This window comes from Salvelinus alpinus, chromosome 31 (genome assembly GCF_045679555.1).
Source record: "Salvelinus alpinus chromosome 31, SLU_Salpinus.1, whole genome shotgun sequence".
Taxonomy (NCBI): Eukaryota; Metazoa; Chordata; class Actinopteri; order Salmoniformes; family Salmonidae; genus Salvelinus; species Salvelinus alpinus.
The window spans coordinates 34,012,775-34,066,691 of NC_092116.1; the positions used below are offsets into that span (position 1 = coordinate 34,012,775).

Sequence of the window (53,917 nt, forward strand, 5' to 3'; positions counted from 1 at the left end):
ATGGGGTTCTCAGATTGAAGTAGTGAGAGAGTGATGGGGTTCTCAGGTTGAAGTAGTGAGAGAGTGATGGGGTTCTCAGATTGAAGTAGTGAGAGAGTGATGGGGTTCTCAGGTTGAAGTAGTGAGAGAGTGATGGGGTTCTCAGGTTGAAGTAGTGAGAGAGTGATGGGGTTCTCAGATTGAAGTAGTGAGAGAGTGATGGGGTTCCCAGATTGAAGTAGTGAGAGAGTGATGGGGTTCTCAGATTGAAGTAGTGAGAGAGTGATGGGGTTCTCAGATTGAAGTAGTGAGAGAGTGATGGGGTTCTCAGGTTGAAGTAGTGAGAGAGTGATGGGGTTCTCAGATTGAAGTAGTGAGAGAGTGATGGGGTTCTCAGATTGAAGTAGTGAGAGAGTGATGGGGTTCTCAGATTGAAGTAGTGAGAGAGTGATGGGGTTCTCAGATTGAAGTAGTGAGAGAGTGATGGGGATCTCAGATTGAAGTAGTGAGAGAGTGATGGGGTTCTCAGATTGAAGTAGTGAGAGAGTGATGGGGTTCTCAGATTGAAGTAGTGAGAGAGTGATGGGGTTCTCAGATTGAAGTAGTGAGAGAGTGATGGGGTTCTCAGATTGAAGTAGTGAGAGAGTGATGGGGTTCTCAGATTGAAGTAGTGAGAGAGTGATGGGGTTCTCAGGTTGAAGTAGTGAGAGAGTGATGGGGTTCTCAGATTGAAGTAGTGAGAGAGTGATGGGGTTCTCAGGTTGAAGTAGTGAGAGAGTGATGGAAGTAGGGAGGAGCGATTCTCTGTCTGGAATAAGTAACCATTCTTAGTGTCTATGACCTTAATGGCTCCATATTCCCTATGTAGTGCAGGTATGGCCTAAAGTAGTGTCCTAAGTAGGGTTCAAATAGGCCCTGGTCTAAAGTAGTGCACTACATAGGGAATAGGGTTCAAATAGGTCCTGGTCTAAAGTAGTGCACTACATAGGGAATAATGGTCAAATAGGCCCTGGTCTAAAGTAGTGCACTACATAGGGAATAGGGTTCAAACAGGCCCTGGTCTAAAGTAGTGCACTACATAGGGAATAATGGTCAAATAGGTCCTGGTCTAAAGTAGTGCACTACATAGGGAATAGGGTTCAAACAGGCCCTGGTCTAAAGTAGTCCACTACATAGGGAATAGTGTTCAAATAGGCCCTGGTCTAAAGTAGTGCACTACATAGGGAATAATGGTCAAATAGGCCCTGGTCTAAAGTAGTGCACTACATAGGGAATAATGATCGAATAGGTCCTGGTCTAAAGTAGTGCACTACATAGGGAATAATGGTCAAACAGGTCCTGGTCTAAAGTAGTGCACTACATAGGGAATAATGGTCAAATAGGCCCTGGTCTAAAGTAGTGCGCTACAAAGGGAATAGGGTTCAAATAGGCCCTGGTCTAAAGTAGTGCACTACATAGGGAATAATGGTCAAACAGGCCCTGGTCTAAAGTAGTGCACTTCATAGGGAATAGTGGTCAAATAGGCCCTGGTCTAAAGTAGTGCACTACATAGGGAATAATGGTCAAATAGGTCCTGGTCTAAAGTAGTGCACTACATAGGGAGTAATGGTCAAATTGGCCCTGGTCTAAAGTAGTGCACTACATAGGGAATAATGGTCAAATAGGCCCTGGTCTAAAGTAGTGCACTACATAGGGAATAGGGTTCCATATGGGATGGAGCAATACATCACTGACCTGGGAGAAAACATGGAGAACCCTGTACTCACCATGTTACCAATCTGTCACCAATCACTTTGCTGATCCATCAGAAACCAATCAATATCTCCAGGTCTGTTGAACAAAGGGATTTTCATTGTAACTGGAGTCATAGACAGACACACACACACACACACACACACACACACACTGTCTGCAGTGATTGTCATTATAATGTAATTTATTTATGTATTTATTTTCTGTTGTACAGAGTTGTCTACTGTTGTCTGTCGCCCCCAGTGGTTCTTTGTTGTAAGAACAAACTTATTTCCGTCCCAAATGGTACCCTATTGTAGTGCACTATAAAGGGAATAGGGGACCATTAGGGACGTATCTAACTGTAATATGTTGTTGCACTACGTCCTAATGATTAGCTCTGGTCCAGGGTGTGACGTGCATCTTGATGGTGCTGAACCGTCCTGATGGATATAACACCCTGGACCAGAGCTACCTAACAATCCACAGCTGGATAATAAGTCCTGTTATCCGATATTCTGAATAATGTTGTATTTTATACGTTGTTAAACTGATAAAAAAGGAGAAACCCGCACACTGCTCTTGCTAGTATCACTGCTCTTTATTCAGCTTTCCGTATCGGCCTCAAGGCCTTCGTCAGAGCTTTGTGAGTGTTAGTCGTTTGCACCCTTATGTAGACATTGCATCGAATGGGGTTGGAGTCGAGGGGATATAAACATGCGTTACCAAATATAACAATGTGCATTTCATAATTATTCTAATAAAGTGTGTACATGAAACGTATTAAACACGCCCTGGACGTTCTGCCGCACAAGGTGAGACAAAAATCTGAAAACTGTAAGCTTCAACCGCTGGCTTCTCGTCCCTTGTAAAACCCAACAACAGAAGTGCTTCCTTAAAAACTGCCTGAACTTAAACAAATATATTCTCTTTTCAGAAAGAGAAAAGCTCAATTAATAGGGACAGAATAGTAGAGTCAGTTTTTTTGTATCTCCTCCAATATTATAGGCTGCAGCTCAGCTTCAGATTGTCATAGAGAGGAATCAATATATCTCCATATGCATCGGAGTCCCGTCTTTCTCGGCATTTTAGAGCTTGTTTCTACTATAAGACGTCACAGAGTTAAGCATTGTTACAGAACGCTTGATATCATCTGGATACGTTTTATGTATTTATTTACAAATATAAAGAAAACAATAGATATCATTTTTGCTATTTTCTTTAACAAAGGATACGTGATACTCTCAGTCAATTCTATCCCTGGTTTTAGTCAAACACACCAAGCCCTTCCCAGACACGGAGGTATTTAATCAGAACCAAACACTCCAAGCCCTTCCCAGACACGGAGGTATTTAATCAGAACCAAACACACCAAGCCCTTCCCAGACACGGAGGTATTTAATCAGAACCAAACACACCAAGCCCTTCCCAGACACGGAGGTATTTAATCAGAACCAAACACACCAAGCCCTTCCCAGACACGGAGGTATTTAATCAGAACCAAACACACCAAGCCCTTCCCAGACACGGAGGTGTTTAATCAGAACCAAACACACCAAGCCCTTCCCAGACACGGAGGTATTTAATCAGAACCAAACACACCAAGCCCTTCCCAGACACGGAGGTATTTAATCAGAACCAAACACACCAAGCCCTTCCCAGACACGGAGGTATTTAATCAGAACCAAACACACCAAGTCCTTCCCAGACACGGAGGTATTTAATCAGTACCAAACACACCAAGCCCTTCCCAGACACGGAGGTATTTAATCAGTACCAAACACACCAAGCCCTTCCCAGACACGGGGGTATTTAATCAGAACCAAACACACCAAACAGGGAGTCTTACCACTTATTTATTGGGGGATGAAGAAATAATCTCCAATTATCTGTGTAATTGTGTGTTTCTGACCGTTAACATGTTGGGTGGACGCGTGTACATATAGGAGGTTCCTGACCAGGCAGAAGGGAGTTTCACTTTAACCGCTGCATCGGAGAGTTACAATGTTGCTGTCACTATGCAACCTACTACCTACAGTAGGAAAACGAGTTTCTGATTAATAATATCACACCTGTTATCACACATGGTACGACCCCATAATTGTTACAATTACAATAGAAATAACACTTTTATATAACATATTTAACATATATTGTAATATTCCTGTAGAACTGTAAAACACCGTAAGATCATTTGAGCTTTGGAAACAAGCGCCTTCATAAATGCATGGTGGGCCTCGTTATAAATGGGTGGGCCTCGTTATAAATGGGTGGGCCTCGTTATAAATGGGTGGGCCTCGTTATAAATGGGTGGGCCTCGTTATAAATGGGTGGGCCTCGTTATAAATGGGTGGGCCTCGTTATAAATGCATGGTGGGCCTCGTTATAAATGGGTGGGCCTCGTTATAAATGCATGGTGGGCCTCGTTATAAATGCATGGTGGGCCTCGTTATAAATGGGTGGGCCTCGTTATAAATGGGTGGGCCTCGTTATAAATGGGTGGGCCTCGTTATAAATGCATGGTGGGCCTCGTTATAAATGGGTGGGCCTCGTTATAAATGGGTGGGCCTCGTTATAAATGGGTGGGCCTCGTTATAAATGGGTGGGCCTCGTTATAAATGCATGGTGGGCCTCGTTATAAATGCATGGTGGGCCTCGTTATAAATGGGTGGGCCTCGTCATAAATGGGTGGGCCTCGTTATAAATGGGTGGGCCTCGTTATAAATGGGTGGGCCTCGTTATAAATGGGTGGGCCTCGTTATAAATGGGTGGGCCTCGTTATAAATGGGTGGGCCTCGTTATAAATGGGTGGGCCTCGTTATAAATGCATGGTGGGCCTCGTTATAAATGCATGGTGGGCCTCGTTATAAATGGGTGGGCCTCGTCATAAATGGGTGGGCCTCGTTATAAATGGGTGGGCCTCGTTATAAATGGGTGGGCCTCGTTATAAATGGGTGGGCCTCGTTATAAATGGGTGGGCCTCGTTATAAATGCATGGTGGGCCTCGTTATAAATGCATGGTGGGCCTCGTTATAAATGGGTGGGCCTCGTTATAAATGCATGGTGGGCCTCGTTATAAATGCATGGTGGGCCTCGTTATAAATGCATGGTGGGCCTCGTTATAAATGGGTGGGCCTCGTTATAAATGGGTTCGCCTCGTTATAAATGGGTGGGCCTCGTTATAAATGGGTGGGCCTCGTTATAAATGCATGGTGGGCCTCGTTATAAATGGGTGGGCCTTGTTATAAATGCATGGTGGGCCTCGTTATAAATGGGTGGGCCTCGTTATAAATGGGTGGGCCTCGTTATAAATGCATGGTGGGCCTCGTTATAAATGCATGGTGGGCCTCGTTATAAATGGGTGGGCCCCGTTATAAATGGGTGGGCCTCGTTATAAATGGGTGGGCCTCATTATAAATGGGTGGGCCTCGTTATAAATGGGTGGGCCTCGTTATAAATGCATGGTGGGCCTCGTTATAAATGGGTGGGCCTCATTATAATTGGGTGGGCCTCGTTATAAATGGGTGGGCCTCGTTATAAATGCATGGTGGGCCTCGTTATAAATGGGTGGGCCTCGTTATAAATGGATGGGCCTCGTTATAAATGGATGGGCGTCGTTATAAATGGGTGGGCCTCATTATAAATGGGTGGGCCTCGTTATAAATGGGTGGGCCTCATTATAAATGGGTGGGCCTCGTTATAAATGGGTGGGCCTCGTTATAAATGCATGGTGGGCCTCGTTATAAATGGGTGGGCCTCGTTATAAATGGGTGGGCCTCATTATAAATGGGTGGGCCTCGTTATAAATGGGTGGGCCTCGTTATAAATGCATGGTGGGCCTCGTTATAAATGCATGGTGGGCCTCGTTATAAATGCATAGTGGGCCTCGTCATAAATGCATGGTGGGCCTCCTTATAAATGCATGGTGGGCCTCCTTATAAATAAATGACGGGCCTCGTTCCGCTGGAGCAGTGTAAAATAAACTTTCTGTCAATGACCCAGCCTTAACGAATTTGGTTTATTTCCATATTGAATGTGATTGTCCAACATCATCATGTATTTATTGTGTAGAGTGGCCTCTTTCCTCTGCTGTGGTGCTGCATTGCAGTCAGCGATGTTTTCTCTCGGTAGCTGTCCAGGGTCCTGAAATCTCTTTCTTCTTTCCTTGGAATAGACTAGCCTTGGTCTCCCCACTCTCTCCCCGCCATCCTCCCATTGTAGTTGGCCACCGAAAACTTTCGTTGCCCCTCATCTCTTGGGAAATTCCCCTCCTTAGGTTAGGCTACTGTCTTAATCACTAACGTTAACAGGTTAGGTTAGGCTACTGTCTTAATCACTAACGTTAACAGGTTAGGTTAGGCTACTGTCTTAATCACTAACGTTAACAGGTTAGGTTAGGCTACTGTCTTAATCACTAACGATAACAGGTTAGTTAGGCTACTGCCTTAATCACTAATCGTCTTCCTCACAAACACACTTTAAAAATACAATTATTTATTTGGCAGATTTATTTCTTCATGTTTAACAACTGGATAATCCCATATAAAGACACACCTCACCATAGCTACCAAGGATAGTGTGAGTGAACTTCGGGAGAAGGGGGAATGGGGTGGGGGAGGGAACTGTAGCAGCCCTATGAGCTGGTGGCTGGGGCGCCGCGGGCGGTGTAGTGACCGAACAGGGGCACCGCGGGCGGTGTAGTGACCGAACAGGGGCGCCGGAGGTATATATGATATCTTGACTTTCTCTCTGTCACACAACCTAAAGGTATTACTGTCATGTTGCAGGTCATTACAATGTACTGAGACTGGATAATCCCTGTCTTTACTCCTGATTTAACTTTTATGTTCACTAATTCTCTGAGATAACGAGAGGTTTTACCTACATAACACAACCCACATGGACATTTAATCATGTAGATAACATGGGTGGTTTTTACCTACATAACACAGCCCACATGGACATTTAATCATGTAGATAACATGGGTGGTGTTTACCTACATAACACAGATCACATGGACATTTAATCATGTAGATAACATGGGTGGTGTTTACCTACATAATACAACCCCCATGGACATTTAATCATGTAGATAACATGGGTGGTGTTTACCTACATAACACAGCCCACATGGACATTTAATCATGTAGATAACATGGGTGGTGTTTACCTACATAACACAGCTCACATGGACATTTAATCATGTAGATAACATGGGTGGTGTTTACCTACATAACACAACCCACATGGACATTTAATCATGTAGATAACATGGGTGGTGTTTACCTACATAACACAGCCCACATGGACATTTAATCATGTAGATAACATGGGTGGTGTTTACCTACATAACACAACCCACATGGACATTTAATCATGTAGATAACATGGGTGGTGTTTACCTGCATAACACAGCCCACATGGACATTTAATCATGTAGATAACATGGGTGGTGTTTACCTACATAACACAACGCACATGGACATTTAATCATGTAGATAACATGGGTGGTGTTTACCTACATAACACAACCCACATGGACATTTAATCATGTAGATAACATGGGTGGTGTTTACCTACATAACACAGCCCACATGGACATTTAATCATGTAGATAACATGGGTGGTGTTTACCTACATAACACAGCCCACATGGACATTTAATCATGTAGATAACATGGGTGGTGTTTACCTACATAACACAGCCCACATGGACATTTAATCATGTAGATAACATGGGTGGTGTTTACCTACATAACACAACACACATGGACATTTAATCATGTAGATAACATGGGTGGTGTTTACCTCCATAACACAACCCACATGGACATTTAATCATGTAGATAACATGGGTGGTGTTTACCTACATAACACAACCCACATGGACATTTAATCATGTAGATAACATGGGTGGTGTTTACCTACATAACACAACCCACATGGACATTTAATCATGTAGATAACATGGGTGGTGTTTACCTACATAACACAACCCACATGGACATTTAATCATGTAGATAACATGGGTGGTGTTTACCTACATAACACAGCCCACATGGACATTTAATCATGTAGATAACATGGGTGGTGTTTACCTACATAACACAGCCCACATGGACATTTAATCATGTAGATAACATGGGTGGTGTTTACCTACATAACACAGCCCACGTGGACATTTAATCATGTAGATAACATGGGTGGTGTTTACCTACATAACACAACCCACATGGACATTTAATCATGTAGATAACATGGGTGGTGTTTACCTCCATAACACAACCCACATGGACATTTAATCATGTAGATAACATGGGTGGTGTTTACCTCCATAACACAACCCACATGGACATTTAATCATGTAGATAACATGGGTGGTGAGCACGTAATAATGCCATTTATTTGGAACCGTTCTCCTGTATGTGGGTGGCAGAAACGTTCACACTTCATCATATTGTTGCACTGGGCTCAGCATCTGCATTTATAGCTACCAATCAGAAGAGGGCGTAAAAGAGCCTGGCTCGTTTTCTTTTGTGGCTGGAAGTTTGGCATTGACCAATTTGTCGCGTTAATTGAGACCTCTCCTTTATACAATACGGGGTGGGAGACATCTAGGTAACGAACACTTCTAGTGACATTCGAAGGTGAATTTAAGATTGGGTTCAATGTCATTGAGAAATGCCATAAAGTCTGACAGATCTTTTCTGGTTCCTCCCCTTATGCAAAACATGTCCTCAATATATCAATACAACTTCCGGGTTTAATTCTAGAATGGATATTCAGTTTAATTATTAACTAGTGGAACCAAAAGAGATGCTGGTTTTATTAACTAGTGGAACCAAAAGTGATGCTGGTTTTATTAACTAGTGGAACCAAAAGAGATGCTGGTTTTATTAACTAGTGGAACCAACAGTGATGCTGGTTTCATTAACTAGTGGAACCAAAAGAGATGCTGGTTTTATTAACTAGTGGAACCAAAAGAGATGCTGGTTTCATTAACTAGTGGAACCAAAAGAGATGCTGGTTTCATTAACTAGTGGACCCAAAAGAGATGCTGGTTTCATTAACTAGTGGAACCAAAATAGATGCTGGTTTTATTAACTAGTGGAACCAAAAGAGATGCTGGTTTCATTAACTAGTGGAAGCAAAAGAGATTCTGGTTTTATTAACTAGTGGATCCAAAAGTGATGCTGGTTTTATTAACTAGTGGAACCAAAAGAGATGCTGTTTTTATTAACTAGTGGATGCAAAAGAGATGCTGGTTTTATTAACTAGTGGAACCAAAAGTGATGCTGGTTTTCATTAACTAGTGGAACCAAAGGAGATGCTGGTTTTATTAACCAGTGGAACCAAAAGAGATGCAGGTTTTATTAACTAGTGGAACCAAAAGAGATGCTGGTTTTAATAACTAGTAGAACCAAAGGAGATGCAGGTTTTCATTAACTAGTTGAACCAAAGGAGATGCTGGTTTTCATTAACTAGTGGAACCAAAAGAGATGCTGGTTTTCATTAATCAGTGGAAACAAAATTGAAGTGTTACTGGTTTTCATTGGCCTTCACTGACTCGTAGTATACCGTGTCACAAACTACCCTTGAAGTGTTAACAGTATGAAGGAGTGAGCTAACCTCTGTGTCAAGCAGAGAGAGACCAGAAGATGTTGACCCGGGTTGCTCCTACAGACAGTGAGTCACGTGTCCGTGGCTTGCCATATAAAGCAGGCAGACAGGCATCGAGGCATTCAGTTACTGTTCAGTTGAACATTAGAAGGATCAAAACGAGTTGCCTAAGTGACGTAGAGCGTGGTGTGATTGTCGGTGCCAGGTGCACCGGTTCCAGTATCTCAGAAACGGACGGCTTTTCATGCACGTCAGTGTCTAGGGTTTACCGAGAACGGTGCTACAAACAGAAAACATCAGGTCAGCAGCAGTCCTGTGCTGGAGAACAGCTTGATGAGAGAGGTCCAAGGAGAATGCCAAGAATCCTGCAAGCTAACAGGCGTGCCACAAACAGGCAAATAACCACGCAGTACAACAGTGGTGTGTAGAACGACATCTTGGAACGCACAACTCGTCGGTCTTCGTCACAGATGGGTTTGTAGCAGACGACCAAACCGGGTTCCTATCAGCTTAAAACAAGAAGAAGCTGCTCCAGTGGGACACCATCACCAACACTGGACATTTGAGGAGTGGAAAAACATTGCCTGGTCCGACAAATCCTGGTTCATGTTGCGTCATGCTGATGGCAGAGTAAGGATTTGGCGTAAGAAGAATGAGTCCATGGCCCCATCCTGCCTGGTGTCAATCTAGGAATCTAGGCAGAGGTAAATTAATCAAAAAACAAAATATTTATTTTATTTTTATATAAATTTAGATATATCAATCAATCAATTGAAACCCATCCTCTGTTCACAGAGCTCACGGAGTGGAAGTTTGAAAACTGAAACAAGGCTGCCACCTGCTGGTGAGATGAGTGTTGAACACTACTTTAACACAGGGAGAGATGAGAGAGGAGGGAGAGATGAGAGAGAGATGAGAGGCGGAAGAGATGAGAGAGGAGGGAGAGAGATGAGAGGAGGGAGAGATGAGAGATGAGAGGAGGGAGAGAGAGATGAGAGGAGGGAGAGCAGGGAGAGAGGGAGTGATGGAGTGAGAGGTATATTTTTAGACATGGTAGCTTCTTGACCAGCTCCAGGTATGCTTTGAGACATGGTAGCTTCTTGACCAGCTCCAGGTATGTTTAGAGACATGGTAGCTTCTTGACCAGCTCCAGGTATGTTTTGAGACATGGTAGCTTCTTGACCAGCTCCAGGTATGTTTAGAGACATGGTAGCTTCTTGACCAGCTCCAGGTATGTTTAGAGACATGGTAGCTTCTTGACCAGCTCCAGGTATGTTTAGAGACATGGTAGCTTCTTGACCAGCTCCAGGTATGTTTAGAGACATGGTAGCTTCTTGACCAGCTCCAGGTATGTTTAGAGACATGGTAGCTTCTTGACCAGCTCCAGGTATGTTTAGAGACATGGTAGCTTCTTGACCAGCTCCAGGTATGTTTAGAGACATGGTAGCTTCTTGACCAGCTCCAGGTATGTTTATAGACATGGTAGCTTCTTGACCAGCTCCAGGTATGTTTTGAGACATGGTAGCTTCTTGACCAGCTCCAGGTATGTTTTGAGACATGGTAGCTTCTTGACCAGCTCCAGGTATGTTTAGAGACATGGTAGCTTCTTGACCAGCTCCAGGTATGTTTAGAGACATGGTAGCTTCTTGACCAGCTCCAGGTATGTTTAGAGACATGGTAGCTTCTTGACCAGCTCCTGGTATGTTTTGAGACATGGTAGCTTCTTGACCAGCTCCAGGTATGTTTAGAGACATGGTAGCTTCTTGACCAGCTCCAGGTATGTTTAGAGACATGGTAGCTTCTTGACCAGCTCCAGGTATGTTTAGAGACATGGTAGCTTCTTGACCAGCTCCAGGTATGTTTTGAGACATGGTAGCTTCTTGACCAGCTCCAGGTATGTTTAGAGACATGGTAGCTTCTTGACCAGCTCCAGGTATGTTTAGAGACATGGTAGCTTCTTGACCAGCTCCAGGTATGTTTAGAGACATGGTAGCTTCTTGACCAGCTCCAGGTATGTTTAGAGCCATGGTAGCTTCTTGACCAGCTCCAGGTATGTTTAGAGACATGGTAGCTTCTTGACCAGCTCCAGGTATGTTTAGAGACATGGTAGCTTCTTGACCAGCTCCAGGTATGTTTAGAGACATGGTAGCTTCTTGACCAGCTCCAGGTATGTTTTGAGACATGGTAGCTTCTTGACCAGCTCCAGGTATGTTTAGAGACATGGTAGCTTCTTGACCAGCTCCAGGTATGTTTAGAGACATGGTAGCTTCTTGACCAGCTCCTGGTATGTTTAGAGACATGGTAGCTTCTTGACCAGCTCCAGGTATGTTTTGAGACATGGTAGCTTCTTGACCAGCTCCAGGTATGTTTAGAGACATGGTAGCTTCTTGACCAGCTCCAGGTATGTTTTGAGACATGGTAGCTTCTTGACCAGCTCCAGGTATATTTTTAGACATGGTAGCTTCTTGACCAGCTCCAGGTATGTTTTGAGACATGGTAGCTTCTTGACCAGCTCCAGGTATGTTTAGAGACATGGTAGCTTCTTGACCAGCTCCAGGTATGTTTCGAGACATGGTAGCTTCTTGACCAGCTCCAGGTATGTTTTGAGACATGGTAGCTTCTTGACCAGCTCCAGGTATGTTTTGAGACATGGTAGCTTCTTGACCAGCTCCAGGTATGTTTAGAGACATGGTAGCTTCTTGACCAGCTCCAGGTATGTTTAGAGACATGGTAGCTTCTTGACCAGCTCCAGGTATGTTTAGAGACATGGTAGCTTCTTGACCAGCTCCAGGTATGTTTAGAGACATGGTAGCTTCTTGACCAGCTCCAGGTATGTTTAGAGACATGGTAGCTTCTTGACCGGCTCCAGGTATGTTTAGAGCCATGGTAGCTTCTTGACCAGCTCCAGGTATGTTTAGAGACATGGTAGCTTCTTGACCAGCTCCAGGTATGTTTTGAGACATGGTAGCTTCTTGACCAGCTCCAGGTATGTTTTGAGACATGGTAGCTTCTTGACCAGCTCCAGGTATGTTTTGAGACATGGTAGCTTCTTGACCAGCTCCAGGTATGTTTAGAGACATGGTAGCTTCTTGATCAGCTCCAGGTATGTTTAGAGACATGGTAGCTTCTTGACCAGCTCCAGGTATGTTTAGAGACATGGTAGCTTCTTGACCAGCTCCAGGTATGTTTTGAGACATGGTAGCTTCTTGACCAGCTCCAGGTAGGTTTAGAGACATGGTAGCTTCTTGACCAGCTCCAGGTATGTTTAGAGACATGGTAGCTTCTTGACCAGCTCCAGGTATGTTTAGAGACATGGTAGCTTCTTGACCAGCTCCAGGTATGTTTAGAGACATGGTAGCTTCTTGACCAGCTCCAGGTATGTTTAGAGACATGGTAGCTTCTTGACCAGCTCCAGGTATGTTTAGAGACATGGTAGCTTCTTGACCAGCTCCAGGTATGTTTAGAGCCATGGTAGCTTCTTGACCAGCTCCAGGTATGTTTAGAGACATGGTAGCTTCTTGACCAGCTCCAGGTATGTTTAGAGACATGGTAGCTTCTTGACCAGCTCCAGGTATGTTTAGAGACATGGTAGCTTCTTGACCAGCTCCAGGTATGTTTTGAGACATGGTAGCTTCTTGACCAGCTCCAGGTATGTTTAGAGACATGGTAGCTTCTTGACCAGCTCCAGGTATGTTTAGAGACATGGTAGCTTCTTGACCAGCTCCTGGTATGTTTAGAGACATGGTAGCTTCTTGACCAGCTCCAGGTATGTTTTGAGACATGGTAGCTTCTTGACCAGCTCCAGGTATGTTTAGAGACATGGTAGCTTCTTGACCAGCTCCAGGTATGTTTTGAGACATGGTAGCTTCTTGACCAGCTCCAGGTATATTTTTAGACATGGTAGCTTCTTGACCAGCTCCAGGTATGTTTTGAGACATGGTAGCTTCTTGACCAGCTCCAGGTATGTTTAGAGACATGGTAGCTTCTTGACCAGCTCCAGGTATGTTTTGAGACATGGTAGCTTCTTGACCAGCTCCAGGTATGTTTTGAGACATGGTAGCTTCTTGACCAGCTCCAGGTATGTTTTGAGACATGGTAGCTTCTTGACCAGCTCCAGGTATGTTTAGAGACATGGTAGCTTATTGACCAGCTCCAGGTATGTTTAGAGACATGGTAGCTTCTTGACCAGCTCCAGGTATGTTTAGAGACATGGTAGCTTCTTGACCAGCTCCAGGTATGTTTAGAGACATGGTAGCTTCTTGACCAGCTCCAGGTATGTTTAGAGACATGGTAGCTTCTTGACCAGCTCCAGGTATGTTTAGAGCCATGGTAGCTTCTTGACCAGCTCCAGGTATGTTTAGAGACATGGTAGCTTCTTGACCAGCTCCAGGTATGTTTTGAGACATGGTAGCTTCTTGACCAGCTCCAGGTATGTTTTGAGACATGGTAGCTTCTTGACCAGCTCCAGGTATGTTTAGAGACATGGTAGCTTCTTGATCAGCTCCAGGTATGTTTAGAGACATGGTAGCTTCTTGACCAGCTCCAGGTATGTTTAGAGACATGGTAGCTTCTTGACCAGCTCCAGGTATGTTTTGAGACATGGTAGCTTCTTGACCAGCTCCAGGTAGGTTTAGAGACATGGTAGCTTCTTGACCAGCTCCAGGTATGTTTTGAGACATGGTAGCTTCTTGACCAGCTCCAGGTATGTTTTGAGACATGGTAGCTTCTTGACCAGCTCCAGGTATGTTTAGAGACATGGTAGCTTCTTGACCAGCTCCAGGTATGTTTAGAGACATGGTAGCTTCTTGACCAGCTCCAGGTATGTTTTGAGACATGGTAGCTTCTTGACCAGCTCCAGGTATGTTTAGAGACATGGTAGCTTCTTGACCAGCTCCAGGTATGTTTAGAGACATGGTAGCTTCTTGACCAGCTCCAGGTATGTTTAGAGACATGGTAGCTTCTTGACCAGCTCCAGGTATGTTTAGAGACATGGTAGCTTCTTGACCAGCTCCAGGTATGTTTAGAGACATGGTAGCTTCTTGACCAGCTCCAGGTATGTTTTGAGACATGGTAGCTTCTTGACCAGCTCCAGGTATGTTTTGAGACATGGTAGCTTCTTGACCAGCTCCAGGTATGTTTAGAGACATGGTAGCTTCTTGACCAGCTCCAGGTATGTTTAGAGACATGGTAGCTTCTTGACCAGCTCCAGGTATGTTTAGAGACATGGTAGCTTCTTGACCAGCTCCAGGTATGTTTAGAGACATGGTAGCTAGCTGGTATGCTGGACTGGTTGGACACATAGTTAAGGCAAAGTTTGAATGAATAACTGACAACTAAAATAGTACTTTCAATCATTTATATTTTTAGCTGAAATAACGTGGTTTAGTATTGAAATGGAACATTTTGGAGTCACTTGGTTACATTTAAACAGCATGAGAACAAAACACCAGACTCTCACAGGCTTCATTCATTATAGATGTTTTGTTCCTTCAGATGGGAAGAAGATGGATACATACAGTGATAGAATTACATTCAGAACATATAATAGTATCTCTATGGTAACAGTGATAGAATTACATTCAGAACATATAATAGTATCTCTATGGTAACAGGGATAGAATTACATTCAGAACATATAATAGTATCTCTATGGTAACAGTGATAGAATGACATTCAGAACATATAATAGTATCTCTATGGTAACAGTGATAGAATTACATTCAGAACATATAATAGTATCTCTATGGTAACAGTGATAGAATTACATTCAGAACATATAATAGTATCTCTATGGTAACAGTGATAGAATTACATTCAGAACATATAATATTATCTCTATGGTAACAGTGATAGAATTACATTCAGAACATATAATAGTATCTCTATGGTAACAGTGATAGAATTACATTCAGAACATATAATAGTATCTCTATGGTAACAGCGATAGAATTACATTCAGAACATATAATAGTATCTCTATGGTAACAGGGATAGAATTACATTCAGAACATATAATAGTATCTCTATGGTAACAGTGATAGAATTACATTCAGAACATATAATAGTATCTCTATGGTAACAGTGATAGAATTACATTCAGAACATATAATAGTATCTCTATGGTAACAGTGATAGAATTACATTCAGAACATATAATAGTATCTCTATGGTAACAGTGATAGAATTACATTCAGAACATATAATAGTATCTCTATGGTAACAGTGATAGAATTACATTCTATATATAGTATATAGTATGTATGTATATATAGTTTAAAGTGTACATATGTTGATATGTAACCCTCGTTACCATTATAACCCTCATTACCATTACAACCCTCATTACAACCCTCATTACCATTATAACCCTCACTACCATTATAACCCTCATTACCATTACAACCCTCGTTACCATTACAACCCTCGTTACCATTACAACCCTCGTTACCATTACAACCCTCGTTACCATTACAACCCTCATTACCATTACAACCCTCATTACCATTACAGCCGTCATTACCATTACAACCCTCGTTACCATTACAACCCTCATTACCATTACAGCCGTCATTACCATTATAACCCTCATTACCATTACAACCCTCATTACCATTGTAACCCTCATTACCATTACAACCCTCACTACCATTATAACCCTCATTACCATTATAACCCGCATTACCATTATAACCCGCATTACCACTATAACCCTCATTACCATTATAACCCTCATTACCAGTATAACCCTCATTACCATTATAACCCGCATTACCATTATAACCCGCATTACCATTATAACCCTTACTACCATTATAACCCTCATTACCATTATAACCCTCATTACCATTATAACCCTCATTACCATTACAACCCTCATTACCATTACAACCCTCATTAACATTATAACCCTCATTACCATTATAACCCTCGTTACCATTACAACCCTCATTACCATTATAACCCTGATAATCATTAGTCTAACAGTAATGATAGTTTGTTGATATGGTGTGAGCATCTGGACCCAGATCATCCAAAGAACCTTCCAGAACTATTTCTCATGGAATTGTAAAGATTCACTACGGAAGGAATTCTTCCAACTGGGTTAGGGGGAAGTGGTAGGTTTAGGACCTCTTGGACAATCTTCTGGGAACACCTTGACAGGACCATCTTTACCTTTGTGATATTCGTTCAACTTCTCTTCGAGTTTTCCCAAGGTTAGTTGATTCAATGCCTCCCCCTTCTTGTTCAACCCCCAGTATCCCCCGGCCATCCACTTCTTCTTGTACCTCTTGTTTTCACAGCAGAAGGCTGTCCACATGAGATACGGGATGTTCACTCGTTTGTTCAGTGTGTTTTGTTTTTGTTTGTTGTTGTTGGGAACTGCTCCAGTCACCACATAGGCCTTTATCTGGTCGTAAGCATCCTTACAGTTAAGCACCAGAGTTTCTCTGACATTTCTCTCCATATCATTCCAGCTGCCCTCGTTGAAGGACACCACCTGGGGAACGATGTTGGTCAGGGTAAAGGTGGACTTCTGAGTATCCAGGTCATGAGCATGTGAACTTGGGAAGAGATGACCTCTGTTCACCCCTTTAATTGGTATTGAGTTCTTATAGTCGTCAATCATAGCCTGGTATTGGCCTCCTCCCATTTTCTGCATTTCAGTGTCGAGCTGCAGGAAACAATCATTCATTAATTCACAAGTTCTGTACAATACTCTTTTCAATACAATAAACCCTCCTTTCTGTACAATAAACCCTCCTTTCCGTACAATAAACCCTCCTTTCTGTACAATAAACCCTCCTTTCCGTACAATAAACCCTCCTTTCCGTACAATAAGCCCTCATTTCTGGACAATAAACCCTCCTTTCCGTACAATAAACCCTCCTTTCCGTACACTAAACCCTCCTTTCCGTACAATAAACCCTCCTTTCCGTACAATAAGCCCTAATTTCTGTACAATAAACCCTCACTTACGTACAATAAACCCCCATTTCTGTACAATAAACCCTTCTTTCTGGGGGGCGGTTCACAATCCACAATCAAGTCTCTATACCCTCCATAGTGGTAGTTCTATATTCTGTAACATAACTGTCTGTGATATATAGCAGTAAACAAATACCCATGTTATATGACAAAACATTAGTCCTACCCCAGGCTCGATCATCCAGTGTTCTTTTGGTCTACCAGTTGTATTACCAGAGAAGGTGTAGGCTGAGAATACAGGGATCCTGTTGGTCGTGTCGTAGAGAGTTGCAAACCTGTAGATGTTTTTGTACTTCTGGCAAATCGGCTTGTAGCGGTTCTGGTTCTGGACTGTCCCACCAACCAAAATACCTGGGAGATTTGGAGATGTTCCCTCCAGGAAGAAACTCTTGCACTGTGGAACAACACTGAAGTTCTTCACTACACGAGAGAGAGCAGGAGGAAGGAGAGAGAGGAGGAGGAGAGTAGAGAGATGATTCAATACCCCCATCATCACCTGAAGACTGTACACCACAGAGACAAAGATGAAGTTACAGAGACCAGTTGGTAGACTGGAGAGACTGTTGATCTGAGTCAGGACAGACTGATTTAAATAGGTTTTCAGAGACTCCTCCTTCAGATGTCAAGACAGACAGAGTTGATTTGCATAAACCCCTCTATGTTTCCATGGAAACTGCTGAACAAATAACATGTGACTCACCTACTGTAGTTTCTAACACGTATGGACCCAGAACTTAATCACACAAGACTATAGTTCTGGGTTAATGAGATTAGACTGCTCTAAATAGTGACTGCATCCACACTTTGGTTCTGGTAGAACAACGTTTTAGGATAAAAACATGACTTTATTCAGCATAGAGTTTGTCAGAAGATACACATCACACTATTACAACAGTGGGACTGTTCTGGAATTACGGTTGCTGAGTTCACATTCATTAATATCCCACAATGCTTAGCGCCTATGACTCCGCAACTCATAAGTAAACTTGAATTTCCCTTGACCAGCAAGTCAACATACAGTGGGGCAAAAAAGTATTTAGTCAGCCACCAATTGTGAAAGTTCTCCCACTTAAAAAGATGAGAGAGGCCTGTAATTTTCATCATAGGTACACTTCAACTATGACAGACAAAATGAGAAAACAAATCCAGAAAATCACATTGTAGGATTTTTAATGAATTTATTTGCAAATTATGGTGGAAAATAAGTATTTGGTCACCTACAAACAAGCAAGATTTCTGGCTCTCACAGACCTGTTACTTCTTCTTTAAGAGGCTCCTCTGTCCTCCACTCGTTACCTGTATTAATGGCACCTGTTTGAACTTGTTATCAGTATAAAAGACACCTGTCCACAACCTCAAACAGTCACACTCCAAACTCCACTATGGCCAAGACCAAAGAGCTGTCAAAGGACACCAGAAACAAAATTGTAGACCTGCACCAGGCTGGGAAGACTGAATCTGCAATAGGTAAGCAGCTTGGTATGAAGAAATCAACTGTGGGAGCAATTATTAGGAAATGGAAGACATACAAGACCACTGATAATCTCCCTCGATCTGGGGCTCCACGCAAGATCTCACCACGTGGGGTCAAAATGATCACAAGAACGGTGAGCAAAAATCCCAGAACCACACGGGGGGACCTAGTGAATGACCTGCAGAGAGCTGGGACCAAAGTAAGAAAGCCTACCATCAGTAACACACTACGCCGCCAGGGACTCAAATCCTGCAGTGCCAGACGTGTCCCTCTGCTTAAGCCAGTACATGTCCAGGCCCGTCTGAAGTTTGCTAGAGAGCATTTGGATGATCCAGAAGAAGATTGGGAGAATGTCATATGGTCAGATGAAACCAAAATATAACTTTTTGGTAAAAACTCAACTCGTCGTGTTTGGAGGACAAAGAATGCTGAGTTGCATCCAAAGAACACCATACCTACTGTGAAGCATGGGGGTGGAAACATCATGCTATGGGGGTGTTTTTCTGCAAAGGGACCAGGACGACTGATCCGTGTAAAGGAAAGACTGAATGGGGCCATGTATCGTGAGATTTTGAGTGAAAACCTCCTTCCATCAGCAAGGGCATTGAAGATGAAACGTGGCTGGGTCTTTCAGCATGACAATGATCCCAAACACGCCGCCCGGGCAACGAAGGAGTGGCTTCGTAAGAAGCATTTCAAGTTCCTGGAGTGGCCTAGCTAGTCTCCAGATCTCAACCCCATAGAAAATCTTTGGAGGGAGTTGAAAGTCCGTGTTGCCCAGCAACAGTCCCAAAACATCACTGCTCTAGGGGAGATCTGCATGGAGGAATGGGCCAAAATGCCAGCAACAGTGTGTGAAAACCTTGTGAAGACTTACAGAAAACGTTTGACCTCTGTCATTGCCAACAAAGTATTGAGATAAACTTTTGTTATTGACCAAATACTTATTTTCCACCATAATTTGCAAATAAATTCATTAAAAATCCTACAATGTGATTTTATGGATTGTTTTTCCTAATTTTGTCTGTCATAGTTGAAGTGTACCTATGATGAAAATTACAGGCCTCTCTCATCTTTTTAAGTGGGAGAACTTGCACAATTGGTGGCTGACTAAATACTTTTTTGTCCCACTGTATTTAGTGTGAAGTTTCAAATGATTCACATACCTTACAGATATGTGTCCAACTGAATGAAACGGAGGAAGATGTGTCCAACTGAATGAAACGGAGGAAGATGTGTCCAACTGAATGAAATGGAGGAAGATGTGTCCAACTGAATGAAACAGAGGAAGATGTGTCCAACTGAATGAAACGGAGGAAGATGTGTCCAACTGAATGAAACGGAGGAAGATGTGTCCAACTGAATGAAACGGAGGGAGATGTGTCCAACTGAATGAAACGGAGGAAGATGTGTCCAACTGAATGAAACGGAGGAAGATGTGTACAACTTGGTGTATTCTGTGGTCTGAACACTGCTGAGTTTATTTCCAGTAACTGAAGTAGTTCACAGTAAGAGTTGACACAAGGCTGTGTATGTAGAGTTAGAAAATGTGGTTCCTAACAACACTGTGGTCAGAGCAGCACTGGACTGTTTAACACCTCAGACTCAGCAGCTGTAGATTCTTCAGTTGAGGCCTTTTCTCAGTAAGAGTAGAGGAGACTGGGGAACAAACTAACACTTTTAGGCTTTAGTTTATTATCAAAATATTATTTAAGTTAAAGGAATAATATTTTTATACAAACAACATATCTCAGCTACCATAACACAGTAAGTATGTTCCTAGGACGTACAAGTCACTAACAATTTAACCAAAAGTGTCAGGAATTAAATTACAATTGACCCAGTAGGTGAATGTAACACACGTAAATAATTTAACAAAAAGAGAAGCAGCAAGTATATTTACTTTAGGTCCTCAAAACCCTTTTTCTTCTTCAATAAAACTAAAAGTCATCAATGGATTTATACAAAACCTCTTGGGAATGTAGAGAAACTAAACAAGCAATAGCAGTGTTGCTATTGAATGTTGGCTTGTATGATATTCTATGAATACATTTCTTATTTCATGAAACTACAGGAATCCTTTGCTTCAGGGAAACATTATATTTGTTCAACATGCGTGTGGGGAGGAGTTCCCCTTTCTGTCCAATGAGGTCATTTCTGGACAATATTTCAGCAAGTAAAATGATGGTTCTACTTTAGAATGTGGAAAACACAGCCAATAGGGAGGTTTGATTGTTACACATGATAAATAGTCACACCTGTTCCACATACAGAGGAGTTTATCCAACCCTCCTTGTCCAGTCTTGACCACTAATTATACCAGACAGGACTCATCTTCATACAGAGGAGTTTATCCAACCCTCCTTGTCCAGTCTTGACCACTAATTATACCAGACAGGACACATCTTCATACAGAGGAGTTTATCCAACCCTCCTTGTCCAGTCTTGACCACTAATTATACCAGACAGGACTCATCTTCATACAGAGGAGTTTATCCAACCCTCCTTGTCCAGTCTTGACCACTAATTATACCAGACAGGACACATCTTCTCCCAGATATCATCACAGAATATATAATAATTGAGTTAGAAAGGACCCCACTGGGTGAACATTGAGGCATTGATAGATCATGAGAGAAGAAAATACTAAATTACCATTTCTAAGCTTCTCAGTTATTATGAATAAATACACATATCAGAGGGTACTGTGGTAGTATAAATACACATATCAGAGGGTACTGTGGTAGTATAAATACACATATCAGAGGGTACTGTGGTAGTATAAATACACATATCAGAGGGTACTGTGGTAGTATAAATACACATATCAGAGGGTACTGTGGTAGTATAAATACACCTATCAGAGGGTACTGTATTAGTATAAATACAAATATCAGAGGGTACTGTGGTAGTATAAATACACATATCAGAGGGTACTGTGGTAGAATAAATACACATATCAGAGGATACTGTGGTAGAATAAATACACATATCAGAGGGTTGGGTACTGTGGTAGTATAAATACACATATCAGAGTGTACTGTGGTAGTATAAATACACATATCAGAGTGTACTGTGGTAGTATAAATACACATATCAGAGGGTACTGTGGTAGTATAAATACACATATCAGAGGGTACTGTGGTAGTATAAATACACATATCAGAGTGTACTGTGGTAGTATAAATACACATATCAGAGGGTACTGTGGTAGTATAAATACACATATCAGAGTGTACTGTGGTAGTATAAATACACATATCAGAGGGTACTGTGGTAGTATAAATACACATATCAGAGGGTACTGTGGTAGTATAAATACACATATCAGAGGGTACTGTGGAAGTATAAATACACATATCAGAGGGTACTGTGGAAGTATAAATACACATATCAGAGGGTACTGTGGTAGTATAAATACACATATCAGAGGGTACTGTGGTAGTATAAATACACATATCAGAGGGTTGGGTACTGTGGTAGTATAAATACACATATCAGAGGGTACTGTGGTAGTATAAATACACATAGCAGAGGGTACTGTGGTGGTATAAATACACATATCAGAGGGTACTGTGGTAGTATAAATACACATATCAGAGGGTACTGTGGTAGTATAAATACACATATCAGAGGGTACTGTGGTAGTATAAATACACATGTCAGAGGGTTGTGTACTGTGGTAGTATAAATACACATATCAGAGGGTACTGTGGTAGTATAAATACACATATCAGAGGGTTTGGTACTGTGGTAGTATAAATACACATATCAGAGGGTACTGTGGTAGTATAAATACACATATCAGAAGGTTGGGTACTGTGGTAGTATAAATACACATATCAGAGGGTACTGTGGTAGTATAAATACACATATCAGAGGGTACTGTGGTAGTATAAACACACATATCAGAGGGTACTGTGGTAGTATAAATACACATATCAGAGGGTACTGTGGTAGTATAAATACACATATCAGAGGGTTGGGTACAATGGTAGTATAAATTAACATATCAGAGGGTACTGTGGTATTATAAATACACATATCAGAGGGTACAGTGGTAGTATAAACACACATATCAGAGAGTACTGTGGTAGTATAAATACACATATCAGAGGGTTGGGTACTGTGGTAGTATAAATACACATATCAGAGGGTTGGGTACTGTGGTAGTATAAATACACATATCAGAGTGTACTGTGGTAGTATAAATACACACATCAGAGGGTACTGTGGTAGTATAAATACACATATCAGAGGGTTTGGTACTGTGGTAGTATAAATACACATATCAGAAGGTTGGGTACTGTGGTAGTATAAATACACATATCAGAGGGTACTGTGGTAGTATAAATACACATATCAGAGGGTACTGTGGTAGTATAAACACACATATCAGAGGGTACTGTGGTAGTATAAATACACATATCAGAGGGTACTGTGGTAGTATAAATACACATATCAGAGGGTTGGGTACAATGGTAGTATAAATTAACATATCAGAGGGTACTGTGGTAGTATAAATACACATATCAGAAGGTTGGGTACTGTGGTAGTATAAATACACATATCAGAGGGTACTGTGGTAGTATAAATACACATATCAGAGGGTACTGTGGTAGTATAAATACACATATCAGAGGGTACTGTGGTAGTATAAATACACATATCAGAGGGTTGGATACTGTGGTAGTATAAATACACATATCAGAGGGTTGGATACTGTGGTAGTATAAATACACATATCAGAGGGTTGGGTACTGTGGTAGTATAAATACACATATCAGAGGGTACTGTGGTAGTATAAATACACATATCAGAGGGTTGGGTACTGTGGTAGTATAAATACACATATCAGAGGGTTGGGTACTGTGGTAGTATAAATACACATATCAGAGGGTTTGGTACTGTGGTAGTATAAATACACATATCAGAGGGTACTGTGGTAGTATAAATACACATGTCAGATGGTACTGTGGTAGTATAAATACATATATCAGAGGGTACTGTGGTAGTATAAATACACATATCAGAGGATACTGTGGTATAATAAATACACATATCAGAGGGTTGGGTACTGTGGTAGTATAAATACACATATCAGAGGGTTTGGTACTGTGGTAGTATAAATACACATATCAAAGGGTACTGTGGTAGTATAAATACACATATCAGAGGGTTTGGTACTGTGGTAGTATAAATACACATATCAGAGGGTTGGATACTGTGGTAGTATAAATACACACTTATCAGAGGGTACTGTGGTAGTATAAATACACATATCAGAGGGTACTGTGGTAGTATAAATACACATATCAGAGGGTACTGTGGTAGTATAAATACACATATCAGAGGGTACTGTGTTAGTATAAATACACATATCAGAGGGTTGGGTACTGTGGTAGTATAAATACACATATCAGAGGGTACTGTGGTAGTATAAATACACACATCAGAGGGTACTGTGGTAGTATAAATACACATATCAGAGGGTACTGTGGTAGTATAAATACACATTGATGTTGTATAATATTGAATATCAGTAAACATTCTAACCAACAGGTAAAGGTTAATCTGGAGAATGTGTCTATTGGCTGAGCAGGCAACTGTCGGGAGAAGGAAGGGTAGGTGGAATTTTTAAAAACCAAAATTCCTTCTAAGATGTTTTGTTTGTGATGTTGAAATTCTAACACTGATGTTATAAACATTATTTAGTAAAAGTCAAGGAGGGGGGCAGGGGGTCGGGGAAATGACTTTCACAATGACAGAGTTAGAGCCTATTTTAAATTCCTCAAACACGTCTGTGATTCTTGAAGAATACAGCTGTCTCCACCCCCACCCCCCCCCTATCCCTCCCCCCCATTCTCTCCCCCCCTTCTTTAACCTCTGTTAACTTGTAACTTTTGTGAGGGTGGAAACTTCGCAAACCGGAACTCGCAGTTTTCATTATTGGAAACCAGAAGATATTAATAATGGTTTCATTTATTGGTGTTGTTTATGTTGATGTATTGTGGTCTTAACACTGCTGAGTTTATTTCCAGTAACTGAAGTAGTTCACAGTAAGAGTTGACACAAGGCTGTGTATGTAGAGTTAGAAAATGTGGTTCCTAACAACACTGTGGTCAGAGCAGCACTGGACTGTTTAACACCTCAGACTCAGCAGCTGTAGATTCTTCAGTTGAGGCCTTTTCTCAGTAAGAGTAGAGGAGACTGGGGAACAAACTAACACTTTTAGAATTCATTTTATTAATTATATTTTTGTGCAAACATATATCTCTCAGCTACCATTACACACTAAGTATGTTCCTAGGAAGTACCAGTCATTTACAATTCAACCAAAGGTGGAGGAAATTAAATGTTACAATTGACCCAGTAGGTGAATGTTCCACAGGTCAATAATTTAACAAAAAGAGAAGCAGCAAGTATATTTACTTCAGGGCCTCAAAACCCTTTTTCTTCTTCAATAAAAGTAAAAGTCATCAATGGATTTAAACAAAACCTCTTGGTCATGTAGAGACACTAACCAACCATTATCACATTGAATAAGAGCTTTCTACCTGGTTTCTAATTGGACTAATTTATGTGTTACAACTGACCCTGTGTTACTTTGTTCCCCAGTCTACCCTACCTTTATGGATAATATTTAAATTGACTGCTTCACTTAAGTAAAACATTTTTAACTTCTTAAAATGTCATAAAAATGTTAAACAGCTGAAGCAGATCACACAGTTTCACTTCATGTAAAATTACCTTTATAGTTGTGATTTAAAGGTGTGGACGTTTATTTGCTAATTGTTTACATGTAGTGTTGCCTTGAATGTTGCCTTGTATGATGTATGATATACTATGAATCAGTTTCATATTTCATGAAACTACAGGAATCCTTTATTTCAGGGAAACATTATATTTGTTCAACATGCGTGTGGGGAGGAGTTCCCCTTTCTGTCCAATGAGGTCATTTCTGGACAATATTTCAGCAAGTAAAATGATGGTTCTACTTTAGAATGTGGAAAACACAGCCAATAGGGAGGTTTGATTGTTACACATGATAAATAGTCACACCTGTTCCACATACAGAGGAGTTTATCCAACCCTCCTTGTCCAGTCTTGACCACTAATTATACCAGACAGGACTCATCTTCATAGAGAGGAGTTTATCCAACCCTCCTGGTCCAGTCTTGACCACTAATTATACCAGACAGGACTCATCTTCATACAGAGGAGTTTATCCAACCCTCCTTGTCCAGTCTTGACCACTAATTATACCAGACAGGACTCATCTTCATACAGAGGAGTTTATCCAACCCTCCTGGTCCAGTCTTGACCACTAATTATACCAGACAGGACTCATCTTCATACAGAGGAGTTTATCCAACCCTCCTTGTCCAGTCTTGACCACTAATTATACCAGACAGGACTCATCTTCATACAGAGGAGTTTATCCAACCCTCCTTGTCCAGTCTTGACCACTAATTATACCAGACAGGACTCATCTTCATACAGAGGAGTTTATCCAACCCTCCTGGTCCAGTCTTGACCACTAATTATACCAGACAGGACTCATCTTCATACAGAGGAGTTTATCCAACCCTCCTTGTCCAGTCTTGACCACTAACTATACCAGACAGGACTCATCTTCATACAGAGGAGTTTATCAAACCCTCCTTGTCCAGTCTTGACCACTAATTATACCAGACAGGACTCATCTTCATACAGAGGAGTTTATCCAACCCTCCTTGTCCAGTCTTGACCACTAATTATACCAGACAGGACTCATCTTCATACAGAGGAGTTTATCCAACCCTCCTTGTCCAGTCTTGACTACTAATTATACCAGACAGGACTCATCTTCATACAGAGGAGTTTATCCAACCCTCCTTGTCCAGTCTTGACCACTAATTATACCAGACAGGACTCATCTTCACACAGAGGAGTTTATCCAACCCTCCTGGTCCAGTCTTGACTACTAATTATACCAGACAGGACTCATCTTCATACAGAGGAGTTTATCCAACCCTCCTTGTCCAGTCTTGACCACTAATTATACCAGACAGGACTCATCTTCATAGAGAGGAGTTTATCCAACCCTCCTTGTCCAGTCTTGACCACTAATTATACCAGACAGGACTCATCTTCATACAGAGGAGTTTATCCAACCCTCCTTGTCCAGTCTTGACCACTAATTATACCAGACAGGACTAACTCTAGGCCAGTTCCTCTGTTTACTTCAGACACATCTTCTTCCACATATCATCACAGAAAAGTTAATCAGTTAGATCATGTTTACCCAGTGGCATCCTGAGGCATTGATAGATCATGAGAGAAGAAAATATTAAATGACAATTTGTAAGCTGCTCATTTATTATGGAAAAACTCACCCCAGCACATTCTGAGGCAGGAAGGACATCACCCTCTTCTGGTCTTCACCCCACTGGGGCAAGTTCAGGATCCTGGGGTGGATACAAGGGGGCCTGGGGTAGATCACCAGGGACAGGGGCCGAACGTGAGGCAGGAGGGAGCGCTGGAGGTACCTGTATGTCCAAGGGTTCATACCTAATACATACAGAGCATACATAAGTGACAGATACAGTACTAAGCATTCTCAGCACCATGACAGCAGATCTACAGCATGAAAGGTAGGTGACAGATACTAGATTTAGTTGTGTAACTAAAGGACAAAGAATGCATAGGCCTTTATGACAGATACAGGAAGGGAGTGTCATAATGGAAGGGGTTTCATCTGTAAAAAGTCCACACTGCATTTATGGAAAGCTGTGTACCATTCAATACATGGACAAATAGTAAGATTAACACAATGCATATCTTTCATTATTGTAAAGTATTCATGCTTGCAGAATGCCAAGGGAATTGAGTAGCCTACCTAACATTGCAATACATTGCAGACCCATATTCATGTGTAGATTGAAATGTAAGGCAAATAACACGATTATCACACCATTAAAGTAGATAACATAATACATGTATTAGCTAATCCATGACTGATACATGTTGAATAAAACAGTGTTATACACTGGAACCGAAAATAAACTACTGTACAGTAGCATGCTAAAGTTACTGTACTGTAGCCTGCATCACGTAAACACTTCACAGACGCCTTACAACATACAACAAAGCACGAATAGAAGCGATAGTATGCATTATAAAAGCGCTGATTGTAAAAAATAGTATTGAAAATGCAGACAAGTGGCCGCTGATTGTACCGGTAGTTACCGATACCAAACCAATGCTACGGGTATCATAGGTAGATGACTGCAGAGATTGAACTGTATAATGTTTTCAATTCACTTTTCCATTCTTCTTACAACTTCACAGATGTAGCAATAAGATTACAATCCATTTCATCCAACCTTATTAAAGATACTTCCTCTGTAACTCTCCTTGTGATTTAAACAATGATCCGATGAAGGGAAAGTGTCTTCTTCTTCGATGGAGTTTAACGGCGGTTGACATCCAATGTTAAGGTGCATTACCGCCACCAGCTGGACGAGGTATTAAATAAGAAACGTAAAAACAATATCCCGGATAAGAGGTAAAACGATATCATAAAATAAAACACGTCAACTAAAAAAAGCATCATACGTCTTCAATCCCAGTCCAGTCCAAAATACATCCCTACACCGGCTCAGGGGCCTGTGATGGGGCTACATTCACCGACAGGATTTCTTGCACCGAGGAAATCAGGAAGACCCCCAAAAACGTTCAGCTGCATTCACAATGATTCCAATGTTCTTAGACTTCTTCTCTGCTTGTGTTGTACAGTTTATAACCATTGTATTATTTATGCCATTTCCCACCTGGACAAAATGAACACCTGTGTGATAATGCTGTTTGTTGACTACAGCTCGGCGTTCAACTCCATAGGGCCCTCAAAGATCATCAATAAGCTTAGGACCCTGGGACTAAACACCTCCCACCGCAACTGGATCCTGGACTTCCCGACGGGCTGCCCCCTGGTGGTAAGGGTAGGTAACAACACATCCGCCACGCTGATCCTCAACACGGGGCGCCTCAGGGGTGTGTGCTCAGTCACCTCCTGTTCACTCATGACTGCATGGCCAGGCACGACTCCAACCCCATCATTACGTTTGCAGACGACACAACAGTGGTAGGCCTGATCACCGTCAAAGATGAGACAGCCTATAGGGAGGAGGTCAGAGACCTGGCAACGATGAGACAGCCTATAGGGAGGAGGTCAGAGACCTGACAACGATGAGACAGCCTATAGGGAGGAGGTCAGAGACCTGACAACGACGAGACAGCCTATAGGGAGGAGGTCAGAGACCTGGCCGGGTGGTGCCAGGACAACAACCTCTCCCCCAACATGATCAAGACAAAGGAGATGATTGTGGACTACAGGAAAAGGAGGACCGAGCACGCCCCCATTCTCATCGACAGGGCTGTAGTGGAGCAGGTTGAGAGCTTCAAGTTCCTTGATGTTTACATCACCAACAAACTATCATGGTCCAACCACACCAAGACAGTCGTGAAGAGGGCAAGACAAAGCCTATTCCCCCTCAGGAGACTGAACATATTTGGCGTGGGTCCCCAGGTCCTCAAAATGTTCTACAGCTGCACCATCGAGAGCATCCTGACGGGTTGCATCACTGCCTGGTATGGCAACTGCTTGGCCTCCGACCGGTACGGCCCAAGTTTCCTGCCATCCAGGACCTCTATGCCAGACAGTGTCAGAGGAAGACCCTACAAATTGTCAAAGACTCCAGCCACCCCAGTCATAGACTGTTCGTTCTGCTACCACATGACAAGCGGTACCGGAGCACCAAGTTTAGGTCCAAGAGGCGTCTAAACAGCTTCTACCCCCTAAGCCATAAGACTCCTGAACATCTAATCAAATAGCTACCCAGACTATTTGCATTGTCCCCTTCTATGCTGCTCTTGTAACTTACTGCTCTTTAATTATTTAAATTGAATAAGGGTAAATACATTTCATTTGTGCTTTTGATTTGATAGCCTTCACATGCCCCACAGGGCTCAAACTGTTTGAATCAATGTTGTTTTCTGCGCATTAACTTAGCTAGCCAACGTTGCCATGACATCGCCTAGAAGTGTGATCGGGGATTTCTATTGGACAGTTTCTATACATCGTCATACTTGTTGCGAGATGTCGCCACTAGATGGCGCTGCTGTTCTGTGTATCTGAGTGTGATACTATATAGTACTAGTGAGCCAAGTTAGGCATGACTTACTACGCGCTGAATGGAGCTGTATGCGTACTACAGAGTTATGCGGAAGTAAAGACTAACTAATCAACATTACCTTGCTCTTGTATAGAATAAACACCGTACAAAACACTACTAAACCATCTTTGGAATAACTGACAACTAAAAGAGGGCTTTCAATAATCACTATTTTTAGCTCAAATACATTTGCACCAATGTTGAATTGTCTCATATGGGAATCACTTGGCTACATTTACAAGCCATATGTACAAAACACCAGACTTTCAAATGCTTCATTACAGATATTTTATTCCTTCCAATCAGAAGATTGATTACATTTAGAAAATAAAGTAGGATCTCTATGGTTACAGTGATAAAACAAACAGAACCTGACATAACGATAAGGGGAACAAGGGAAAGCTAGTCAGGGACTAGAACAAGCAACCTATCAGTTACTGTCACAACGTTCTAACCTCTAGACTACCTACAGTATACAGGGGCAATATGCAGCTCAAACAATAACACATTGTCTCACCCCGTCACTGTTTGGGTTAACAGCTGAGGGAAAAGGGCTGGAGAAATGTAAACACTCTCAAATTCATAGACAGAGCTTCTGATGCAATGACTGACAATCCATGATATCAAAATTATAGTTTCAACCATGTTTTGAGGGTATACAATGTTTGTTTACAACTAATACAGCTGTCTACTAAAGCAGGTCAGGTCAGTAGTCTACTAAAGCAGGTCAGGTCAGTAGTCTACTTAAGCAGGTCAGTACAGTAGTCTACTAAAGCAGGTCAGTAGTCTACTAAAGCAGGTCAGGTCAGTAGTCTACTAAAGCAGGTCAGGTCAGTAATCTATTAAAGCAGGTCAGGTCAGGTCAGTAGTCTACTAAAGCAGGTCAGGTCAGGTCAGTAGTCTATTAAAGCAGGTCAGGTCAGGTCAGTAGTCTACTAAAGCAGGTCAGGTCAGTAGTCTACTAAAGCAGGTCAGTACAGTAGTCTACTAAAGCAGGTCAGTAGTCTACTAAAGCAGGTCAGGTCAGTAGTCTACTAAAGCAGGTCAGGTCAGTAGTCTACTAAAGCAGGTCAGGTCAGTAGTCTACTAAAGCAGGTCAGGTCAGTAGTCTACTAAAGCAGGTCAGTACAGTAGTCTACTAAAGCAGGTCAGGTCAGTAGTCTACTAAAGCAGGTCAGAACAGTAGTCTTCTAAAGCAGGTCAGGTCAGTAGTCTACTAAAGCAGGTCAGGTCAGTAGTCTACTACAGCAGGTCAGTACAGTAGTCTACTAAAGCAGGTCAGGTCAGTAGTCTACTACAGCAGGTCAGGTCAGTAGTCTACTAAAGCAGGTCAGGTCAGTAGTCTACTAAAGCAGTTCAGAACAGTAGTCTACTAAAGCAGGTCAGTACAGTAGTCTACTAAAGCAGGTCAGGTCAGTAGTCTACTACAGCAGGTCAGGTCAGTAGTCTACTAAAGCAGGTCAGGTCAGTAGTCTACTAAAGCAGTTCAGAACAGTAGTCTACTACAGCAGGTCAGGTCAGTAGTCTACTAAAGCAGGTCAGGTCAGTAGTCTACTAAAGCAGGTCAGGTCAGTAGTCTACTAAAGCAGGTCAGGTCAGTAGTCTTCTAAAGCAGGTCAGTACAGTAGTCTACTAAAGCAGGTCAGGTCAGTAGTCTACTAAAGCAGGTCAGAACAGTAGTCTTCTAAAGCAGGTCAGTACAGTAGTCTACTAAAGCAGGTCAGGTCAGTAGTCTACTAAAGCAGGTCAGGTCAGTAGTCTACTAAAACAGGTCAGGTCAGTAGTCTACTAAAGCAGGTCAGAACAGTAGTCTTCTAAAGCAGGTCAGGTCAGTAGTCTACTACAGCAGGTCAGGTCAGTAGTCTACTAAAGCAGGTCAGGTCAGTAGTCTACTAAAGCAGGTCAGGTCAGTAGTCTTCTAAACCAGGTCAGGTCATTAGTCTGCTAAAGCATGTCAGGTCAGTAGTCTACTGTGCTAATAGTTCAGAAAGTATTGTCATTAAAAGTGAATGTTGATCACAGCGTGAATCTCAGGTCAGACTAAACCAGGTCCAGTATTACCTGCTTGACCTGATGATGTCACAGGTTCCTGGTGGTTATGTCACTACATCATCATCACCAGCACAGAAACAAATACAACAGGTAGGTAATAACCTTTGACCCCAACAGAGACACAGTCATCATCATAGACACAATGATCACGTACATCCCGATCCTTGAGGAGAAGCGCTCTCGGAATATCACCTTTTGGACACTGATCTGGGGGGTTATGGGTTGGTGGTAGGGTTAGGGGTTAGTGGTAGGGAGTAGGGGGTAGTGGTAGGGTTAGGGGTTAGTGGTAGGGTTAGGGGGTAGTGGTAGGGAGTAGGGGGTAGTGGTAGGGTTAGGGGTTAGTGGTAGGGAGTAGGGGATAGTGGTAGGGTTAGGGGGTAGTGGTAGGGAGTAGGGGGTAGTGGTAGGGTTAGGGGGTAGTGGTAGGGCTAGGGGTTAGTGGTAGGGTTAGGGGGTAGTGGTAGGGAGTAGGGGGTAGTGGTAGGGTTAGGGGTTAGTGGTAGGGTTAGGGGTTAGTGGTAGGGTTAGGGGGTAGTGGTAGGGTTAGGGGTTAGTGGTAGGGTTAGGGGGTAGTGGTAGGGAGTAGGGGGTAGTGGTAGGGGTGGACTGGACACCCCCACCATAATGATGGTTCAGCATGTTATTCAGGCTGTCCACAGGAGATCTGGGACTCTGTTGTTCAGATCGTTGTTGATGTTGTTGAGAACTGCTCCAGTCACCATAGACTGTTGTCTGGTCGTTAGCATCCTTACAGTTCTTCACAAGAGCTTCTCTGACTCTCCATTTTACACCATCTGCCTCGGTTGAAGGATCTTTCCTGTGGGGAACGGCGTTTGTCAGGGTGAACGTGGACTTCTTGGTATCATCATCATGTACTAACATGGGAAAAGGTGACCTCTGTCCATATCCATGTTGTTTTATCGTAGTCTGCAGCCGCAGCCTGGTGGTCGACTCTTACACCTTTATAATCTACCTCCATGTCACGTTGACTCTTACACCTTTATAATCTACCTCCATGTCACGTTGACTCTTACACCTTTATAATCTACCTCCATGTCACGTTGACTCTTACACCTTTATAATCTACCTCCATGTCATGTTGACTCTTACACCTTTATAATCTACCTCCATGTCACGTTGACTCTTACACCTTTATAATCTACCTCCATGTCACGTTGACTCTTACACCTTTATAATCTACCTCCATGTCATGTTGACTCTTACACCTTTATAATCTACCTCCATGTCACGTTGACTCTTACACCTTTATAATCTACCTCCATGTCACGTTGACTCTTACACCTTTATAATCTACCTCCATGTCACGTTGACTCTTACACCTTTATAATCTACCTCCATGTCACGTTGGGCATTTATATCTTCAAGCTGCAGAAACATCAGTCAGACATTAAAACTCTTTTAAAGTTCATACGTTTAACTCACACAAAAAGTCACAATTTCACAATCCAGACTTAAGATGTGTTTCAAAAAGGAGTGTCTATATTTGACAAAGCGGTTTTATGCGCTGACAGAATGGAAGATGATAATTAGGAGTTTTAAAATTATGAGTCCTCAATGTCCGACGCCGAGTCAAGACCGAGACACTCAGATTGTGGTCTCGATACTGGACTCCAAGTACTACAACACTGGCTTGCACTAAACCAGGAAATGCAGTTATCAGGAGAATGTTATTGAATTGTGACTAGAAAAACAAATTTAGTTCACTTCAGAGAGTTTTCACTTATACAAAGTATCAGGAGTCGACTGTCAATCATCACCTACCAAAATATTCAAACAACATCACGAATGAGTAGAATTAGACGAGAATGGATGAGAAACACTCTTGGACAGATGGAAGCAAATGTATCCGACACCAAGATACTCATGATGTGGTCTGGAGACGGAACAGGAGTCCTACAACACTGCTTCATCACAATGTAAGATAAATGTGTTGGATACAAAACAAACCCTGGCATATTATAAAGGAGAACATGTCCAAATTAATGATATGCATGCATATCAAACAGGAATATGTATTAAATGAATACATTATGTGGTAAAACCGTGTTGTGTTTGTGTGCAGAGACAGAACCTCCCTATCAGAAAACACCTTTACTTGGCATCATAAAATAAACATAACATAATTTAGGGTCGGCTCGATCCTTCTTCAGGGCCGCCTCCTCGTATTCGGTTCCGTTCCCCGGGAGCTTCTCGCCCTCCTCTCTTTTCCTCCCCCGCAGCGCTCCATTTAGGCGGCCTGCACGGCTGGTTGGTACTCTCCCCTAATTGCTGCCATCAGCGTCTCCATTCCGGGTACTCCCAGCAGAGGGAGCCAACGTCACGGCACGTACCTCCCCTCTATCACCAACCCCCGGGGCAGGAAAGAACACGTGTACACAGTGCAGTACCCTGGGACAGAAATCACCCACATCTGTATTTTACAATGAGCTTTATGAGTTATAATGAGCGGACAATTCTGCATGATAGAGAACAATGTGTGGATCTACTTCCATCTAACCACAGTGATGCTGCTGATTAAACTCCTAACTAACTCCTGGGAGAGGGTGATGTTCCTGTTGGACCGGAGGTTCCCAACTTCTTTACATCTGTCTGGGTGATGGGGAGGGATGTGCTTCAACCTGAGGAGAACAGAGCAGAAACATAAGGGGGGGAATTAACCTCACTGCTCAAATGTCAGTGTTGGTTCAAGTTGCTGAGAACCTCCAACTACCTTTATTAATGTGCAATGGTTTCGGAAACAGTTTTGCATATTCATAGGCTTGATCAAGTTGTAGTCATTGTATGCAATCAGCTATACACTCGTAGTGGTGGAAAACGGTGTTTCATAAAGTAGGCATATCTTTCCGTTTTTATCCGCCTTCGATATTAAATCGAGTTCTGTAGAAAATTGACGCCTTGCAGCAGAATGTTTTCACGTACGAACCGGTCCACGGGGAATACGAATATAGCCGGCTGCATGCAATGCCTTTGGGTGGTAAGATGAAACAACTATATCTCCATCTGTATTGACTGATCATGTAATAATGTACAAATAACTTGGCTGGCTAACATGCCTAGATTGAACAGAGTACAGCTGGTTAGCTGCATTTCCAACGTTTTCAAATCATATGTGAAATGAACACATCAGTTGCCATCTTTAGTCTCTGAATTATGTTTATAGATTTGCTACATTTGTCATTAACTGACCAGCAAGTTCCTCAATTCAGGGTTAAGAAATGTCTGGGTCTTCACAATTGCCACATTGCTGACTTTAAACTTGGTTAGTTTAGTTCATCTCTTAACAGCTGATATGCAGGAAGAGATCGCCTGCTAGCTAGTTTTTGGATTCGATGCCAACTTAGCTTGGCTAGCGGGCTGATAAAAAGCACTGACTCAACATTTGAATAGAAAATTCACATGAAAGTAATTTGTTGAGCTTTTAAACAATTTGGTGAATAAATACAGGTACATTTCACAAAGTTATTCGCTATGCCTCTGGAACATTTTTCTCCCAACCGGTGACTTTGTCCGCCATTTATTCAGACATTTTTATTTATTATTTCCGCTACCTGTCGCAAGGTGTTATGGGATACCCTCCCCGGCGAAGGAAACATCGACGAGGCCTTCAAAATTAATCAAATAACGACACCTTAAATCAGCAGTTTAATTGGGATTAAAACACGCCAATTCTGACATATTGCCTTGAAATTCTGCCTGTTGTCGATTGGGACACAGTGTGTGACTTGATTTAGGTTTAGTTCAGCCGTCCTGTTGCACTTATCCAACATGACACTACAGGGCAGCGGACATCCACAGAAGTCCCTGTTTTCTCCACCACAGTAAACTAAGTTTTAGGTCAAAAAAAAAAACAGGGAAGGGACAAAATAAGGATGCTTCACGAATTTGCTATAATCTTTTGCGCATTATTTTCCTGTTTAAGGCCAACCGGATGTCTAGCCAGTCTCAACTAGCGATAATCCACCAATGGCAATGCGAGACAGTCGCAAAGAACCGTATCCAACCACGTGTGGTCCAATCATATTCGCCCTTTGACCTTAGCTCCGCCCCAAAAGCAAACGGCGGCCATGACACTTTCCCCTCATCGGATCATTGTTTACATCAAACGGAGAGTTACGGAGGAAGTATCTTTAATAAGGTTGGATGAAATGGATTGTAATCTTATTGCTACATCTGGGAAGTTGTAAGAAGAACGGAAAATCGAATTGAAAACATTATACAGTTCAATTTCTGCAGTCATCTACCTATGATACCCGTAGCATTGGTTTGGTATCGGTAACTACCGGTACAATCAGCGGCCACTTGTCTGTATTTTCAATACTATTTTTACAATCGTAGTTATTTTAATGCATACTATCGCTTATATTCGTGCTTTGTTGTATGGTGTAAGGCGTCTGTGAAGTGTTTACGTGATGCAGGCTACAGTACAGTAACTTTAGCATGCTACTGTACAGTAGTTTATTTTCGGTTCCAGTGTATAACAGTTTTATTCAACATGTATCAGTCATGGATTAGCTTATACATGTATTATGTTATCTAGTTTAATGGCTTAAAAATTGTGATATTTTCTGTTACGTACGTCTCTTGGAGGAGGGAACGCAACACCCTGCTACAACTCAACTCCCCGTGGAGTGAAAAAGGTATGTGATCGTAGGTGCGGGGAAGGACGGCAGGGAAAAATACCGTTTACAGGGAATCTAATTCTTCCTAAACACGTTAAGGTGGGGAAACTGGGCTGGACCGAACCAAAGCAAAGTATAAGTCCCCTCTCCTACCTTACCTGCCTTCCCACAGCTTACCTAACCTTTAGCACCAACTGGCGGCTAACCAAAATACAGGAGGTGACCCGCCCAGGTCTTACCTAGTGTGCATAGACGGATTCAATAGTACGGGTTATGTATGCCCGCAGGCCTCTTGCCTAAACACTCCCACGGTGCCTTCCCCTTCCCCTCTGGGAACAAATGAAACAGAATAATTCAAATTTAGTGAACAATTTCAATAACCCAAAAACACTCAGTCCTATGGCATACACATACCTCTGCAGGAGAGGCTACAAAATACTTTCAACAACTTTTACAGACCAACAGCCAACACAGGAAGCCATTTCCTGAAATACACACAAACCCACAACAACACAGAAACTGTGGAACGTAACATTTGCCTTGCATTTCAATCTACACATGAATATGGTTCTGCAATGTATTCCAATGTTAGGTAGGCTACTCAATTCCCTTGGCATTCTGCAAGCATGAATACTTTACAATAATGGAAGATATGCATTGTGTTAATCTTACTATTTGTCCATGTATTGAATGCTACACAACTTTCTATAAATGCAGTGTGGACTTTTTACAGATGAAACCCCTTCCATTATGACACTCCTTCCTGTATCTATCATAAAGGCCTATGCATTCTTTGTCCTTTAGTTACACAACTAAATCTAGTATCTGTCACTTACCTTTCATGCTGTAGATCTGCTGTCATGGTGCTGAGAATGCTTAGTACTGTATCTGTCACTTATGTATTCTCTGTATGTATTAGGTATGAACCCTTGGACGTACAGGTACCTCCAGCGCTCCCTCCTGCCTCACATTCGGCCCCTGTCCCTGGTGATCTACCTCAGGCCCCCTTGTATCCACCCCAGTCTTCTGAACTTGCCCCAGTGGGGTGAAGACCAGAAGAGGGTGATGTCCTTCCTGCCTCTCTCTCTCTCTCCCTTAAATGCAGCTGGTGATTCCAGAGAGCCGGCGGGCATCTGTCAACAAGAAGCAGCAGTGGATTGACCAGACGCTGTTTACCAGGAGCCTCCTACAGAGCTCACAGTTCATCACTGTCCTTTCCCTGGTGGGGTGAAGACCAGAAGAGGGTGATGTCCTTCCTGTCTCCAAGGCCTGCCTCAGAGTGTGCTGGGGTGAGTTTTTACATAATAAATGAGAAGCTCAGAAATGGTAATTTAATATTTTCTTCTCTCATGATCTATTAATACCTCAGGATGCCACTGGGTAAACATTATCTAACTGATTAACTTTTCTGTGATGATATGTGGAAGAAGATGTGTCTGAAGTAAACAGAGGAACTGGTCTAGAGTTAGTCCTGTCTGGTATAATTAGTGGTCAAGACTGGACAAGGAGGGTTGGATAAACTCCTCTCTATGTGGAACAGGTGTATATATATATATTATATAGTTTTGAGGCCCTGAAGTAAATATACTTGCTGCTTCTCTTTTTGTTAAATTATTGACCTGTGGAACATTCACCTACTGGGTCAATTGTAACATTTAATATCCGTCACTCGGTTGAATTGTAAATGACTGGTACGTCCTAGGAACATACTTAGTGTGTAATGGTAGCTGAGATATGTTGTTTGTATAAAAATATTATTAATCTAACTGAAATAATATTTTCATAATAAACTAAAGTCTAAAAGTGTTAGTCTGTTCCCCAGTCTCCTCTACTCTTACTGAGAAAAGGCCTCAACTGAAGAATCTACAGCTGCTGAGTCTGAGGTGTTAAACAGTCCAGTGCTGCTCTGACCACAGTGTTGTTAGGAACCACATTTTCTAACTCTACATACACAGCCTTGTGTCAACTCTTACTGTGAACTACTTCAGTTACTGGAAATAAACTCAGCAGTGGTCAGACCACAATACATCAACATAAACAACACCAATAAATGAAACCATTATTAATATCTTCTGGTTTCCAGTAATGAGAACTGAGTTCTGGTTAGTGAAGTCTCCACCCTCACAAAGTTACAAGTTAACAGAGGATAGAGGGGGGGGGGGGGGGGGGGGGTGCTGAGTTAAGTGTTAAACCTTGTGGGATATTAATGAATGTGATCTCAGCAACCATAATTCCAGAACAATCCCACTGTTGTAGTAGTGTGTTATACATGTAACCTTTTCTACCTGCAGATCAGTAATGAAGGAATAAAAAGGAGAGAGAGAAGGTGGAAGAGAGAGACGTGGAGCGATAAGGGGGAGAGAGGAGTTGAGGGAGAGAGATGGATGATAGATAAGGGGGAGAAAGGAGTTGAGGGAGAGAGATGGATGATAGATTTGAGGGAGAGAGACGGATAATATACAGGGGCTAGAGAGGAGTGGGAGAAGGGGGGAAGAGGGAGAGAGGGACGGAGACATGGTTCTGAGACAGCTGTATTCTTAAAAAACCTATAGATTTATCAGTAACTGAAATGACCGTCAAAATATTATTGTCAGGAAATACAATTCTTCAGGAAAGGCAATATGAACTAGAACTGGTGTGACAAATCACATGTAAACCTGCTGTCGTCCTACTTCCTGGGACTGGTGTGACAAATCAAATGTAAACCTACTGTAGGTCTACTTCCTGGAACTGGTGTGACAAATCACATGTAAACCTACTGTAGGTCTACTTCCTGGAACTGGTGTGACAAATCACATGTAAACCTACTGTAGGTCTACTTCCTGGAACTGGTGTGACAAATCACATGTAAACCTACTGTAGGTCTACTTCCTGGAACTGGTGTGATCAGACCTCCAGGCCTTTTAACAAGAACCATCACAGACGTGTTTGAGGAATTTAAAATAGGTCCTAACTCTGTCATTGTAAAAGTATTTTCCCCGTCACCATTTCTCCGACCCCATGCCCCCCTATTATACAACAGAAATGTGTATTTTTACTACCACAGTACCCTCTGATATATGTATTTATACTACCACAGTACCCTCTGATATGTGTATTTATACTACCACAGTACCCTCTGATATGTGTATTTATACTACCACAGTACCCTCTGATATGTGTCTTTATACTACCACAGTACCCTCTGATATGTGTCTTTATACTACCACAGTACCCTCTGATATGTGTCTTTATACTACCAAAGTACCCTCTGATATGTGTATTTATACTACCACAGTACCCAACACTCTGATATATGTATTTATACTACCACAGTACCCTCTGATATGTGTATTTATACTACCACAGTACCCAACCCTCTGATGTGTGTATTTATACTACCACAGTACCCTCTGATATGTGTATTTATACTACCACAGTACCCTCTGATATGTGTATTTATACTACCACAGTACCCTCTGATATGTGTATTTATAATACCACAGTACCCTCTGATATGTGTATTTATACTACCACAGTACCCTCTGATATGTGTATTTATACTACCACAGTACTCAACCCTCTGATATGTGTATTTATACTACCACAGTACCCTCTGATATGTGTATTTATACTACCACAGTACCCAACCCTCTGATATGTGTATTTATACTACCACAGTACCCTCTGATATGTGTATTTATATTACCACAGTACCCTCTGATATGTGTATTTATATTACCACAGTACCCTCTGATATGTGTATTTATACTACCACAGTACCCAACATTCTGATATGTGTATTTATACTACCACAGTACCCTCTGATATGTGTATTTATACTACCACAGTACCCTCTGATATGTGTATTTATACTACCACAGTACCCTCTGATATGTGTATTTATACTACCACAGTACCCTCTGATATGTGTATTTATACTACCACAGTACCCTCTGATATGTGTATTTATACTACCACAGTACCCTCTGATATGTGTATTTATACTACCACAGTACCCTCTGATATGTGTATTTATATTACCACAGTACCCTCTGATATGTGTATTTATATTACCACAGTACCCTCTGATATGTGTATTTATACTACCACAGTACCCAACATTCTGATATGTGTATTTATACTACCACAGTACCCTCTGATATGTGTATTTATACTACCACAGTACCCTCTGATATGTGTATTTATACTACCACAGTACCCTCTGATATGTGTATTTATACCACCACAGTACCCTCTGATATGTGTATTTATACCACCACAGTACCCTCTGATATGTGTATTTATACTACCACAGTACCCTCTGATATGTTTATTTATACTACCACACAACCCTCTGATATGTGTATTTATACTACCACAGTACCCAACCCTCTGATATGTGTATTTATACTACCACAGTACCCTCTGATATGTGTATTTATACTACCACAGTACCCTCTGATATGTGTATTTATACTACCACAGTACCCTCTGATATGTGTATTTATACTACCACAGTACCCTCTGATATGTGTATTTATACTACCACAGTACCCTCTGATATGTGTATTTATACTACCACAGTACCCTCTGATATGTGTATTTATACTACCACAGTACCCTCTGATATGTGTATTTATACTACCACAGTACCCTCTGATATGTGTATTTATACTACCACAGTAGCCTCTGATATGTGTATTTATACTTCCACATTACCCTCTGATGTGTGTATTTATACTACCACAGTACCCTCTGATATGTGTATTTATACTACCACAGTACCCAACCCTCTGATATGTGTATTTATACTACCACAGTACCCTCTGATATGTGTATTTATACTACCACAGTACCCTCTGATATGTGTATTTATGTTACCACAGTACCCTCTGATATGTGTATTTATACTACCACAGTACCCTCTGATATGTGTATTTATACTACCACAGTACCCTCTGATATGTGTATTTATACTACCACAGTACCCAACCCTCTGATATGTGTATTTATACTACCACAGTAGCTTCTGATATGTGTATTTATACTACCACAGTACCCTCTGATGTGTGTATTTATACTACCACAGTACCCTCTGATATGTGTATTTATATTACCACAGTACCCTCTGATATGTGTATTTATATTACCACAGTACCCTCTGATATGTGTATTTATACTACCACAGTACCCTCTGATATGTGTATTTATATTACCACAGTACCCTCTGATATGTGTATTTATACTACCACAGTACCCAACCCTCTGATATGTGTATTTATACTACCATAGTACCCTCTGATATGTGTATTTATACTACCACAGTACCCTCTGATGTGTGTATTTATACTACCACAGTACCCAACCCTCTGATATGTGTATTTATACTACCAAAGTACCCAACCCTCTGATATGTGTATTTATACTACCACAGTACCCTCTGATATGTGTATTTATACTACCACAGTACCCTCTGATATGTGTATTTATACTACCACAGTACCCAACCCTCTGATATGTGTATTTATACTACCACAGTACCCTCTGATATGTGTATTTATACTACCACAGTACACATGAAGTAAAACTGTGTGACCTGCTTCAGCTGTTTAACATTTGTATGTAGGTGAAGAAGTTAAAAATGTTTTACTTAAGCGAAGCAGTTACTTTAAATATTATCCATGAAGGTAGGGTAGACTGGGGTTACAAAGTAACACAGGGTCAGTTGTAACAGATAAATAAGTCCAATTAGAAACCAGGTAGAAAGCTCTTATTCAATGTGATAATGGTTGGTTAGTGTCTCTACATGACCAAGAGGTTTTGTTTAAATCCATTGATGATTTTTAGTTTTATTGAAGAAGAAAAATGGTTTTGAGGACCTAGTAAATATACTTGCCTCCTCTCTTTTTGTTAAATTATTGACCTGTGGAACATTCACCTACTGGGTCAATCAATAATATTTTCATAATAAACTAAAGTCTAAAAGTGTTAGTCTGTTCCCCAGTCTCCTCTACTCTTACTGAGAAAAGGCCTCAACTGAAGAATCTACAGCTGCTGAGTCTGAGGTGTTAAACAGTCCAGTGCTGCTCTGACCACAGTGTTGTTAGGAACCACATGTTCTAACTCTACATACACAGCCTTGTGTCAACTCTTACTGTGAACTACTTCAGTTACTGGAAATAAACTCAGCAGTGGTCAGACCACAATACATCAACATAAACAACACCAACAAATGAAACCATTAATAATATCTGGTTTCACCAAGTTAGACACATTTTCCTCCATTTCATTCAGTTGGACACATCTTCCTCCGTTTCATTCAGTTGGACACATCTTCCTCCGTTTCATTCAGTTGGACACATCTTCCTCCGTTTCATTCAGTTGGACACATCTTCCTCCGTTTCATTCAGTTGGACACATCTTCCTCCGTTTCATTCAGTTGGACACATCTTCCTCCGTTTCATTCAGTTGGACACGTCTTCCTCTGTTTCATTCAGTTGGACACGTCTTCCTCTGTTTCATTCAGTTGGACACATCTTCCTCCGTTTCATTCAGTTGGACACATCTTCCTCCGTTTCATTCAGTTGGACACATCTTCCTCCGTTTCATTCAGTTGGACACATCTTCCTCCGTTTCATTCAGTTGGACACATCTTCCTCCGTTTCATTCAGTTGGACACGTCTTCCTCTGTTTCATTCAGTTGGACACATCTTCCTCCGTTTCATTCAGTTGGACACTTCTTCCTCCGTTTCATTCAGTTGGACACATCTTCCTCCGTTTCATTCAGTTGGACACATCTTCCTCCGTTTCATTCAGTTGAATACATATCTGTAATGTATGTTAATTATTTGAGACCTCATACTAAATATGTTGACTTGCTGGTCAAGGGAAATGCAAGTGTTACTTCTTTTAGTTGCTGATTCAGAGACGCTAAGCCTTGTGGGATATTAATGAATGTGAACTCAGCAACCGTAATTCCAGAACATTCCCACTGTTGTAATAGTGTGATGTGTATCTTCTGACAGACTCTATGCTGAGTAAAGTCATGTTTTTATCCTAAAACGTTGTTCTACCAGAACCAAAGTGTGGATGCAGTCACTATTTAGAGCAGTCTAATCTCATTAACCCAGAACTATAGTCTTGTGTGATTAAGTTCTGGGTCCATACGTGTTAGAAACTACAGTAGATGAGTCACATGTTATTTGTTACAGCAGTTTCCAGGGAAACAAACAGAGGCGTTTATGCAAATCAACCCTTTATGTCTTGATATCTGAAGGAGGAGTCTCTGTAATAACTATTTAAATCAGTCTGTCCTGACTCAGCTCAGCAGTCTCCAGTCTACCAACTGGTCTCTGTAACTTCATCTTTGTCTCTGTGGTGTACAGTCTTCAGGTGATGATGGGGGTATTGAATCATCTCTCTACTCTCCTCCTTCTCTCTCTCCTTCCTCCTGCTCTCTCTCATGTAGTGGAGAAGTTCAGTGATGTTCCACAGTGCAAGAGTTTCTTCCTGAAGGGAACAACTCCAAATCTCCCAGGTATTTTGGTTGGTGGGAAAGTCCAGGACCAGAACCGCTACAAGCCGATCTGCCAGTTGTTTAACAACATCTACAGGTTTGCAACTCTCTACGATACGACCAACAGGATCCCTGTGTTCTCAGCCTACACCTTCACTGGTCCTCCTACGGGCCCCAGACCAAATCAACCCTGGATGATAGAGCCCCAGGTAGGACTAATGTTTGTCATGTAACATAACGTGTATTTGTTTACTGGTATATATCACAGACAGTTATGTTACCTAGTCAGTCCTGGATGATGGAGCCTCAGGTAGTTCTAATCTCTATTCATTCAACAGTGTATTTGTTTACTGCTATAGACATACAGTATCTTTCATGTTGCAACCACTTTCAGCTTAGATTGTTCAAATGTGACTTTTTTTTATGAGTTAATGTATGAGCTTGTTAAAGAGTGTTAATGTCTAAACTAGTTAAAGAGTTTTAATGTCTAAACTAGTTGAGTGTTAATGTCTAAACTATTTAAAGAGTGTTAATGTCTAAACTAGTTGAGTTTTAATGTCTAAACTAGTTAAAGAGTTGTAATGTCTAAACTAGTTGAGTTGTAATGTCTAAACTAGTTAAAGAGTTGTAATGTCTAAACTAGTTAAAGAGTTGTAATGTCTAAACTAGTTGAGTTTTAATGTCTAAACTAGTTGAGTTTTAATGTCTAAACTAGTTGAGTTTTAATGTCTAAACTAGTTAAAGAGTTGTAATGTCTAAACTAGTTGAGTTTTAATGTCTAAACTAGTTAAATAGTTTTAATGTCTAAACTAGTTGAGTTGTAATGTCTAAACTAGTTAAAGAGTTGTAATGTCTAAACTAGTTAAAGAGTTGTAATGTCTGACTGATGTTTTTGCAGCTCGAAGATGAAATGGAGGTGGAAAATTACAACATCACACACCAGGCTGCTGACGCAGACTACATAAATAACAAGGTTCTGGACAGAGGTCAACTATTCCCAAATTCCCAAGCACCTGATGATACTACCAAGAGGTCCACTTTCACCCTGACAAACACCGTTCCCCAGGACCGCACCTTCAACAAGGGCAGCTGGAAGACAATGGAGCGCAACGTCAAAACTACTCTTGAGACGGACTGTATTAATATCAATGGAAATATAGAAGCCTATGTGGTGACTGGAGCGGTTCCCAGTAAGAGCAACACACTGAAGGAACGAGTGAACATCCCGGATCTCCTGTGGACAGCCTTCTGCTGTAAAAACAACCGGGGACAGTGGGTGGCCGGAGCACACTGGGGGAGGAACAAAAATGAAACGACAGTGAACCCAGTAACCTTGGAAGCACTCGAAAAGTTGTTGAACAAAAGGGGTCATGTCCAGGTGTTCCCAAAGGATTGTCCAAGACGTCATGAACTACCCCCTAACCCCTACTCCCTACCACTAACCCCTACTCCCTACCACTAACCCCTACTCCCTACCACTACCCCCTACTCCCTACCCCTAACCCCTACTCCCTACCACTAACCCCTACTCCCTACCACTAACCCCTACTCCCTACCACTAACCCCTACTCCCTACCACTACCCCCTACTCCCTACCCCCTACTCCCTACCACTAACCCCTACTCCCTACCACTAACCCCTACTCTCTACCACTAACCCCTAACCCTACCACTAACCCCTACTCCCTACCACTACCCCCTACTCCCTACCACTAACCCCTACTCCCTACCACTAACCCCTAACCCTACCACTAACCCCTAACCCTACCACTAACCCCTAACCCTACCACTAACCCTACCACTACCCCCTAACCCTACCACTAACCCCTACTCCCTACCACTAACCCCTAACCCTACCACTAACCCCTACCCCCTAACCCTACCACTACCCCCTAACCCCTACTCCCTACCACTAACCCCTAACCCTACCACTAACCCCTACCCCCTAACCCTACCCCCTAACCCTACCCCCTAACCCTACCACTACCCCCTAACCCTACCACTAACCCCTACTCCCTACCACTAACCCCTACTCCCTACCACTACCCCTACTCCCTACCACTAACCCCTAACCCTACCACTACCCCCTAACCCTACCACTACCCCCTAACCCTACCACTACACCCTAACCCTACCACTAACCCCTAACCCTACCACTACCCCCTAACCCTACCACTACCCCCTAACCCTACCACTAACCCCTAACCCTACCACTACCCCCTACTCCCTACCACTAACCCCTAACCCTACCACTAACCCCTAACCCTACCACTAACCCCTACTCCCTAACCCTACCACTACCCCCTAACCCTACCACTAACCCCTAACCCTACCACTAACCCCTACCCCTACCACTAACCCCTACTCCCTACCACTAACCCCTAACCCTACCACTACCCCCTACTCCCTACCACTAACCCTACCACTAACCCCTAACCTTACCACTACCCCCTAACCCTACCACTACCCCCTACCACTAACCCCTAACCCTACCACTAACCCCTAACCCTACCACTAACCCCTAACCCTACCACTAACCCCTACTCCCTACCACTAACCCCTAACCCTACCCCTAACCCTACCACTAACCCCTACTCCCTACCACTAACCCCTAACCCTACCACTAACCCCTACCCCCTAACCCTACCCCCTAACCCTACCCCCTAACCCTACCACTAACCCATAACCCTACCACTAACCCCTACTCCCTACCACTAACCCTACCACTACCCCCTAACCCTACCACTACCCCCTACTCCCTACCACTAACCCCTAACCCTACCACTAACCCCTAACCCCCCAGATCAGTGTCCAAAAGGTGATATTCCGAGAGCGCTTCTCGTCAAGGATCGGGATGTACGTGATCATTGTGTCTATGATGATGACTGTGTCTCTGTTGGGGTCAAAGGTTATTACCTACCTGTTGTATTTGTTTCTGTGCTGGTGATGATGATGTAGTGACATAACCACCGGGAACCTGTGACATCATCAGGTCAAGCAGGTAATAATGGACCTGGTTTAGTCTGACCTGAGTTTCACGCTGTGATCAACATTCACTATTAATGACAATACTTTCTGAACTATCAGCACAGTAGACTACTGTACTACCCTGTTTAATGTAGACTACTGTCCTACCCTGTTTAATGTAGACTACTGAACTACCCTGTTTAATGTAGACTACTGACCTGACCTGCTTTAGTAGACTACTGACCTGACCTGCTTTAGTAGACTACTGTACTACCCTGTTTAATGTAGACTACCTGACCTGCTTTAGTAGACTACTGACCTGACCTGCTTTAGTAGACTACTGACCTGCTTTAGTAGACTACTGACCTGACCTGCTTTAGTAGACTACTGACCTGCTTTAGTAGACGCCTGACCTGACCTGCTTTAGTAAACTACTGACCTGACCTGCTTTAGTAGACTACTGACCTGACCTGCTGTAGTAGACTACTGACCTGACCTGCTGTAGTAGACTACTGACCTGACCTGCTTTAGTAGACTACTGACCTGACCTGCTTTAGTAGACTACTGACCTGACCTGCTTTAGTAGACTACTGACCTGACCTGCTTTAGTAGACTACTGACCTGCTTTAGTAGACTACTGTACTGACCTGCTTTAGTAGATTACTGACCTGCTTTAGTAGACTACTGACCTGACCTGCTTTAGTAGACTACTGTACTACCCTGTTTAATGTAGACTACTGTACTACCCGGTTTAATGTAGACTACTGTACTACCCTGTTTAATGTAGACTACTGTACTACCCTGTTTAATGTAGACTACTGTACTACCCTGTTTAATGTAGACTACTGTACTACCCTGTTTAATGTAGACTACTGTACCACCCTGTTTAATGTAGACTACTGTACTACCCTGTTTAATGTAGACTACTGTACTACCCTGTTTAATGTAGACTACTGTACTACCCTGTTTAATGTAGACTACTGTACTACCCTGTTTAATGTAGACTACTGTACTACCCTGTTTAATGTAGACTACTGTACTACCCTGTTTAATGTAGACTACTGTACTACCCTGTTTAATGTATTTGGGGATTTTTAAATGAATTTACTCTGTATGGTATTAAGTCTATTTCTCTTGTTAAAGGGGCAATCTGTGATTGTTGTATCCATTTGGACTTTTAAATTAATGATATGTACCCATTGATTCTTAAAGATATAACCGAGTAGCTGATTTGGTTTTGAGTGTTGAGATTAGATTAGATTTGACCTGATCTGAAATTCAAGCTTGTCACGATCGTGTGGAGGAGAGACGGACCAAAACGCAGCACGTGGAAAATAAGCCATCTTCCTTTTATTATTGAAGAAGGCAAAACGAAACAAAACACTTACAAACTAACAAAACAACAAACGACCGTGAAGCTACAAAACGTAGTGCACACATACAGGCTACTAACGTTTAGACATAGACACAGCTAGACAACTATACTAAACATAAACCCAACTACTCTAAATAAACCCCCTAAACCTTACAATCACCCTGGACACTACAAAACCCACATAAATACCCATGTCACACCCTGACCTAACTAAAATAAAAAATAAAACAAAGAATACTAAGGCCAGGGCGTGACATAGCCCCCCCCTTAAGGTGCGAACTCCGGGCGCACCAGCACAAAGTCTAGGGGAGGGTCTGGGTGGGCATCTGACCACGGTGGTGGCTCAGGCTCAGGGCGAGGTCCCCACCCCACCATAGTCAATCCCAGCTTATATCTCCCCCTACAAATGACCACCCTCATATTACCCCCACTTAATCTTTTGGGTAACCTCGACACAAGGGGCAGCACCGGGATAGAGGAATAGCTCAGGACAGAGGGATAGCTCAGGACAGAGAGGTAGGTCAGGATAGAGAGATAGCTCAGGATAGAGAGGTAGCTCAGGATAGAGGGGCAACTCCGGACTGAAAGGCAGCTCCGTACAGAGAGACAGCTCTGGACTGAGGGGCAGTTCTGGATAAATAGCCGCTCTGGGCTGAGGGACAGCTCATGACTGGCTGACGGCTCTGGACGCTCATGGCTGGCTGACGGCTCTGGACGCTCATGGCTGGCTGACGGCTCTGGACGCTCATGGCTCACTGACGGCTCTGGCAGATCCTGTCTGGTTGGCGGCTCTGGCAGATCCTGTCTGGTTGGCGGCTCTGGCAGATCCTGTCTGGTTGGCGGCTCTGGCAGATCCTGTCTGGTTGGCGGCTCTGGCAGATCCTGTCTGGTTGGCGGCTCTGGCAGATCCTGTCTGGTTGGCGGCTCTGGCAGATCCTGTCTGGTTGGCGGCTCTGGCAGATCCTGACTGACGAATGGCTCTAGCGGCTCCTGACTGACTATCGGCTCTGACGGCTCGGGACAGACGGGCGGCTCTAATGGCTCGGGACAGACGGATGGCTCAGACGGCACTGGGCAGACGGATGGCTCAGACGGCGCTGGGGAGACGGATGGCTCAGACGGCGCTGGGGAGACGGATGGCTCAGACGGCGCTGGGGAGACGGATGGCTCAGATGACGCTGGGGAGACGGATGGCTCAGACGACGCTGGGGAGACGGATGGCTCAGATGGCGCTGAGGAGACGGATGGCTCAGACTGATCCTGTCTGGCGGAATGCTTTAGCGGCTCCTGTCTGGCGGAAGGCTCTAGCGGCTCCTGTCTGGCGGAAGGCTCTGTAGGCTCATGGCAGACGGGCGGCTTTGCAGGCTCATGGCAGACGGGCGGCTTTGAAGGCTCAATACAGACGGGCAGTTCAGTCACCGTTGGGCAGACGGCAGACTCTGGCCGGCTGAGACGCACTGTAAGCCTGGTGCGTGGTGCCGGAACTGGAGGTACCGGGCTAAGGACACGCACCTTCAGGCTAGTGCGGGGAACAACAACAGGGCACACTGAGTTCTCAAAGCGTACTATATGCCTGGTGCGTGGTACCGGACTGAGGGCACGCACCTCAGGACGAGTGCGGGGAGACATAACAGTGTGTACAGGACTCAGGAGACGCACAGGTGGCTTAGTGCGTGGTGCCGGAACTGGAGGCACTGGGCTGGAGACACGCACCATAGGGAGAGTGCGTGGAGGAGGAACAGGGCTCTGAAAACGCACTGGAAGCCTGGTGCGTGGTGTAGGCACTGGTGGTACTAGGCTGGGGCGGGGAGGTGGCGCCGGAAATACCGGACCGTGCAGGCGTACTGGCTCCCTTGAGCACCGAGCCTGCCCAACCTTACCTGGTTGAATGCTCCCCGTCGCCCGACCAGTGCGGGGAGGTGGAATAACCCGCACCGGGCTATGTAGGCGAACCGGGGACACCATGCGTAAGGCTGGTGCCATGTAAGCCGGCCCAAGGAGACGTACTGGTGGCCAGATATGTAGGGCCGGCTTCATGACATTTGGCTCAATGCCCAATCTAGCCCTACCAGTGCGGGGAGGTGGAATAACCCGCACTGGGCTATGCACCCGTACAGGAGACACCGTGCGCTCTACTGCGTAACACGGCGTCTGCCCGTACTCCCGCTCTCCACGGTTAGCCTGGGAAGTGGGCGCAGGTCTCCTAGCTGCCCTTGGCCCACTACCTCTTAGCCCCCCCCCAAGACATTTTTGGGTAGTACTCACGGGCTTTTCAGGCTTCCAGCCACGTCTCCTTGCTGCCTCCTCATATCTCCGCCTCTCTGCCTTCGCTGCCTCCAGCTCAGCTTTGGGGCGGTTATATTCTCCTGGTATTTCTCGGTCCAGAATTTCCTCCCAATTCCAATAGTCCAGTGTAGGTGGGTCCTGTTGTTGTTGAACACGCTGCTTGATCCGATGTTGGTGGGGAATTCTGTCACGATGGTGTGGAGGAGAGACGGACCAAAACGCAGCACGTGGAAAATAAGCCATCTTCCTTTTATTATTGAAGAAGGCAAAACGAAACAAAACACTTACAAACTAACAAAACAACAAACGACCGTGAAGCTACAAAACGTAGTGCACACATACAGGCTACTAACGTTTAGACATAGACACAGCTAGACAACTATACTAAACATAAACCCAACTACTCTAAATAAACCCCCTAAACCTTACAATCACCCTGGACACTACAAAACCCACATAAATACCCATGTCACACCCTGACCTAACTAAAATAAAAAATAAAACAAAGAATACTAAGGCCAGGGCGTGACAAAGCTGTGATCGACATCATACGTGATAATTCAATAACATATATCATGTTAATCTCAGGATCAACTTCACACAAAATGTATTTTGAAACAAATATCTAAAATAATTACTGCTTAGCCTAGACTCACTTTGCGTATGATTACAATGTTATTTTAGAATGTATATTTCATCCTTCTTATTAAAAATAAGTAAATAACATTTGAATGTGTTGTGAAAGAGAATAGACCTTCTGTCAGCAGCAGGTAGGTGACATTAACCTGCTACCCTGGTAGTGAGGATCAGCTCTGTCAGCAGCAGGTAGTGGACATTAACCTGCTACCCTGGTAGTGAGGATCATCTCTGTCAGCAGCAGGTAGTGGACATTAACCTGCTACCCTGGTAGTGAGGATCAGCTCTGTCAGCAGCAGGTAGTGGACATTAACCTGCTACCCTGGTAGTGAGGATCAGCTCTGTCAGCAGCAGGTAGTGGACATTAACCTGCTACCCTGGTAGTGAGGATCAGCTCTGTCAGCAGCAGGTAGTGGACATTAACCTGCTACCCTGGTAGTGAGGATCAGCTCTGTCAGCAGCAGGTAGTGGACATTAACCTGCTACCCTGGTTGTGAGGATCAGCTCTGTCAGCAGCAGGTAGTGGACATTAACCTGCTACCCTGGTAGTGAGGATCAGCTCTGTCAGCAGCAGGTAGTGGACATTAAACTGCTACCCTGGTAGTGAGGATCAGCTCTGTCAGCAGCAGGTAGTGGACATTAACCTGCTACCCTGGTTGTGAGGATCAGCTCTGTCAGCAGCAGGTAGTGGACATTAACCTGCTACCCTGGTAGTGAGGATCAGCTCTGTCAGCAGCAGGTAGTGGACATTAACCTGCTACCCTGGTAGTGAGGATCAGCTCTGTCAGCAGCAGGTAGTGGACATTAACCTACTACCCTGGTAGTGAGGATCAGCTCTGTCAGCAGCAGGTAGTGGACATTAACCTGCTACCCTGGTAGTGAGGATCAGCTCTGTCAGCAGCAGGTAGTGGACATTAACCTGCTACCCTGGTAGTGAGGATCAGCTCTGTCAGCAGCAGGTAGTGGACATTAACCTGCTACCCTGGTAGTGAGGATCAGCTCTGTCAGCAGCAGGTAGTGGACATTAACCTGCTACCCTGGTAGTGAGGATCAGCTCTGTCAGCAGCAGGTAGTGGACATTAACCTGCTACCCTGGTAGTGAGGATCAGCTCTGTCAGCCTTCTTTATATTTCACTCAATCTTTTCTCTTTCTCGGTTTCACTCAGTCAAATTGGGCTGTTTTAACACAGGCCCCCCAATTCAGATATCTGTTGACCAATCACATCAGATCTTTTCACATCTGCTCTTTTTGAGAGCTGATCTGATTGGTCAAAATAATTAGTGTAAAAATGTCAGAATTGTTCTGTCTGTGTAAAGGCAGCTCTAGTGTCCTACACACAGCTCACCAGGGGTACGTTCAGTTCGCTGGAACGTTTGCTACGTTGCGGAATGAGTTGCTGAACAAGTTCTCAAAATATTTTTGTACTTTCTTGAACAGACTTTGAGATAAATTTGCTCCGTTCGGTGTGTCTGCCTGGTGTGGCTTGAAGCATTGAATAACGTATTTAAAAGGCAACTGTGTATTTTGACCCACGACCCAACCGCTCCCCGATCTTCAGTTTCTTGGTAATTTCTCGCATTGAATCACCTTCATGTCTCAGAACAAGAATAGACTGACGAGTTTCAGAAGAAAGTTCTTTGTTTCTGGCCATTTTGAGCCTGTAATCAAACCCACAAATGCTGATGCTCCAGATACTCAACTAGTCTAAAGAAGGCCAGTTTTATTGCTTCTTTAATCAGATCAACAGTTTTCAACAAAAGGGTTTTCTAATGATCAATTAGCCTTTTAAAATGATCAGCATGGATTAGCTAACACAACGTGCCGTTGGAACACAGGAGTGATGGTTGCTGATAATGGGCCTCTGTACGCCTATGCAGATATTCCATTAAAAATCAGCTGTTTCCAGCTACAATAGTCATTTACAACATTAAAAATGTCTACACTGTATTTCTGATAAATTTGTGGTTATTTTAATGGACAAAAAAATGTGCTTTTCTTTAAAAAACAAGGATTTTTCTAAGTGACCCCAGACGTTTGAATGGTAGTGTACATGGAGACTAGTGAAAGTAACAAAGACAGTGATGAAGACAAGTGGAAAGATTCATGGTCCTTGTGGTCTATCAGTTGAGGTCAAATGTAATGAGTGTCGACAGTAGATGAATGGAAATATGTTATTAGTTGCTTTCAGCTAGCAGTCTAATAAGGAAATATGTTATTAGTTGCTTTCAGCTGGCAGTCTAATAATGAAATATGTTATTAGTTGCTTTCAGCTAGCAGTCTAATAATGAAATGTGTTATTAGTTGCTTTCAGCTAGCAGTCTAATAATGAAATATGTTATTAGTTGCTTTCAGCTAGCAGTCTAATAAGGAAATATGTTATTAGTTGCTTTCAGCTAGCAGTCTAATAATGAAATATGTTATTAGTTGCTTTCAGCTAACAGTCTAATAATGAAATA

General features: G+C 42.8%; 2 protein-coding genes across 3 annotated transcripts; one reads left to right on the top strand and one right to left on the bottom strand.

Moving 5' to 3' along the window:
- Positions 1-14,673: 14,673 nt before the first annotated feature.
- LOC139561337 (endonuclease domain-containing 1 protein-like) lies at positions 14,674-28,284 on the bottom strand. 2 transcript variants are annotated; one of them, XM_071378361.1, is made up of 4 exons: positions 28,160-28,274; positions 27,170-27,344; positions 17,484-17,737; positions 14,674-17,003 (listed from the first exon to the last, which is right to left on the bottom strand). In XM_071378361.1, exons 2-4 carry the CDS (start codon positions 27,177-27,179, stop codon positions 16,434-16,436), a joined length of 834 nt encoding a protein of 277 aa, XP_071234462.1. In that variant the 5' UTR covers positions 27,180-27,344; positions 28,160-28,274; the 3' UTR covers positions 14,674-16,433. The 2 variants fall into 2 exon arrangements, with proteins under 2 accessions (XP_071234462.1, XP_071234461.1); XM_071378360.1 differs by having other exon boundaries at positions 27,170-28,284.
- Positions 28,285-43,254: 14,970 nt separating this feature from the next.
- LOC139561525 (endonuclease domain-containing 1 protein-like) lies at positions 43,255-48,275 on the top strand. Its single transcript, XM_071378719.1, has 2 exons — positions 43,255-44,406; positions 45,096-48,275. Exons 1-2 carry the CDS (start codon positions 44,077-44,079, stop codon positions 45,657-45,659), a joined length of 894 nt encoding a protein of 297 aa, XP_071234820.1. The 5' UTR covers positions 43,255-44,076; the 3' UTR covers positions 45,660-48,275.
- The last annotated feature ends 5,642 nt before the right edge of the window (positions 48,276-53,917 follow it).

What these genes read in the sequence shown, in the direction of transcription:
- LOC139561337 (XM_071378360.1), bottom strand. An exon ending in ACTGGATGATCGAGCCTGGG is followed by an intron (nt 17,004 to 17,483) that starts GTAGGACTAATG and finishes TGTTTCCTGCAG; the next exon opens with CTCGACACTGAAATGCAGAA.
- LOC139561525 (XM_071378719.1), top strand. Translation starts at nt 44,077, where the DNA reads ATGATGGGGGTATTGAATCATCTCTCTACTCTCCTCCTTCTCTCTCTC. An exon ending in CCTGGATGATAGAGCCCCAG is followed by an intron (nt 44,407 to 45,095) that starts GTAGGACTAATG and finishes ATGTTTTTGCAG; the next exon opens with CTCGAAGATGAAATGGAGGT.